The 72089-nt window shown below is 38.2% G+C and overlaps 2 long non-coding RNA genes across 4 annotated transcripts in view, besides 3 other annotated features; one reads left to right on the top strand and one right to left on the bottom strand.

Moving 5' to 3' along the window:
• The window catches only part of LOC105376371 (uncharacterized), a 1502-nt gene extending 633 nt beyond the window's left edge, over positions 1–869 (top strand). The window contains exon 2 of the long non-coding RNA XR_930590.2: positions 364–869. This is a non-coding gene — a long non-coding RNA (uncharacterized LOC105376371). The remainder of the gene's footprint in view (positions 1–363) is intronic.
• Positions 15832–17031: an enhancer, noted in NCBI's record as "BRD4-independent group 4 enhancer chr10:4395214-4396413 (GRCh37/hg19 assembly coordinates)". NCBI's record gives its function as "activates an origin of replication core promoter dependent on BRD2, P300/CBP, MED14 and CDK7 cofactors, and independent of BRD4, by STARR-seq in HCT116 cells {active_cell/tissue: HCT116}" and the evidence as "EXISTENCE:reporter gene assay evidence [ECO:0000049][PMID:35650434]".
• Positions 18102–18396: a silencer, noted in NCBI's record as "tiled region #6674; HepG2 Repressive non-DNase unmatched - State 22:ReprW". NCBI's record gives its function as "represses a minimal TATA promoter and a strong SV40 promoter by Sharpr-MPRA in HepG2 cells {active_cell/tissue: HepG2}" and the evidence as "EXISTENCE:reporter gene assay evidence [ECO:0000049][PMID:27701403]".
• Positions 24775–25974: an enhancer, noted in NCBI's record as "BRD4-independent group 4 enhancer chr10:4386271-4387470 (GRCh37/hg19 assembly coordinates)". NCBI's record gives its function as "activates an origin of replication core promoter dependent on BRD2, P300/CBP, MED14 and CDK7 cofactors, and independent of BRD4, by STARR-seq in HCT116 cells {active_cell/tissue: HCT116}" and the evidence as "EXISTENCE:reporter gene assay evidence [ECO:0000049][PMID:35650434]".
• On the bottom strand, positions 33238–35595 carry LOC105376370 (uncharacterized). 3 transcript variants are annotated; one of them, XR_930589.3, is made up of 3 exons: positions 35559–35595; positions 35322–35479; positions 33238–33689 (listed from the first exon to the last, which is right to left on the bottom strand). It is a non-coding gene; the product is annotated as an uncharacterized LOC105376370 (long non-coding RNA). The 3 variants fall into 3 exon arrangements; XR_001747272.3 differs by having other exon boundaries at positions 33238–33686; XR_007062035.1 differs by lacking the exon at positions 35322–35479.
• Positions 35596–72089: the final 36494 nt, after the last annotated feature.

The raw sequence follows: 72089 nt of genomic DNA, 5'->3' as shown, positions 1-72089 counted from the left end.
TGAGTAGAACCACAGCATAAGCTAGTAAACTGTAGTATTTATTGCTCAGTTACTCTCCGGCTTAGATTATCTAACTGAATCAGACAGTTCTGAAATTTGCAAAACTTAAAATAAATATTTTAAGGTGGGGAAAACATATTCTGTATGCTCCCACAAATGCAACCGCCAAGGAAACTGACACAGAAAAATAAACAGAATTATTTCAGTTTCTCTCAGGCACATGATGTTATCACGTAAAAAGATTTTTGAGTTCTTGGACACTTGGATAACGGTATATTTTCATAGGTGTTAAGATGAAATATTCATGATATATCAAACCCAAAATGCCTAGTACTGAATGAGTCACCTTCTGTTCCAAAACAGCTTTTCCTTGGATTATTTGCATTTCTGTCAACGGCCCTGTAATATCTTGGGGTAGCACTGCAGTTCTCCTGAGGAGTGAATGTCCATCAGCAGCAGAAAGTGCACTTGCTCCCTGAAAGGGCACCGGGATCCTTGGAACAGGCTCCATGTTAGCGCTGGCAAAAGGATGAATGCAGCATTCCGTGAGGAATATTTTTCTGGAGAGTGGACTAAATGATGAATGGTGGTCTGGGCAAGCTTCGGACTAATTGGAGCAAGGAGAATGGAACTTAGTGTCTGGGATGTCTTTCTCTGAGCTCTTACCATTAGTGCACATCAGCAATAATTTGTAGGACTCTTCTTTCTGAAAGGGAGAACTGACAAAATTGATACAGAGCCATAGTCCTATGGTTCCTGCAGTTTTAGCCAAGTTTCTGACATAAGGACTTTCATTCAGGGAACCAGACAGTGTCAAATGGAATACAAGATGGGGGATGGATGTCTAGAATAAAACAGAAGCCCATTGATTGGTCAGAGCGTGAATAGATGCTAAATAAGACAAAGCTGTATCTGAAACATACAGAAAAAATTACCTATTCTTAAAATAAAAGTTGGCTGTCAATGCTTGGGTAGGAGACTATAAGCCCAATTATGATGAATATTTCATATTAGAATGTATATCCTTGGAGGGAGTGAAGCATTCTAGAAAAATATATAGCCAAGTCTAATTAAGACAAAGGCAGTAGAAATGAAGGAGGATGGTGGAGTTAAGAAATATTTAGATTGAAAAACAAAGAAAAGTTTGAAAGTGATTGGGCACCTTGCTTTAGAGAATGGTAACGAATCTCTTTCTTGAATGGTCAAATTGATGTTAAATTATAACCTACATTTCACCATCAGTGCCATGAGTATTAAAATGTCAAGTAAAGAAGATGTCATTGTGTGAAGATGCTTGTCTTTGTAGACACATTTTGGGTGGGATAGTTTGAGAATCAAATAAACATTTTAAGAGTCACAATTAATTTTGTAATTTTAGCACATAGTTTATTAGAGTGGAGGACTAGGTTTTTTTTTTAACTTGTATCCATGACTTTCAGTAAAGTGGTAAAGAATTATTGCTTGTAGAAAGGAAACATGAATGTTTCAGCATCATTAGTGGTTAAGAAAGTAGTAACAGCTACCTCATCAAAATATACAGATGGCAGATAAAATCATGAAAATATACTACCATTATACGTAACTAGGAAACTACAAATCAAAACAACTATGAGATACCACTACACACCTATTAAAATGGCAAAGTCCGGAACACTGACAACACCAAATGCTGGTGAGGATGTGGAGCAACAGGAACTCATCCATTGCAGGTGGGAATGCAAAATGTTGCAGTCACTGTGGAAGACAGTTTGGCAGTTTCTTACAAAACTAAACATACTCTTAGTATATGATCCAGCAATTGCACTCCTTGGTATTTACCCAAATAAGTTAAAAACTTAAGTTCCCACAAAACCTTGAACATGAATGCTTATAGCAGTTTTTTTTTTCGTAATTGCTAGAACTTGGAAACACCCAGCTGTTCTTCAGTAGGCGAATAAACCTTGCTACATCCAGACAATAGAATAGTATTTAGCACTAAATATAAATTAGCTATCAAACCATGAAAATACATGGAGAAGACTTAAATGCATATGACTAAGTGACAGAAAAAGCTCAACTGGAAAGGCTACATAATTTATGATTCTGACTATATGACATTCTGGGGAAGGCAAAACTTGAAGACAGTAAAACGTAAGTGGTTCAAAGGGTTGGGGGAAGAAAAGCATGAATAGGAGAGCCACAGAGGAGTTTTAGGGCAGTGAAAAATACTCTGTATGGTACTGCAATGATGGTAAAAAGTCATTATACATTTGTTAAAACCCATAGAATGTATAACACCAACAGTGCACCCTCATGTAAGCCATAGTCCTTGGGCGGCAATGGCAGGTCAATGTAAAGTCACTGATTGCAACAAATGTACTACTCTGGTTCAGGATTTTGATAGTGGAAGAGGTTATATATGTATTCAGGGTCAAGGGGCATAGAAAAACTCTCTTTACCTTCTGCTCAATTTTGCCATGAACCTCAAACTTCTCTAAAAATAAAGTCTATTTTTTAAAAAAGCACAAGTTATATAAAAATATTCATGCTGTTATTAAATAGCAGTACATGAAATAGTGTTCTCTTTATTCACAGTTTGTGAATCTTTCTTGCATCTGAGTAACCTATCATGCACAAGTTTAAAAATTGAACTTGTAAAATATTTTCAGTAAGTTTCTAGAATAATCTTGTTCCCAAATTATTAAAGATTTTATCCACTTCGTATTGCATAGCTAAAACTGCATTCAGTTTGTTTTATTTTCAAAAGACCGCACTAGTTCTGAAAAGCCCAGGCAGTGTAACCTCAAACAATAGTTGGTGATTGCTTACCTGAACGTGGAGAGTATTAGACATCTATTTTAGACCTTTAACCTCGAAGGTCTGTTCTCCATATGACATCAAAATGTAACTCTCATTAGGGATAAGATTAAGGTGGTTTGAGGTACATGGAGGAGGTTGAAAACACACACACACACAGAAATTGTTAAATTTTATTTTAAAAGTGATTTATTTTTTACATCATAATTTATTATGGTTTCTAATTCATCTCTAATTCTGTGGATTAATATGATCCATAAAGCCTCAGTGCCTTCTGAAAGCTGCAGGGAGAGCTAGCCTTGCCCCAGTGGGTGACGAGTTTATAATCCGTATTTGATGTATTTCCGGCAAAGAGCTGAAGATGTTCACATGCAGCTCCCTTTAAGATGTCTGGATGACACAGAGCCCATGGTATAATAATACACATGCCCATCTTGTTAACGAGATATCTGAATGAGCAGAGGATTTAGCAGGAGACTGTAGGATGAGTTTCCGAGTTAGGGCACACAGACACACAATACACATTTTTTAGGTATGCAGCCCTCTGCCATTTATACATGTACAGGCTGTTTTCCTAATTGGTCTTTGTTGCTTAAAATTGGCCTAAGTTCTCATCCTCAAAATATATTAGAGGCTGGGCATGGTGGCTCATGCCTGTAATCCCAGCACTTTGGGAGACCAAGGTGGGAGGTTTGCTTAAGTCCAGGAGTTTGAGACCAGCTTGAGCAACATAGACCCCTTCTCCATAAAAAACTAAACAACAATAGCCACCAGTGAGGAAGACTTGGTATTGCTTGATTTTTTTTAAGTCCCAAGCTAGAGCTTGTAATATTATTGTATTTTGGGGGCATTATATTTGAATTTCATTGACTATTAATTATCCCAAGACTCTTAGTAAGAGGTCCATGGGTTTTTTAACCCATTTTTGTTTTTCTATAAAATTTCTCTTCTGGCTTTCTGCATCCTTTTCTACTAGCTTGTTCTGTTTTTGTTTTCCAAAAGTGTAAAAACGTGTTCTTCATAGTCATGTCTTTAGTATATCTAGAATTGATTTTTTTGGCAAGGTGTAAAATAGATGTCTAATACTCTCCACATTCAGGTAAGCAATCACCAGCTATGGTTGAGTAGCTCATGTTTGCCTGGTGATCTTCACGGCCAACAGGCCCAGGCCTCCCTTTATGCATTGGTCTATTTCTGGCCTCTCTGTTTTTTATAATGGTGTATTTTTCTATCCTTTCATCCTTTCATTTTTCTAATATTGACAGCTTTCTTACAATTCTCCATACCTGATTTGATGAAGTACCCCCTCCGATACCCCAACCTGATTCTTCTTCAAGGCTACTTTCACCTTTGTTTCCCGCACAAATTGATAAACAGATCATAAAATTCATTTTTAAACAGCTAGAATTTTAGTCGAAATTACATTGACTTTATGGGACAATTTGGAAATAACTGAAGTTTATACAGAATTAAATTTATATAAGTCCAGGACAAACTTATCCATAGACTGGGTATTTTCAAGGATTATTTTTTGTTTAAAATAATTTTATAGTATCCTCCATAAATACCTCACACTTTTTAAAAATAATTTACTTTTAAATATTTAATATATTTAGACTTTACTAAAAATATATTCTTAAAATTTTTATTTTGTATTTTTTGTTGCCAACACTGTTAATTTTTCATTTCTATGACTTAAAACACTGTCTGTGATTTACTAATTCTAATTCTATGTTTTCATTTTAGGATAAAACTATCATTTTATCCACAAGTAATGATCTATTTGTATTTTCCTTTTTAAACCTTATAATTTTGATTTCTTATAACAATCTTATACTAGTTAAGACATCCAGGAAAATGTTGCATAGAAAAGCAAACACCCTTGTCTTGCTCCTGATTTAAAGGAAACATTTACATTTTCACCATCAAGCATGAGGATTGCTATAAATTTTGTTTTGTAAACAGTATTCATTGGATTAAAGAAGCTCTCTTCCATTCTCAATTTGTAAATATTTTTAACATGTGTTCAATTCTATCCGATATTTTTCTGCATTAATAAGATGATCATTTCACTTATTTTTGTCAGTTTATGGACATTGTAAATTACATTGATCATTTTTACACCAAAAAACTTGCTGGAGTGATCCTGCATCGTTTTTGATACATTTGTGAGATTAGACATCCATTTCCCTTCCTTATATTTATTTCTTCTGTTTGTGATAGCAAAGCAAAATTTGTCTATAAAATATTTTTAAAATATTTTCTTTCTTTACATCTTCTCGAAAGAGTTCTGTAAGAGAAATTATATTTACTATATGTTGGGTAGACTTTGCAAAACTCCCTGAGATTTTTTTTTTTAGTGCAAATATTGTGAATGACTGAGATAATTTTTTAATGATCCTGGATTATCCATGCTTTTATTTTTTTCTTGAGATAGCATTTTGTAAGAACAATTTTTAATGTCCAATTGTTTGCTTATTTTATTCTTATTACTTCCTAACTACATTGTTTTTGTGTTCTGCAAGATGCAGTTTTTTCTAATTTATTTTAGATGTGTCTATTGTTAAAGAGCATATGGCTGGAAATTTTTAATCCAGCTTGATAATCTTTGTTTTTAACTGAATGAGTCCATTCTTTCCTCTTTATTGTGGTTACTGTATGTTTAGATGTATTTCTGCCATCTCCTGACAGCTTTTTCTACATTTTGCTTTTCTTTATCCAGCCATTATATGAATCGGTTGAGTTCCTTTCTCAACCTGGTTCCATTTTTTCCTCTAATATTTTAAAAGTTATAAATTCTATTTGTGTAAGGGCACCACAGAAATTTTAACGTGTCATTTTACTTAATGAAATCCAAACCTAAGCACAATTATTACCACACTCTCGAATAAGACGAGAACCTTAAGTTACTTTAACTGTGATCACTGTTTTCAAGCTATATATTTTCAACTAGTTTGGTTTTATCATTGTAACATCATAAATTAGACATCATTGTATTGCTGTTATACTAGCAATGCATTTTTAATGATTTACATACATTCTTAACTTCTCCCTGCATTCATATTTGGAATAATTTTGCTTTTTCCCAAAGTGTATTCTCTAAAATATTCTTTAGTGAGGGTGTGTTGGTAGGAAACTGAGTTTGTGTTTGAAGGACAATGCATTTATTTTGTTCAGTCTTGAATATAAAACTCTAAGTTAATGGTTTTCGTTTTTTAGCATTTTGAAGGGACGATTCCACTGCATACTGGCCTTGGCTGTCATTGATGAGGGGTCTTCTACGTGGCTCATTGCCAGTCCTCTGCGGGCAACTGGTCTTTAGAATATTCTGCAATGTTGCATGCCATCATAGGCTTTGGTGCTGGCTGGTCTCACTATGAGGTTTTATAGATAGTTCATCAGGCTCACTGAATTTGCATTTCAAAAATGTTTTGCAGTGGTGTCTTTGAATCTCGCAGCTTCCTCATGCTCTTGATTCCCTCCTTTTGATGTCCAATTTGACGTATGTTAAATATTCTCAGTCTATCATGCATGACTCTGCATCTTGTTTTTATAATTTCTGCCTCTTCGTTTTTATGGTCTACACTCTGGGAAGTTTTTTTTCAGATATAGTCACCAGTTCACTAACGTTGCTTAAATTTATACATACACCTGGTTTTAAAGTGAATTGATACAGTCTCTTTTTAAACTCAGTGATTTCCTATTTGTAAAATTTTTCTAACTTCTTTTTCAAGTCTGTCATTTTAGTAGCATCTTACTCTTTGCCCACATTTTTATTTTTTAGCATTTATGTATTTATGTATTTATTTATTTTTGTTTTTTGAGACAGAGTCTCTCTCTGTCACCCAGGCTAGAGTGCAATGGCCTGATCTCAGCTCACTGCAACCTCCGCCTCCCAGGTTCAAGCGTTTCTCCTACCTCAGCCCCCTGATTAACTGAGATTATAGGCATGTGCCATCACACCCGGCTAATTTTTTTCAAATTTTTAGTAGAGACGAGGTTTCACCATGTGGCCAGGCTGGTCTTGAACTCCTGACCTCAAGCGATCTGCCTGCCTCGACCTCCCAAAGTACTGGGATTACAGGCATGAGCCCCCTCGCCTGGCCTTGCCCACATTTTTAACATCCACACTTTCGTACCTTCTGATGTGCCTTTGGTATATTTATATCACAAATTTAAAATATTCTCAGTTTTTGGATGACTGATACTTTGCATCTCTTCATGTAGCTTGGAGGTCCTTCCATCAGGATTGAATTTGTGACTGCTGTTTCGAGGTGTCTATGCTATACACAGTTCTAAACCAGAACTATATTGCCTTGCATTTTCCATTTATCCACACACATGATGTGAATTCTAACTCCTCCCGCAACTGAATCCCAGCTTGAGGTCATGGGCTTTTCCTCTGTGCCACTCAGAGCCAAGACTAAGAGAAGCAAGCCTCCCAAAAGTCTCCATTTTCATTTCCCCTGTTGTTTATCCACTCAAGATGTCACTTTTCAGGTGTCTCATATGTAATTGCTACAGGGGATGGTGGCGGGGTGGCACTGAACTCACTGCCCTTGGACATAAACCCTAGGCCATGTCTCCTACCCTGGCCTCTCCCGTGCTGTTGGGTGACTGATGATACTTTCATCAGCAGATCTTGGCCTCAGTGCCTTCTACCTCTTGAAATTCACGGTCTCTCAACATTGTTGAGAAGACTGAAGACTGTTCTTACTACCTGCCAACAGCGTGATATCTTAGAAGAGATCTTTTTAAAATACAATTCATTATATTCACCTTTCTTTTTCAAATACATTTCTTTTTCCCTCCCTTCCTGCCTTTCTTTTTCTCATTTATACATATACATAATGCACAATTATATACTCAATATTTAAGTATGTACTTTCTTTGAATCTTTCAATGAACTTAAAATAAATTCAGCACATTTCAATAACATCCAGTGACATTTTTGTTAAATTCTCCTAAATATGATTTTTGCAGACCATAGTTATTGTGTGAAACAATATATTCATTACGCACATCTGGATTTCATATTTCCTTATCCACTTTTCAAAAAAATTTCTCCGGCACAAAATAGAAATGACAGTAGCTATTGCATGTGTTGAAATTACTACATGAACACTCAAAGATCTTTGCAATTATTATCACAGTAGATTATGATTTTACATTAAATTTACATCAAAATAATCTAGAAACTGTGTTCTCGATTATATTAGATAATAGCACCAGAGTATATATTAATAATAACATTAATATCAATAATCAGCACCAGAGTATATATTCTATTGCATGTGTTTCTCCACTGCATGCACGTACAAGCTTATGCTTTATCTAATGTACTTCTGTTATTCTAGACTATATGGATATAAAACTTTCATTTTTTTTACGATTGCTGAAGCATTCTAACCATGCCAAAAATGCAGAAAATAATATCATACATGCTTATGTGTCACCCACTAAGATTGAACACTTGCCAACAGTTTGTGTCATTTCTCTCATGTGTGTGAAAACAGCCTCTTTCTGTCCATCTGTGTTTCTCTGTCTTTACGTCTTTTAACAAATAAACCTGAAAATATACAATTAAAGCTTCACTTGATCTTTTCATTCCTCATAATACCCCAAATAACCATCATTTTGAATTATATTTTTACCCCTACTCTATTTGTTTCTATACTTCTAAAACACAAATAAGCATCCATAGCTAATACACAATGCAGCTTCAAAACATTTCTATACATTGTGTTATCCTGTTATACTATTTTGCAGCTTTGTTTTCCTCACTAAACTTCACATTTCTGAGACTTAGATATATAAATATCGACTCAGTTCACTCATTTTAGCTGCTGTATGATATACCGCTATAAGAATAAACCAGGTAATTATGTATTCACCAAGTGACAGTTAAATAAACCAGGTAATTATGTATTCACATTCTAAGTGACAGTTATGTTTTTCCACTTTTCCACTACTTCAAACACTGCTACAAAAAAAAAAATTTGTACACGTAAATCTGTGAACATGAATGAGCTTATCCTCAAGTTAATTAGCCTGAAGAATGACTGATTTAGAATATATGCATTTCAGCTTTAGCTAGGTATTGCTAAATTTCTGTCCAAAGTTATTATACCAATTTACACTCCCTCAAATAATATACAACCCTATTTTCTCTATTTATGCCAAAGTGTTGTTATCAGACTTATTCATCTGTGCCTGTATGTTGGGTACTAAATTGTTTTTCTTTATGGGAGCATTTGTACTTCTCTGATTGCTAATGAAGCTGACCGTCTTTTATGAGTTTACTAGAAATTTCATATTTTATTTTGTGAATTTCTTTTTCATCTATTTACCTGTTCATCGATAGTTTTGTCCCCTGTATATTTGTGGAAGTTCAATACATTCTGCATAATAACGTTTTCTTGCTTACATAAACTATAGGCATCTTTTCCTAGTATGTGATTTATTTTACTCAATTGTTCTGTTATACCTATAGTTTCATGGAGAAGTTTTGATTTATAAAGAAATCAAATTTATCGAATTTGTTTTCTCCATAGAATTTGCTTTTTAAGATTTGCCTGAAAAAAACAATTCTTCTTCCCTAAATGTCACAAAGATGTTTTCCTACTTTTACCTCAAAATCATTAGAATTATGTTTATATTGAAACCTTCAATCTACATAGATTTTATTTTTCTCTGCATTGTGGAGTAGAGAGCATATTTGCCATGAAGAGTCAGTTTTCTCTGACCACTGGTGAACAGTGGCTCTTTCAACCCCAACACACACTTCAGTATTCATCCCAGGCAGGTTCCCATCATGCCAGGCAGGTTCCCAGGTTCGCCAGGTTGGAGTGCCGTGGCGCCATCTTGGCTCACTGCAATCTCCGCCTTCCAGGTTCAAGCTATTCCCAAGTAGCTGGAACTACTGGGATTTTATTCCTTAAACTTTTCAAGGGTTTGTCCATTTTTATTTAGCCCTATAAAGAAAAATCTCTATTTTTTAATCTCTCTATTGATGTTTCCTATTTCATTACTTTTTTTTCATATGTTAAACTTTCTGGGTTTAGGGGCTAATAGTAATTTTAAAACTATTTTTGGGAGAATTTGGTTTAATAATTTTTATTCCTACTTTCTAATATATGCATTTATGCCAATCTTTTTTATCCAAAACCAAATTTTATTAGAATACACAAGAGTTTTTGAATGTAGTATTTACATAGCTTTGTAATATTATTTAATTATTGTTGCGCTATACCATTTGGTCAACAAATTATTTAGAATTATGTTGCTTCTAAAATATTACCACTTTTTTTATTTCTTCTGTTAAGAAATGTATTTTTAGACTAGTAATTGTCCTTCTCTGGGTAATATGTTATTTTCTTTATCATTTTACTTGCCATGAATAAATTCCCTTTGGACTTGATGTTTGTTCCTATGATGACTTATTAAGAGTCATGGAGATGAAGATGCTCAAATCTCTTCGGTTCTGGAAATTCAGTAATTAGCGCTTCAAATTTTTTTTTATTGCATTCTCTCCATTTAGTTTTCCAGAACTCCCACTGATTTATAAGTTGAATATTTTCACTGTATCCCAACTGCACATCAACTCTTCTACTTGTGAGCTCCTAGGTTTTTTTTTTTTTTTGGAGTGTGTGTGTGTGTGTGTGTGTGTGTGTGTGTGTATGTGTACGTGTGGTGCAATTCTGTGCTGTTTTCCCTGGATATCTTCTTCTAATCTGTTTTTTAAATTTCATTGTGTTTATACTTGCTGTTAAATCCATCCACTAATTTTATAGTAAAGATTATATTTTTTATTTCTTTAAGTTCCACTGGGTTTCATTTATTCACTTTTTCAACATGCCTTATTGTTTTCTTAGGGGTTTGATTATATTTATCCCTGGAAACATCTTAATTTTTTTTTAAAAAAATACTTTTTCAGATTGCCATTTTATTATCTCAAATTGTTGGTCTGAGGATTAATTTTCATGGTACATGCCAGCTCTTGTGAATGTTGGGTTGTGTAATTCGTGAGTGTGAGGCTCTTGTTTGGAAGATCCCTTGTGGCCTGGCTTGTGATCGCACCCCATGGAGGGTTTTTGTTTACTTTTGCCAAGAGCCTCTGACAAGTAATTGGCCTGGGAATAATTCCTTAGTTCATGGCTTAGCTTGCTGGTTCCTGGATCACGTAAGTAGCGCAAATACAAGTTCTCAAAATATATTCCAGGTGCACACTTACGGTTTCAAATTCTATCAACTTTCATTTCTATTTTTGCTCAGAGTTCAGGCTGAGATGGGCTTCAGTGTTACCTTCTATGGATACATTCCATATGATTTTAAATAAGTTAAATGTGTTCTCCTACATTTGTCCCTAATTTCATATTTCTCGCAAGCTGGTTTTCCCCTTATCAATATGTCCACACTGCTGGACTTGGAGGCTGCATATGCATTTATAACTAAATTAGAAGCTATAGTTATTAAAACTACTAAAATAGCTGAAATGTTAATGATTTGCTTATCTCTACTATGTCCCTAATGACTAATGAAATTCTAAAAAGTTTTATGTTATTACACTCTTATTTCATTCACATTAGCATAATTGGTTAGCAAAATCTGTTGATTACCCTAACAATAATGGAATATTTGGGTGTGCGTCATTTTATGCAATTATATATGCATGTCAGAGGCAGTAAGAACTAGTGAGTTAACTACTCTACAGATACAAAGGATTATTTTATATTTAATTATTCATGCAATACTAGGATGCCCAAAACCTTTATTAAGATAAGCTAGAACAGAATTAATATATCATTACATATTTTAATTATTATATATGCAGCATATGAAAGTCAGGGTGTACAACCACCAAATCCTAAAAAGACTGAATTTAGAAAATTACCTGTTTTCCTCATTCAACAAGCTATATTTTCACAACTGTATTACAGTATAGTGATATATAAAATAATACACTAGTTCCCATGCCTGAAAATACAAAAAAAAGTGGAGTGTATTTTTTTAAAATCCTGAGACCCATGCATTTTGGAAAGTGATGAAATCTTACTTATTAAGAAATGGATAGCTTTCTAAGTAAATATCTCCTTTCATCACCTTGAGATGTTATTTCTTGCCTTTGGCCAAGTTGGCCCTTACAATTTCTCCTTCAAATTTTTTGAGCATGAAACCACACTAAGAAACATGTCTCAGAACTGGTGAAAGCTTAGCTTATATATCAGATTAAGTCTTAAGTGAGAATATGGTGCTGGGAAGAAGAAAGTGGTGTGTGGGAAACATGCACAGCCCTGAAGCAGGCAGGGCAGGTGCCTGCTCTTCATGGGAGGATGTGCTGCCTGGAGAGGGCCACAGGCTCGGTGTGGCTTTGCCTCCACTTGTCTTTGCTAGTTTATCTCTTCCTTCTTTTTATTTTATTTTTCTAGTTACCACAAAACTGTCTATATTTACGGGGTACATAGTGAGGTTTCCGTACATACAATGTATAGTGATCAGAGTAATCAGCCTATCATCTCAAACATTTATCATTTCTCTGTGTTGGGAATATTTAGCATCCTCCTTCTAGTGATCTGAAGCTATATAATATATTATTGTTAACTATAGTTATCCCACAATGCTATAGGATACTGTAGAATACTAGATACCTTGCTCATATCTTGCACTTTTAGGATAAAGAAGGCTAATAAGTCAGCTAAGTTTGGGGGGTCACTAAATTGTTGTCCATATTAGTATCTAGAAATAAATGGGTGGAAAAACAGCCCCAGGGCAGGCGGTGAGATCCAGGAAATTTTCTGTTATACCCTACTGAGCCTCTTTAGTCCTTGCTAGCTATGTTTTCCTACTTCTTTTTTTTTTTTTTTTTTTTTGAGATGAAGTCTCACTCTGTCACCCAGGCTGGAGTGAAGTGGCACAGTCTCTGCTCTCTGCAACCTCTGCTTCCCAAGTTCAAGTGATTCTCCTGCTTCAGCTTCCTGAGTAGCTGGGACTACAGGCGCCTGCCACCATGCCCAGCTAATTTTTGTATCTTTAGTAGAGACGGGCTTTCACCATGTTGGCCAAGCTGGTCTCAAACTCCTGACCTCAAGTGATCCATCCACCTCAGCCTCCCAAAGTTCTTGGATTACAGGCATGAGCCACCATGCCCAGCCTGTTTTCCTCTTCTTTAAAAGTCTACTTTTCTACTTGAGCTTGATGTCTACTTTCTATCCAAAATCCAACGTTGTAAAGTTCCCGTGACGCCAAGAGCTTCCACCTTTATGTGCATCAACTTCTAAAATCATGTTTCTTCTTTCATCATAAAAATGTGAATTGCTGGTTTTCAGTAAATGCTTTGATGTACCTAAAAGATTGTTCAACTTTTTCCCAACTTTTGTTAACTCCAGTGACCAACCACTTATCATTAAAAAATGTCCAAATCCTTGCTTCTCAATCACTAATTATGGTGGCCCATGAAAGAGATGGTCGAGGATCCACTGACCCAAGAACAAGGGTGGATACCAAGCCCAAGTACTCCACAAAATAACAAATTCTGTGAAAGCAATGCCAACATCTAATGAATTAGAGAATGAATAGAGTCCATGTAAATATGTATTTTGAGCCAACAAGATAAAGGCAATGAGAAGTGAGAGTAGAGTCCATGAGGGTTATTGCTGGATGGAAGAGTGTTGAGTCACTGAAGAAAGAGAATAATGTACTGCATATTTCCCTCCAATAATTTTGAGCCCAAAAGATGATATGCAGAGGGGAATCGGCCAATTTTTGAGACAAATATAGTTGAACCAATTTGTGTTTTCAGACACAGCCCAAAATAAAATGCATTGTCACATTTAGCCAATACTGAAAATAAATTAAAATAATGAAATTTCCACAAATGGTTGGTTTGAACACATGGTACAAGGCTGACCTTTTTTCCTTCTGGTTAAACACAGATGTATATGATTTACTCATAATCCCTTCATGCATACATTTTCAGCTATGGTTTATTTTTTCATTGTAGTAGCAGTGTTTCTTCTGTTTCCAAGTTAAAGGGTTTCCTCAGTTCCATCTAATTTCCTTTACATGGAATTTAACCTCTCCTCTTATCCCCAAAGCAAAGTTTACTGGAATTGACAGTCTAATTCAATGAAAAAGAAAATTGCATGTCCTCAAATATGTAGCCAACCCATACTCAAAGAGCTACATCAAAATAAAGACTAGAAACTTGTTTTTACTAAGTGGTTAGCTTGGTAAAATTTGTGAACTAGAGTAAGAGAGGCAAATTATTTTGGCCTTCCTGTTAGTGTTTAAGGCAGTTCTAGTGTTTGGTGAACTTGGCATCTCACACACAGATACACAGAAAGTCACCAAAATAACTGTGGCCACTTTTTCGATTGTGAAATATAAGTCAAGTTAATAAAATGGACTTAATTCTTCATGATCCACGTTCATAGAGTTGATACTTCAAACGTTTGTAGGGTATAGGAATTGAAAACCTAGATTTGAGGTCTCTCTCAGTTACGGGGAGTATAGTGCTGACCTCACTTCATTTCAATGGCCTGGTCACTAAAATGAGGATAGTAATGAAATCTTCCTCAATGGTTGTTGGGAAACTTTCCCCAGATGAATGTACTGAGAGCTGAACTGAGATAGTCAGAAGCCACAACACACATACAGAATCTGACTTCTTTGTAGCCCTTATCAGAGAAGGAATCATTTAAGGTTCTTAAGAATTGTGAATGACGTTGAGTAAACTCCCAATAAATATTAGTTATAATTGCTGACTCACTTAAATAGAATGCCACCTGGTATTCCTTGAATTTTTGCTTCTTGTTCCTTGAATAAATGTGTAATATGAATCATTAACAAAAAAGAGAAAAAAGTTGCTGTTTTAATTTGGGTTCCCTGAAAAACATCTTGAGAAAAGGGTTGGATTGTAACCCAAGAGATGGGCTCTTCCTGACGTTCAGTTCTTGCTTGGAAAGTGGAGGTAATAAACGATTTCATTTTATTTTGTTTTCCATCCTGTATCATGAAAGAGTTGGAATAAGAATGTAATAGGACACAAAGACAGCGCTATTATCTTACAAATTACTTCATTAGACAGAGAAAGTATGCATGTTGGTGAGAATTTAAAAATGCATTTTGCTTGGATAGTGTACAATTCATAACAGGGACTTAAATGTAAAGCGTACAAAACAGGAACAAATATTGTAAAAATCACCTTTACTAAGGCATATGAATTCTATCAGCTGCCTGGCATACTGTGGGCACAATTTACAAGTATTAATACATTTACTTCTCATTCAGTGCTTTCAGGGAGCTACTAGAAATTCTCCCATTTTACAATTAGGGAAATTCAGGCTCAGAAACTTCTGCATCCTGCTCAAGATCATCTCCTGTCGTCTTGAATCAGTATTTGAAGGGGAATAGCCTGAGCTCATACTCCACAAGCGTGGCCACAACTCCATGCCACTTGTTCATTTATCTTTTGGGATGCCTTGTAATGATTGGCTTCATGTCCTCTCTACCTTCTCAGCTAACAGCTCAGTGACAGCAGGGTTCTTTGTACCTTATTCACCCTTACGCTGCCTGTGCCTCACACAGCGCCAGACACCAAGGAGGTGGAGAATAGATACTCGTCGACTGATTTGTCATAACATAGAGCTGCTCATTTCCACCTGTATTTCTGGTGAAAGAAAGAAAAGCTGAGGTCAGTTTTATGGGCCATTAAATGTTTTATGCTCCCGGCAAAGCTGACTCAGTCCCCAGGCAGGTTGTGTTCTGTGCTGCTATGTTTCGTCCACAAGAGCTGGGCTTATACTTCAAATAATACATCCATTCTAATCACAGAAAATGCATTTTCAGTTCTAAATCAGTCACTCGTGTTATATTTGAAATATACTTTCCAGGTTCAAGCACCTTTCCCTGTGATGGACAGCTTTGTATTTAAAAGAATCCAGATTCCCTTTGTTTGCACTGTACTTTCTCCTAAAGAATTTGAGAACTCCTGTTAAACACAATGCTTTTGTTGGAGGTTACAGGTTGTTTTGATTAGAAAATGTAAACAAAGTAGATTCACATTGTCCACAGAATCTGGAAATTACACCTTTACCAGTTATGGTGTTTATGCTGTTTTCTATCCTTTTAGATAAAATTTACCAGAGGAAATGACTCAGCAATGAAAATATTATGTTGTCCAGGTGCCAGTGTTTTACAGGCTGGTGGTAGTGAAGACGTTAGGTTGAGAGTAAATGTCCTTTAAATAAATTGTGTGTAACCTTGCCTATTCAGGAACAAAAATGAAAATCAAGAAGAAGAAGGAGGAACAAGAGGTGAGAGAAAGGGATAGTTGGTAGCGTATGTTGGAGTTTTATTTATAGTAACTAGCTAGTAAACCATTAATATATCAGCATATTGATGGGTTTTTCCCCGTGTTTTCTTTGAAATCTCTGACTAGATTTTGTGATTAAGTGTCACTCTGTAAATGATAAAGTAAATGAGACTTCATAGTGAATACTAATATTGAAAAAACTGAAAACAGGATTATAAAAGGTTTGCTTTTTGTATAGCAGCAAAGCAACTAGGATCTGTTTATAGAAGTAGACATTAAAAGCAGAGTCTCCTACTAGCACCTTCTGAGAGAACCACAACCCTTATTTAACAGTTTATCTATTTTTGTTTCTAACACTGGCTCCTAATTTGTCCATGTATTAAATATTTTCCTGGAAGAGTATGACATAAACCTGCAAACATCCCAGTGGTTGGAGAGATGCTTAACAAACACAGATGGATGCTGGTGATATCATAAGTACCAGACCCGAGAAGCATCCTTTTACATTTTTCAATCAGCCACTTATCTAAAGAGAATTCATATCTTTCCCCGATCCTCCCTACCTCCTCCTAGAAATCTCAGCCCTAGCCAGGGACATGAGTCGAAGGGCTTTTCTTTCTCTCTGGCATTATTATAGGAGGACAGTGTGAGCGCTGCAGCAGGTCTGAAGTGAGAGGAGAAATGAGAGACCTTTGCTCCATGGCTGGGCAGAGGCAACGCAGTCCACGCGGATGTCCCTGCTGGGCTATTGTGTTCTGAGATATGGAACTCGGCAGTGGTCGTGATGCCCCCAATCACAGTGGAATTTAATCATTTCTTATCAAAGCATTGTCTCTTCCAGATATTTTTCTCACTCTAAACAGCCGGCGGGAAAAAAAGAAAAGATAAGAGGAAGAAGGGAGCTGAGAATCTTTTGTGAAAGGTGAGGAGGTGAGAAGGTGAGGAGGCACCAGCCACACTGAGGAAGGAAGGGCTGTTGCCAAGAAAAATGCTTCTCCATCATAACTTGTCCTTTCCTCTGCTTTTCCTCCAGCTCTTTTCCTCCTGAACACCACTTAGTGATTGGCACGAAGCACATTTTACCCCTCCCCAGAGGCAGCCGACCTGCAAGACCTGCAATAGTCACACTGTGTTAAAGAGCATCTACGCGGGAGGTAGTGCTAACCTCAACAGACTTTCAGAGGATCCAAGTCTGTGTGCATTCGGCAGGAACGCAGGTCTGTAAAGTGACAACACAGCCATTTCATAATCACCCATCTGTAAGACATTTATCAAGAGCCTGAAAGCCTGATAACTTATCTCCCCTCTTGAAAGGGGTATCCTAGTCCAGAGGATCCCAAGACTTCTCGGCTTGCCAACCTTTTAATTCAATCCCCAGGATGATTTCTTGATGTTTAGCAAAGCTACTCACCAGGCTCTGTGAGTGGAAAACTCTGGGAAGTGTTCCCTGAAAGTGCTCAGACCCTGGCAGAGAACAGGGTCTTTGTGCTGTGAACTCTGATCCTGTCCTGTGGGCCTGAACCTAACACATCCTATAGTGTCCACCAAGATTTGCATCAACCATGTCCAGGTCCTCTGCAGATCATCCCTGGGAATGCTCAGGCCTTTGGATGTGCTTTCATAGCTGGTCTTTGCTTTCCTCTTGTCTCTGGGTCTCCAGAGGGACTCCACTGTCTTGCTCAGCTCTCTAAGCCCAGAGTCTGCACAGTGCCTGAAAGAGAGCATGTGCTTAGTGAATATTTATTGTGTGGATAAATTGATGACTACATGAATTAGAAACAACCACTCAGCCTTATAGGGTAGCTGTATGTGGTAGGCAGAATAATGTGCCTCCTCCCGAAGACATTGTAGCAGAGGAAAAAATGTATTTTTCTTACGCCAATCTTAAGTTCACTGATTGAGACCCTGCAAACTAGACTGATAAAACATAGATTAACAAGACAAAAACAATCAGGAGTTTACTAACACTCACATCCTACATACACATAAGAAAACCCAGTGATGAGTCACTCTACTGGGTGGTTTGAACTTGGGCTTCTATAGCATCTTAACAAAAGAACAATTAATTATTACAGTGATGGCAAGAGAAAGAAAACGGACATTTAGTTTCCAGAGCAGCAAACTGGGAGATAGTAAACATATGAGGCTACAAGGCAAGGGCTAGTGAGTGAGGTTTGTTAGGTCAACTTCTGTGGACCCTACAGGATGATAAGGGGCTAGAGTTTTTTCGGTGATTAACTCCTGTCCTTCTGGGTAGAGAGAAAGGGAGACACCTTTACAAATGATGCCCTGCCTTAGGCATATGGGAAGGGTTTGAAAGATTTTCTTGTATTAGCATATTCTCAATTGTCTTTAGCCCAAAAGAATCCTTATGCCAAAGTGGCATATTTTGGGGTAGCATGTTCTGTACCTCCAAAGCTTGAATTGATTTTATTTCTTCTCTGACTGTGCAAAGGCACTAAAATGCAAGGATGCAAATCAAATCTCAGGCTGTCTCTAAGACACAGGCCAAGGGACAGCTTTCTGAATAGTGAACTAAGGGGATATGTTAATAAAACAAACTGATACAAAAACGTATGTTCAGAGATAATTTATGTGGTAGTTACATGACAGCCTCAAAACACAAGATTAAGATAGAGAAACCAAACCAGGAACTAATAAGAAAATCAACCATTTTCAGGTTCAACCATTAACTCCAACAAGGATAAAATTGCCAAACAAGTTATTTAGCATTGTGTGAGTGAAATATGTAGATTTCCATATATCTTGTTATCTGGCTGACTGACTTGAAGTCATTTTAATTGAGTCAAGCCTAATCCATGCAGTTTTTTGGAAGTAGAATCCAATAGCCAGGGTAATGTCAGTTGCTATGACAAGCATCCATTCAACTATACAATGGCTCGGAAAAAAAATGAGGTCTGTTTCTCATTCCAAGGTGATGGAGGTCTATTTATCGTTCAAAGAATGTGCAGAAATTGGTGTTCCTAGTCAATGGATGGCTCTTTTTAAGGAAGTGACTCAGAGACCTGGGTCCTTACATCCTATGGTTCCACCAGCTTCAACACTTCCAAGGCTGCCATGCTCCTGTGCATGAAGGTGGTGAAGAAGAAGATAGCATTGGGAATTGTACATGACAGAGTTTTATGCCTGAAAATGGCGAGTGCCACTTCAGTTCTCATTTTATAGGGTAGATATATGTCACATTACCATTTAACTGCAAGAAACCCTAAGAAATATGGTTCTGCCATTTTTCCGGAGTGAATGGAAAATGAGTGAGTAGTTACCTGGTGTCTGGCACTAGAAATCAGGGAAGTATCTGTGATATACCCTAGCTAAAGCCCTGGGAGTTACCACCTCTCACAGTTGATTGCAGTCTTGAGCAATCACATATCATGAATATTTACAACTAAATGAATAATTGAAGTTCACCTGTTTCAAACCTTCCTTTGCAGATAAAAACAAAGTCTAGAAAAGCGAAATTCGTCTTCGAAGACCATGCAACTTAGCTAATGACAAAACTAAAACAATTTTCAAGTCCTAAATTTGTACCTAAATATTCTTTCAACCACAATTTGTAATCCAGTATTTGATTTTTTAATCACAAGCTCTCTCTTTGGGAATTATTAAAGTGAGTAATCATAAATCACTAGAAGTTTGGGAAAAGTGATAAAAACTTAGGGATTATGTCTGTTAAAATATATTACAGGATAATGCCCATCAATCAACAAGGGAAAAAAGAAAAGGTGGTATATATTTATACCATGGAATACTACTCAGCCGTAAAAAGAAACAAAGTAATAGCATTCACAGCAACCTGGGTAGGATTGGAGACCATTATTCTAAGTGAAGTAACTCAGGAATAGGAAACCAAACATCGTATATTCTCACTCTTAAGTGGGCATTAAGCTATGAGGAAACAAAGGCATAAGAATGATATATTGGACTTTGGGGACTGACGGGAAAGGGTGGGAGGGGGGTGAGGAATAAAAGACTACACATTGGGTACACAGTACACTGCTCAGGTGACGGGAGTGCTAAAATCTCAGAAATCACCACTAAAGAACGTATTCATGTAACCAAACACCCCCTGCTCCCTAAAAACCTATTGAAATTTAAAAAAATTAAAAAACAAGAAAATTCCATATACATAACATAAATTCGAACATTTTTAAGTGCACAGTGTTAAGTACATTCACATTCTTGTGCAAGAAAACAGAAGTAATTAGATAATAACAAGTGTTGGTGAAGATGTGGAGCAATTGGTATCCTCATATACTGCTGTTGGGAATGTGAAATGGTGCAGTAACTTCGGAAAACAGTCCAGCAGTTTCTCAAAAAATTAAATAAAGCGGTACCATATGACCCAGCAATTTCACTCCCAGGTATGTAGCCAAGATAAATGAAAACACTTGTCTACACAAAAACTCATGCAAAAATGTTCTTAGCAGCATTGTTAATAATAGCCAAAAGATATGAACAAGCCAAATGTGTATCCACTAATGAATGGATACATAAAATGTGATACGTTGATATAATGAAATATTATTCAACCATATAAAGGAACAAAAAACGAATACATGCTACAACATGGACGACTCTCTAAAATATTATACTAAGTAAAGGAAGTCAAACACAAAAGACCACGTTATATGATTCCATTTATATGAAATGTCCAGAGCAGGCAAAACTATTGGAGTCAGCAAGTAGATTAGCGGTTGCCTAGGGCTGCTGGGATTAGAGAAAAATGGGAGCGTAACTGCTAAAAGGTACTGGGTTTTTTTTTAAGTGATAATAATATTATTAAATTGATTGTGGTGATGATTGCACAACCTTGTGAATATAATAAAACCACTGAATTGTATATTTTTTAAAAGGGTGAATTTGACATTTTAATTATATCTCAATAAAGCTGTTACCAAAAAGAATGTATTGCAGAAAATAAGTGAGCTGGTGAATAATTGTTATTTAAACACCTTTGATTCTTTGGAAGGAGATTACTGTGGAGTACAGACAATCGTAATCTCAGCTTCCTCACATTTTCAACACTTTGCAAAACTCATAGCAATGCCATTTATAAACATAAGAAATGAGAAGATAAGGACTTTTTTATGCAGTTAATATGGCCTTTTGATTCTGTATAAAGCATGCCTACAAGAAGTAAATGAAGTTAATGACCACTTATTGTCTGCAGGAAGTGTTCAATACTGATTATGTTAAAATAACAATGTCTTTTTTTGGCAGACAGTTTTAGTATGGCAACAAAGAATATGAACCTCTATTTACCAGATTGAATCATTCAGTTAGCTTAGTTAAACTTTATAGCTAACATCCTATTAGATTCACTGGAATTTGGTACTATTTATTGATTCAAAAATATTTATTTTTAATATTTTATTTTATTTCAACAGTTTTTAGGAAACAGGTGGTTTCTGGGTACACGGATAAGTTCTTCGGTGGTGATTTCTGAGATTTTGTTGCACCCATCACCCTGAGACCCAATAATGTGTCAAAGAAACTACTAAACACAAAGTTTAGGTTCAAAAGACTCGTGCTCTTCTGGAAATGTATTTTCCTATTTATTTGCTTCCTTGTTACATGTTAGAGGAGGAAGATTGATAATTCTTCCCATCTAATGAACTCAGAGCCAATAAAGCATTGTTGCTTTCATGGAATTACGTTGGGACATTTAACTGAAGACAAGCCACTTTCTTGGAAACATAGAACGTTTGTCTGGCTGCTGGAGGACCTGTAGTCTACTTGATAAAAAGTAAAGGTGACTGTCCCTGGAGGCAAATATATGGACCAGGAGGTGTCTATGTTTACAACAAAATGCAAATACTACCAAGACTCTCTTCCTTTTTGTGAAATGTAGCTTGATCTCATTATGAAAGATAAAATGTGACTTTATGAAACTGTATAATATATTCCCACTTTGGTAAATGAAAAGTAAATTTGACAAGAAGAATATCTTCCACAATATTAAAAGTTGTGATATAGGAGTAGCAGAATTACAGGTGATTTTAAAACTCGTACAGCAGATTTCAGTTACTTTTCACATCCTCCCTTCTCTAGAACAATACCTGGGGAAGAGGAGGGAAGACATTTTCAAAGCTCAAGAGTTTCTCATTCATTCATTTATACACTGGTGCTTTTTGAGCAGGTTCTGCACCACGCACAATGACAGGCCCCAGACAGGCCCCGGGGGGCACACTGGACGTCAGTCTTCCTGTCACTTAATTTGGAGTTTCTTTAATACATAGACTTCACCATTTTTACTTTATACAAAGTTCCAGCCACACAAGTGTGTTCTTGTCCTTGATTGCTCTGTGATAGGTGTGTGTGGGGCGGGGAAGGCAGAGCTGTCCAGGGGTTGAGAGTCATTGAGTTCAAAAACACTTGAAACAGTAAGTTTCATGTTATTCTTGACTTAAGGTATCATCGACTTACACAAGTGTATTGAAAGATTTTCCTTCGCATGCTTTCATTTATATACAAAACCAAATTATCACATTGAATGCTATATTTTATGTATAAGATAAATATACATATTATATATGTAATATGTATACATAAAGTATATGTATTACATATATACATTTACTCACATATGTAAATATATATGTTTTCTGTAATCATGAGCTGAAGAGCAGTAACTGGGAGAAAAATGTAAATATCACACACTGACCATTCTGAGAGTACGGCAAAATACCTTTTGTATGTGTGTGTGTATATACATATATGTGTGTATATATACATATATACATATATATGTGTGTGTATATACATATATGTGTGTATTATATATACATATGTATAATACACACATATATATACACACACAGACACACACACAGAAGGGTGTATATATATATTTACACACACACACACACACAGTCTGCAGAAATATATATTTAATGGGAATTTTGAGTCAAAGAGATAGTGACTAAATTAAGCATATTGGCAGTTTGAAAATAACACCTATGGCTGGGTGCGTTGACTCATGCCTGTAATCCCAGCACTTTGGGAGGCCAAGGCGGGTGGATCACCTGAGGTCAGGAGTTCAAGACCAGCCTGGCCAACATGGTGAAACCCCATCTCTATTAAAAATACAAAAACCAACTAGCCATAGTGGCAGGCGCCTGTAATCCCAGCTACTTGGGAGGTTGAAGCAGGAGAATCGCTTGAACCCAGGAGGTGGAGGTTACAGTGAGCCGATATCTGGCCACTGCACTCCAGCCTGGGTGACAAGAGCAAAACTCCATCTCAAAAAATAATAATAATAACACCTATGAAAATTAAGAGTAAATATTCTTAAAGTTTATTTTATTCTTATACTGTTTGCATTTACATGTGAGCATCTGACTGTAACTTGAACATCAAAATTATGTTTGGAGAATTCACTTTACTAATGAACAGTTCTTAACAAATGACCATGTGAGACTCAACTCTGGCTCTAGCCTCCAGCTGCTTCTTAGCCAAATATTTTTGAGTCTGGAAAGATGACTGGAAATTACATCAAAACAACATTTTGCATGGATTATCTGATACGTCCTTATTTTTGGCCAGACCAAAAATACTGTCAAAAGAGACTGCTATTTCTTCTTTTCACCCTGACAGAAACATGAAAACTATGATCAAAGTTTTCACTGAAGGGTCCCATGTAATGTTCTGTGCTTTGTTTTTCAGCAAAAGACTGCTTTATAGTAGTTTGAATTTAGGTTAACATTTGAGATCTGGTTTTCTTTCTTGGCTGAGGTAGTTCAGCTCTCCTTTGTTTGTTTAAAAGGAAACATCAACTTTCCAATTTACTCTCTAAAATTGGTTTTTGTAGTTCCCTGCTGGACTGGAAAGGCACCATCTGTTTTAATAATACTGAAGTGAAAGGGGGAAAGTTTGTGAAATGGAAGTCAACTGGGAGTGCTCTTAGTCATCACAGCTCCACTTGGAGAAGAATCCACTGTTAAGTTCATGAATTTACGTTAAACCCTGGTCAACCCAGGTAGTGTAACAATCAACACAGACTTCCATGTTCTGGCAAGGGACAGTCAGTGAGAAAATTTTACATACTGGCAAACCAGCAGCAAAAATAATCAAAATATCAGGCAGGGAAGAAAAAAAAAAACGTAAACATGTACGAAGAAAACTTCAGCTGTGAAAGAAATACGATATTTAAGTTGACTAAAATCTTTCCTTTTTCCTTTAATTCATAAACTTCACCATTTTTGCCCCTCCCTCCCTCACTGCCTTCCTTCCTTCCTTCCTTTCTTTCTTCCTTCCTCCCTTCCTTCTTCCTTTCTTTCTTTTTTTGGACATTTACATATTATTAGATTTGTTCAGGTTTTGATCATTACTGGAAGATGAGAAATTCTTGCCTCCAAGCCCAAATAATGCTAACCCTTATTCTCTGGACATTTGACAGCAGAATTTCCTTATCCTGACACTGAAACAAAGATTCTATTTCTCAGCATTGAAAGGTCTGCCTACAACTCATCTGTTCATTGGTTGATGGATGGACTGATTTGTTCTTACCTGGAACTGATTATTTAGTAACTAAACTACACACATACAAACACACACACACAACAAATGCACATACATACAAACAAAAATTAAAAAACCACACACACTTAAACACATACAACACACATGCATACATAACACACACAAATATACACACACGTATCTGGGAGGTCCCAACCTTCCAGGGGGAAACTGTCTCATGCTGCTTAAAGCTTCCACAGGCCGCACCTGCTGTTCCAATTTGCCCCTCTCTCCAGTGGTTTGAAAGGTAAGCTGCAAATAAATGAGCACTATGTATAGCTGACCTTGCTTAGAGTGGCATTTTAATGCATTTGACTACACCTGCCTCTAATTTCAGTGTTGATATTTTAATGCAATCCAACAAATTTCTAGGAGTGAATTTGCAAAATTTAAGCAAGTATTGCAAGATGAGCTGGGAACAAGCAGGTGCTCTTCTGTAAAAATATACATGGGGCCGCTGCCGGCACTGATTTCCTTAGCATGTTATCAAATGCCCTGCTGTAGCAACAGTCTTTTTCTGTTTTCTTCTGATGCTTAACTGGAGGATGATTCAATCGTAGACCAAGAAACCGTGGTTGAATTACAACATTCAAAACAGCCCGTGTGTAATGGCTCAGAGCTCCTCTGGATGGATCTTGCATCTCTAAGCTAAATGCAAGTTCACAGATTCCTAAAAATACCCCCTGATGTGAGTCATCCTGTTCCAAAGAGCTCTGAAGAATGTTTTCCACAGAAGTGGCGAGGCACAGCCCCAGGGTGTGGAGCTCTCGTCTGAGTTATGTAGGCAACTTGCGTCAGCCACATACTATGTTATAGTCTCCATATTCCCTGGCGCTGAGCGTGGATAGCTGGAATGATCTGTTGAAATACAAACCTCTGCAGCAGCTTCAACTCTGCCTCCCATGCAACTTCCCCAAACAAAATGGATCTGTGTCAAAGGAGAGGTGCGCAGGTCACTCAAGGTGTGCTTTCTATCAAAGGGTTTTTTTCAAGAAAGAAACCCAAAGCCAGAAATAAACATGGTAGCCTTGGGCTTTAAGGAAAAAACAAAACAGACAAACAAACAGACAAAAAAAAAACCTGTCTTTCTTAAAGCTTCCCCATTTTCAGACTCTCACACTGAAAGTTGAGAGATAGTTTTGCCTCCTCCGTGAGGTGGGTGGAGGGTGCTGTGAGAGAGGGAATCTCAAGCTGGCCCAGATCAGCTGTGGAATAGATGCACTGAGAAGATGCTGAGGTTTCCACATAGATGCCCCCTTCTGTCACAAGTGCAGACTCTGAAGACGCAGTTGGCCTGGGCCCCATTGCTCTGCTGTCTCCAGGAGTCATTAGTGGCACTTTATCAGAGGATCCTGGATGAAAGGAGAAATCAAATCATTTTCTAAGAGTGGGACTTCAGGCATGTGAGCCTGTGTTTTAAGAGAGAATAACTCTTTTAATGCTCCGGAAACTGCACAGCTGGAAGACTGCGGCTCAATGTACACATGTGGATAGCACAGTTGCCTTGGGTCTTTCTTCAAAATAATAGGATATAAATTATACACGAGGAAAACAAGAGAGGGTTGGTGCTGATTATCAGCTTGGACAATCAATCATACACTTTAAATTTGAAAATAAAATATTTAGGGGCACATGGCTTCATTGACTCTAATAAAAGTGTTTTATCCTCTGATTCTCACAGAAAATCTCTAGAATCTTGCTCTTTTAAGAATTCATTATTCCCTTGTTTCCAAATAGGAGCTTACCAACTATACAATAATTTTTTAAAAACAATTTAAAAGTCATATGTAATTTAGAAATTTGTCAGATTACTACCTCGTAGTCTAAGCAGCAGTTACAAGGTTATCTAGAGACTGTTTCAGAATCTTTAGTTTTTGAGCCCTATTAAAAGAAACATATTCCTTACTTTATAAAGACATAAATGGTCAAGCAATTTTAAAAAGCAACCAACTAATACTTTATTAAAATTCATACAAAAATTTACCATCTTAACCATTTAATTTGAACAACTCAGAGCCATGTAGTACAAGCACAGTGCCGCACCAATGTCATCACTCTCTGGTTCCTGAATGTTTTCATCCCTCCGGAAGGAAACCCCACACACATTAAGCTGTCACTCCCCATTCTCTCCTCTCTGCAGACTCTAGCAACTCTCAATTTGCTTTCTGTCTGTGTGGATTTGCCTATTCCCGCGATTTTATCTAAATGGAGTCAGATGGTGTGTGGCTTTGTTTACTTAGCATGACGTTTTCCAAGTTCATCCATGTGGGAGCGCATGTTAGTGTTTTTCTCCTTTTTATGCCTAAATCATATTCCATTGTATGGGTGGACCATGTTGGGTTTATCCATTCAATCGTGGATGGGTATTTGGTTTATTTCTACCTTTTGGCTATTATGAATAATGTCGCTATGATTATTCATACACAAGCTTTTGTTTGAACACCTGTTTTCAGTTTTGGGGGGTATATACCTTGGGGTGGAATTGCTTCGTCATAGGGTAATTCTACCTTTAGCTTTCTGAGAAACCAACAACCGTTTTTTCACAGTGGATACAGTGGTTTCACCATAGTCCTTTCCCACCAGCAATGTGTGAGGGTTCCAGTTTTTCCTCATTTCCAGCAATACTTGTTATGTTCATTAAAAAAAAAATAGTTACTATAGCCACCCTAGTGGGTACGGGGTGGAATCGCATTGCGGTAACTCATTATTAAAATGCAATCTGAAGCAGCACCGGAATTACTGTGCACAGAGTGAGGTAAACTAGCAGGCTCATTCTATTTTCTATTTTTCTTTTTGTCCCATAAGAATATTTAGGCCTATTCTAACAAAATGGCCCAACTCTCCACTTTTTGCAGAGGCAGATGACATTTAATCTATAGCCATGTGTGTCTGATTGAATACACCATCTCCCACTACTCTTGTAATGGCAGATTTCTTGGAAGGAGTGGTTATTTACATTCTGGTCCTCCCCATTCCCACCCCTGGCTATTTCTTGACTAACGCTGATGTTCTACTTTATCTACACCAGAGAGACATTTCCTGCAAAGGTCCTCATGCTACCTTGGTCCCTCCATCTAGTCTCCTATGTTGAGTCCTTCTGCTCCTTGGCCTGCACCAGGCTGACCCTGCTGGCCTGCAGTTCTCAGAACATGCACTTCTCTTAGCATTCATGGCCTGCTACTCTTCTGATTCTTGGGGGTTTTCTTCTTCTGATCCTTATGTGCCCATCCTGACCACTTATCAGCTGTCCCTGCTACCCAGTGACATCTTTCCTTCTCCTTCCCTAAGTGCAGGGATGATTGTTCTCCTTAATGCACACTCTCCTTAAAGAATCTTGTATGCTTTTTTTGCTTTGTTGTTTTGGAGGTGTGTGTGTGTATATGTGTTTGTATGAGTGTGCACCCGTGTGTGTGCATGTGTGTACATGAGCATGAGTATGTGCATGTGTGTGCATGTTTATGTGTGTACATGCATGTGGGTGTGGTGCATGTATGTATGTGTGTTTATGTGGTGCATGTATGTGTGTATATGAGCATGATGAGTGCGTACATATATGTATGTGTGTGCACGAGCATGTTTATGTGTACATGCATGTGTGTGGGTGTGGCGTATGTATGTATGAGTGTGTATATGTGTGTGAGTATGTGTGTATGGGGTGTGTGTGATTAGTAATTCATCTACTTATCAATATTGAGAAATTAGTGTCATCTTTTAGGCCTTCGTTTCCATCCCCAAATCTAATCAGTTTTCAAATTTTCTGATTCTGTTGCCTTTCAGATTCCAATTCTGCCTTTTCTGATTCTAAATGCTTCTCAGATCCTAGGAAGTAGGAGAGAATCAAGTGATGGGGTGAAAAGAGTCAAGACATATTGAAAAAGATGTTAGGAAACAACAGGTAACTTTTGTTACTCCCAGCATGGCCAGTGATCAGCACTTCTGTTCAGTGTGGTTGCACGTTTGTAAAAATCACTGAAAATGTCTTTCTAGAATAAGAAAGTCAAGATTCCGTACAATATTCACAGTAAACATGATCTGTTTTACAAAACTATGGCTCACTCATTCCAGACATTATTCATTCTTAGAGATTTATTTGCCTCCTAGATTTGTCTAAATGACAGAGAAATGTTGACTTGAAATCGTGAGATCATCAGGTCCAGGATAAGTTCTGAAAAGTGGGGCAGTTTCCACTACCTCATGCAGCAGCCTATTTCTCCTTCTACAAAATGAGAGAGATTAGAATAAAAGATCTCTAAGATATCAAAAAAGTGTAGTTCTTGGACGCAACCAAAAGAATCAAAATCCCATTGCCCTAAGCAGAAAAGGAATTTGTTGAATGAATATTAACAGTTTACAGAAATGATAAGAAGTGTTGGAAATGAGGCTGGGGAAGAATGAGGACCCAGAGGAGGCTGGGCTTTGGGGAACGTGGCAGAGGCCACCAGAGGCCTGCCTGCCAGGCCAGAGGTTTTCTGCCTCAGCAACCGATCCCACCCCTCTGCCCCCACCACCAGTGCTGCTGGACTGTAACCTGCATCACCTTCCCAAGCAACCGTCTACTGTCTCTGGGGCACGTGACACTTCTTCAAAATTAAATTAAAAAATAATTCTTACTTCTAGCATCCAATGGCCTAACACAGATCACATCCTCCTATTACATTGACTTGGGGGAAGAAGGAGGAAATACCTGCCCCTTTGGTTTCTAAGCAGTGGGGTGGGGTCCCGAGTCCTACAAAGTCTCACTTTTAGGGGAGATCCCCTACAACGGTAAGCGTTTTCATAAAGCTGGAAGAAAGAAGATAAATTTTCACCATATTATGACTGTGATGTTTGCAAAAGAGATTTTTCAACTTAGATTGCTCCAGGCTGTACTGAAAACCTGGATTACTGGGCTCCTTAAGATGCTGAAAGGCAGGAAAAAGGAGGGAGGAGGAGGAAGGAAGTCAGAAAAGCAAGCAGTGGGAGAGCTGGAAGAGATACAGTATACAGAGCAAGGACAAATGTTCTGGAGGAAAATATTAAATTTTCTCATTTGGAACTCCATCAGGTTTTGTGGAACCTAAATTTTATACAATTCCTAGAACCTTAAAAACAAAAAAAAGATCAGAATTATGAATACAAAAAAATGGTACAAAAGTAAATATTTGTTTAGGGAAGCAGAGGCATCCTAACGCATCACTGCAGCTCTGAAGACTCAGGCCTTGCCTAAAAGGATTTTGTGGCCGAGGTTAGATGTGGGCAGAGATTAGTCTTTCTGGGCGACTTACAAGACAAGCTCACATGGAAAGGCTTCCTTACTCTCAACCTGGCCTCCCTCCATCAACAGCACTGTACAGCTCCCATCAACACCTTCTCTCACGGTGTGGGAAGCTTCGAGGGATGCTCAGTGAATCTCCCTGGGCTCCTCTCTCTCCTCCCATCTGAGGGGTGGGAGCTGGCTTGTGGTATATCCCTCCACACATTAACTCACAACACAGTTGCTGAGGATGTGCCTTGGGTCAGGTCTGGTGCTAAGATGGGGATCCATTTACAACTGAGCAAGACATGGGCATTGCTCTTGTGGTAATTAACACACAAGTAAAGAGAAAGAAATTTAAGAAAATTAAAAAGCTTCTGAAGTCACAAGTAATCCTCCACCCAAGCAGAAAACAAACATGTCTTCTTATTGCAGGCTTTGCTAGAATCAGGTGCACAGTTGTATATGAACCTTAAATACTTCAGACTTATAAACACCATTTTTGTATAATATTGATTCTTTTTATTAAATAAAGTGAAATTACAAATTAGAAGCTAACATGTAAGTTAGTCTCTCTGTGTGGACACGGAGGAGGGAAAGTGGGAGGGACATGAGGGCAGGGCGAGGGCCAGGCAATGGTGTCAAGGGTCAGAGTGCAGTTTCAGAGAGAGTGATGATGCCCAAGGGAGACTTTGAGAATCCCTGGAATACCAGCATGCCACATAAGCTGGAACCTGCCAGAGCACCCCAAGGTCTATAAAATCAGCGACTCTTTGCAATACAACAGCACAACCAAAAAAGCTCTCTTTAATTAACACCCAGGATAGGACACACAGCTTGAGATGTGTCACATGGCAGAGGAATGCAAGTCAATACAGAAATCAAATTCATGACCCTACAGTAAATGCCATTGGCAGGCAGGTGCCATTGACTGGAACAGCTTTTTCCCCAAACCACATAGGCCATCTTCCTTGCTGCTGGAGATAAAGCATCCTTCACGAAAACTCAGAAATATGAATGTTCTGTGGAGCATGTGGTGGGTGGAGCCTCCATATGATGTATAGAGGCATAGAAATACATATACATAGAGATGTTTGTATCTCTCTATGTGTAGGTGAAAATGTGTAAGCATACTTTCTCATTATTGGATTATGAATGAATAGCTGACCATGAGTACAAGGTTTGCCCACTCTCATTTCTGACGTCATCTTAAAATCTCAACTTGTGCATCACATGTGGTTTTGAGCTACATGTCAGTCAAAGAAGCTCTTGAAAATTGCCACTTTTCTGAAATGTGGGCACAGTTGTAAGTGAATTGAGCACAATGGGTAACTGGCTCCAGAGTGGACCAAGAGCTGAGAAACCTACTTGGTTGAGAAACGCAGAAGACAGACGGTACTATGTAGTGCTATCCTACTAGTCCCTTCTTTTAACCTTGAGCATAGCAGCATTAACATTAATTTAAAATTAATCTGTTATGCAACCTTAAATCAGCTAATTAGAAAGGGCAGAACACTAATTACTTGACCAAATTGGCTTCAACTCATGCTTAACAACCAAATCTGCACAATTGCTGCCAGATATGAATCTGCAAAAAGTGATATACATAGAAATCTACACACAAGCACGCGCGTGTGTGCACACACACACACACGCTACACTTTCCTAGTGAGTTTAGTGCATAGATTATGAAGCTAGTGTCTTCACAGTAGCTTTGTTTTTCCTGTGCTGCAAAAGGACTGGCAGCCCTTCTCAAATGACCCTACTGCCAAAATGTGATTTTAGAAACACGTAATTATCATTTGTTTCTGCAGCAGCCTGCCTATAGGTGCTTCATCCGAAAAATTTATGACGATAGGGATGGAGTCCAGAGAGCTTTTAGGGAAATAATTTGTATTCATCCATGGCACCATTTTAAGTGTTTAAAGGCTTTCCATCCTTTGAAACTTTATTTCTACTTAGACCCATCCCATCCGGACCCAGCTTCAGCTGTGCTCCATTGACCTGAACCTGCTCTCTGTCTGTGTCTGGCAGGTACTGACCTAAGTGTGCCTTCACATGTTTAGCTGCTTCATTATTTGATCCACATGCATGGGGATATTGCATTGTATTCATGCTCCACCCTGAGGAACAGAAGCTGCAACAAGGTGCCACTGTCTCAAACACCACCTGCTTGCTGGGGGTCACCTTTAAGATGTGACAGTTTTAGTTTCACCATAAACGGAATAGAAATCAGTAGAAATATCTGTGGAAGCCAGTGTGAACTTTATGGTGCCTTTGAACCTCACAGGGTAAAGTTCTTATGGCACACTGCTCAGTAATATGATCTTCCTGTTGGCCTCAGGGATCTCAGAAAGGGAAATCCTCTATTTTCAGTGGCCCAGCTACACAAACAGTGCAAGGAGGCAAGTTCCATATGCAGAATCCAGACACCCACCAGGCCTGGCTGCCCTGGTTCCTGTTTCTTCCCCGTCACCACCACATTTCTATGCTGTCAGCAGGACTCAAAAGGCAAATTGATTTAGCTCATTACAATTAGGATGAATTAAAAGCAATATTTTTACTTCACTCAAAAAGTCAGCAGGTCACAAAATATATTGCTCTGCATATATAGTAGGTAATGCCTCACATATGATTTATTGGAGAATGAGCTAGTTCATTTCCAGGAATCTTCTAGATAAATGAAGTTCACCACTAATATGTTAGAACTTTTTTTAAAAGTTAACTTTTATTTTCCTAGTAGCCATTTAAAAATATATTAACCCCCCCTCCCTGCCTTCTCCCTTAATCATGGCATTTATTGCTCAGGTTATTCCAAAATTACTGCCGTAACATTAGCAATGAGAAGTTAATAGATTAAGAAATCATAAAAATTCACAATCAAGCTAATTGAAGTTTATTGTTTTGCTAAGGCCTTTGAGATTTTATACCAAACGATAAAAGCTAGATGACATTTATGTCTGCAAAATCCATTATTGAGAAATTGCTGTGTGTGTACATATACCATTCCTTCATCCTCTTATTCATCCCACACTCATTCGAGGCTCTTACAGGAAAATATGCACCTGGCTGAATTCCATCTCCTACATCCACCACACACCTAGGTCATCAATGCATTGTATATTGACCTGCATAATTGCTTCTTTTGTTCTTACTGAGAACTTCCTAACCCCTTCCCATGTCTAACCCAGGCCACAAAAACTTTTCAGGATGGTTAGAATTGTAAGGTAAAATTTTATTTTCTTGTCTTTTCTTTTTTAAGCAAAAGGTATAGAGATTACCTGAATTTGAAAAAAAATTAGAGAAGGGGTGGTGGTGGTGAGTACCAGGAACTCTATATTTATTGATTTCATGATTTATCCATAATCAAGTTTATTGTTATCTACAAAAATTTTGTGTGGTTTTAATTAAAGTGCCCTTGGAGTGACTGGCGTGTGCAGGAGAGTTTCCACTCTACCGTAGGTGATGCATAAGCTACTACTGGACTGGCAGCTCTGAACCAATGGTAGTCCATGGCTGGAGTCCTGTGTTGAGGGTTCTATCAGTGCATCTAGGCTTTTTAAATACAGCAGGGTCTTCTTAGCAATGCCTGCTTTGTGCACAGGATTGGGATTTGCAGTATACATGGCATGGATTTAACATGCTTATCTTACATGCAGCAGCTTCAACCACTAAGACTGTTCAGCTCATCTTCATCTTTGTACCTGTCCATTAACATCAAGTTTCAAGGTTGTCAACGCACCAAGATCTGTTAGGCATCTTACTTAGACTCTTTCCTCCTCCAAATTAATTGCTTCCAAATTTCTGCTGATGGAAAGTAAGATAAATCAACTGATTAAAATTGTATTTATAATAGATTGATTTCTAGACAGAGGAATGAAAATAAGATAAATATGAAACAAAACAGATAATAAATGTTAATTATAAAATCCTGGTGGAGTGTACACAAGTGTTCACTCTGCAATTTTTTCAGCTTTTATGTTAGAAATATTTTATGATAAGATTTTTGGAAGAATTGTGCTTATGGAAATCATTAATAATCAGTGATTGCGTACATAAGAGGATTGCCTAAAAATAAAAGCATGGACTTTCATGGAAATAATTTAAAACACTGTCATTGTTCCTCAGGTTCCATTTTTGTTCATTTCTACATTTCTACATTTTGTTTTCTGTTTAAAATAGTCAAGTAAATGGCATAGAGTGGGTCATTGTTTCACATTTTTAAGATCCTTTGAATAATAGTATGGGGTGTTTTGCTACCTTGTTTGTTTTGTCTTGGCTTTATTCATTTTTAAATTTTGATTATATTGAGAAGGGAGAGACAAAGAATAGCAAGTATTTTTTTCCCTTAAAATACAAATCCAACATAAACCACTCTCCTCTTTGTCATCAAATCTGCTTGGCAGCAGTGTTGTGCCACCCACAATATATTACTCTAAAAAGCAAAGCTAGGCTAATTAATGTTGTATAAACCTAGGAGAAAATGCAAAATCGATGGGAGGAAGCTGGTAGGTATTTGAAGTTCCAACCTATTTCTAATGGTTGAATCATATTTTTTAAAAGGAATGCACTGCCCTCAAAACCCAGGGTTACAACAGCTCCTTAAAAGCCCATCAAAGACATAGCATGAATAGAATTACGAGAAATCGATGGGTCGGTTTTCTTCTCCTTACTTGAAAGACGGTATGAGTTTCTCCAGCTTTCTTCATTTATTTACTTTGGAACAGAAGGAAATATTCTCACTAAATTTAAGTGGTTCACAGAAAATCAAACTTTATGAAAATATTCATAAATTAACTAAACTGAAATAAGCAGTGTAAGTCATTTGCTCTCTTATTTTGGGGCTCTGGAAACTTCCTGCTTGTGTCAGAAAGGAAAACAAAGAGAACATCTATATCAGCATAAGAGAGTGGATTAAAAATTGGCCACTGAAGGAAACGGCAAGTATAGTTTGGCATAAGCTATCACAGCAGCTTACACTCAACAACGCCGAGATACCTGGAAACATTAACTGTGTGAAAACATGCCAGGAGAATTATGGGCCTTCAACTCCTTAAAATAACAGAATTCTGCTTAATAGATTGTTCTGCACTGCTCAGCAGACAATGACCACAGGCTGTCTTCAGTGGTTCCTATTCTGACCACAAAATAAATGGAAGTTGCGACTACCATGAGCAGGAGCTCAGATGAGAGATTCACTGAAAAGAAAGCAAATGCCTGTGGACAGTCAAGGTTTTGAAAGAACATCAGGCCCTAACTCCCGAGCTTGCCTGGCTTACAGCAATGTGATGGAAAGCATAGCCTTGGTTTCTGTGATTTTTAATAGTTGAAGAAATCTAAGTCTAGTTTCTTAAGATCTAAAAATAAATCACCGCAGAGTGTCCCATAATCTGTACACTACAAGTTATTATGAAAAGATGAAAGTAAAAGCACACTAACAAAATATAGCAGGTAAAGGAGCTGGTCAGCCATGGGATGTTGAAGAGCAGATGCTGGCATTCTCACTGGGAATCTGTCAACCCAAACTTCATCTCTGCTAGTGTAGAACCAGCAGACTTGGTGTGACTTTCAACCTGTCCCCCAGAGGCACCTGATTGCTGGAGAGAAGTTGCAGAGTTGAGAACAAGACTGATGGTTTTATCTCTGTCTGAAGATAACCATGAGAATAGCACTTACTATTGATGAAGCCACAAGCACACTTGATGAGGCCTGCAAAGAAAGCTTGGTCTCCAGGCAAGGTGGGGACCATTGCGGAAGTGAGATACAGAAAACGGAAGTGAGGTATAGAAAACGGAAGTAAGTCACAGGAAACGGAAGTGAGTTATGGAAAACAGAAGTGAGGTACAGAGGATAAAAATGATGTAAGGGAAATGGAAGTGAAGTTCAGAAAATGGAAGTGAGGTACAGAAAACGGAAGTAAGTTAAGAAAAACAGAAGTGAGGTAGTGAAAACATGAGGTACAGAAAACGGAAATGAGGTACAGAAAACGGAAATGAGGTACAGAAAACAAAAGTGAGGTACAGAAAACAGAAGTGAGGTAGAGAAAATCAAAGTAAATCACAGGAAAAGTAAGTGATTTATGAAAAAACAGAAGTGAGGTAGTGAAAATGTAAGTAGGGTACAGAAGACTGAAGTAAGGTATAAAAAACAGAGGTGAGGTAGTAAAAACTGAAGGAAAATATAGAAAACAGAGGTGAGCTAGAGAAAACGGAAATGAGGTAGAGAAAATAGAAGAGATGTACAGGAAACGGAAGTGAGTCATGAAAAACAGAAGTGAGGTAGTGAAAACGTAAGGTACAGAAAACGGAAATGAGGTACAGAAAACGAAAGTGAGGTACAGAAAACGGAAGTAAGTTACAGGACATGGAAGTGAGTTATGAAAAACGGAAGTGAAGTAGAGAAAAAGTAATATACAGAAGACGGAAATAAGGTATAAAAACGGAAGTAAAGTAGTGAAAACGGAAGTAAGGTACATAAAACAGAAGTGAGGTAGAAAAACGGAAGTGAGGTAGAAAAAACGGAAGTAAGTCACAGAAAACGGAAGTGAGTTATGAAAAACAGAAGTGAGGTACAGAAGATGCAAATGATGTTAGGAAAACAGAAGAGAGGTACGGAAAACGGAAGTGAAGTAAACAAACGGAAGTGAGTCATGAAAACCGGAAGTGAGGTAGTGAAAAAATAAGATACAGAAGACAAAAATAAGGTATAAAAAACGGAATTGAGGTAGTGAAAACGGAAGTTACAGAAAACAGAAGTGAGGTACAGCAAACGGAAGTGAGGTAGAGAAAACGGAAGTAAGTCACAGAAAACGGAAGTCAGTTATGAAAAATAGAAGTGAGGTACAGAAGATGCTAATGATGTTAGGGAAACAGAAGTGAGGTACAGAAAACAGAAGTCACAGGAAACCGAAGAGAGTCATGAAAAACAAGTGATGTACAGAAGATGAAAATGAGGTAAAAAAACAGAAGTGAGGTCTAATAACAGGAAGTGAGGTAGAGAAAACAGAAATAAGTCACAGGAAATGGAAGTGAGATAGGAAAAACAGAAGTGAGGTAGTGAAAAGTAAGATACAGAAGATGGAAATAAGGTATAAAAAACAGAAGTGAGTCACTGAAAATGGAAGTAAGGTATAGAAAACAGAAGTCAGGTTGAAAAAACGGAAGTGAGGTAGACAAAACGGAAGTGAGGTAGAGAAAATGGAAGTGAGTCACAGAAAATGGAAGTGAGTTATGAAAAACAAGTGAGGTACAGAAGATGGAAATGAGGTAATGAAAACGGAAGTGAGGTGTAGTAAATAGAAGTGAGGTAGAGAAAACCAAAGTACATCATAAGAAATGAAAGTGAGTTACTCAAAACAGAAGTGAGGTAGTGAAAAAGTAAGATACAGAAGATGCAAATAAGGTATAACAAACGGAAGTGAGGTTGTGAAAATCGATGTTACAGAAAATGGAAGTGAGGTGGAGGAAACGGAAGTAAGTCTCAGGAAACGGAAGTGAGTTATGAAAAACAGTGAGGTACAGAAGATGGAAATCAGTTAAGGAAAACAGAAGTGAGGTACAGAAAACGAATGTGATGTGGAGAAAACGGAAGTAACAGGTAACGGAAGTCATTTATGAAAAACAGAAGTGAGGTACAAAGATGAAAATAAGGTAAGGAAAATGGAAATGAGGCACAGAAGACTGAAGAAGGCCTAGAAGATGACGAGGTACAGAAGACAGAGGTGAAGTACAGAAGGTGGAAATGAGTTAGAGAAGATAGAAGTGATAGAAAACGGAAGTGTGATAGAGAAGAGGGAACAAGGTTCAGAAGATGGTCATGAGGTACAGAAGACAGAAGTGAAGTACTGAAAATAGAAATGAGTTAAAGAAGATGGAAGTAAGGTACAGAAGACGGAAGTGACATGTAAAAACACCCAATCGGTTACAGTTCTGCGTTTTCTTTATTTGAGCCTGGTCTGGACAGTTGGCCACCTCTGACTGGCAGAAACTGATTGCTACAAGAGGAGGTGACAGTTGGTTCACATATCCAGTTAGGTTACAGCCCACTATGTATGGAGAAACCTTTCAGGCAAACTTAAAATATGTAAGCAGAACACTTTATTCCATGCTTAATTTAACAAAATCATAAAGAGTATTTATGCTAATAAAGAAGACAACCAAAGCTCTGAGAAGTGGCTTTGCCAGAAGTTTCCATGCTGGTAAAATGCAGAGCCTTTATTTGACGCCAGTGAGGCTGGCAGCCGAAGCGACCAGCTATCCTGGAGTTCCTCCTGTACGTCCACGGTTAGGGAAATTCTTCCATCCTGGACAAATGGGAGCAGTCTAGTTGGTCACCCTAGTTCTGCTCTCAATGTTGTTGCTTCCCACTACACCACGACGGACATTATTCTCTCCAATGTTTTAATCGTTTTCTTCTATTTTGTGCCATGTAAAATAATTCATGATACAAAAGGTACAAAAATGGTTTGGGACAAAGCAGTATTAAAACATATACATTCAAGCTCCTGGTAGACTTCCTTTAACACACAGTTGTAACAAAGAGAGCCTCAGAACTACGCCATTCAGGACTACACACCCCTGTTTTTTTAATTAAAAAATTCTTTATTTTTATTCACATATTAGGGAGGGGGATAAAAACTTACTGCCATGTATTTTTATGGCAAAAAAAAAAAAAATCCTAGGTAATAAGAATATATGTTATTAAAAGTTATATCACTAAGAGTTGAGCTTGTCAGCTATTCAAAAGCTGCAGTTGGGGGTATGAATCATTAGGAAATGGCACAAAGGTTAGAGATACAACCTGTGACTATTTAAAGACATCACAGCCTGGTTCCCACCCTCAGGGCACAGGGAGCAGAAACAATGTGTTCATTTTGTCTTAAAAGTCCCATCAGGAGGTCGACAGGGCCAGTCAACACAGACATGTTCTAAATATTTGCCTTACGGGTGGACATAATTACTTAAAATACAAATTTAGGCTGCTAAAAATTTCAGTATACTATTATCCTGAGTTCTAGCTTCAACCTGTACCTGTATATATGGCTGCAGAATAAGGTTTTGATAGCTCACTTCTACAAAAAAGGAGAACAACATCTGTGAAAACACACAAAAGCCTAACGAGGTTATACTTTCATTCCATGGAAAAAGTGTGGCATTGATTCATTCTCAAGCTGGATTATTTCCACAATAAAATAAAATTTGCCTTCAATTTTAAAGGGAGTTTTTATTATGAGAAAAACAGAATCAAAAGGAAAAAAAAATTTTTTCACTAGGCATGTGAAAAGCCATCAAGCGGCCTAACAGATATTGGGCAAAATGCCACAATCTCTGGCGGAAAGTGCTGTCTTGGAAATAGTGTCCACTTTGACCAACACCAATGAAACCTAATGATGACCCCTATCTGACAATGATTTAGTGTGTTAACAAACTTAAATAGAATTTGACTAGCGCTAGGAAAATATAATGTGTTTCCTGTATATTATTATGAGAAAAATAAACACATATATGATAAACTATCAAAGTGAAGAATGGAAAGTTACGAAATGGTATTATTTCTGTCATCTTCTCTTGATAACAAATCAACTTTTTAAAAGCAAAGGAAAAATTGTAGCATGTATTAAATGCTTCCTGGCTTTCATTCTCTGGGTTTATCATGTCACGTCAAATCTTGTTGATTCTCCAAATAGTACCTGAGTTGTGAGCAGCACCACTCTCGTTTGCAAGTGAGGAATCCAGGCTTAGAGAGTCATTGTGCTCCCTGAACAACCAGCCTTGATATTACAACCAGCCTTGATATTGCCCAGGCACTCATTAAAATGCTCAATGTCAGACTCTATTTTCTCCTGCTAATTATCTGCCTGAAACAAGATCCCAGACAATTAAAGTTGGAGATTCTCTGCCCTGTGCCATATGACTACAATAGGCCTTCTTTCACCTCTTGAGGCTTTAAGGCGGAAAGGTGTGATACCATCCCCTACCTATTAGGAGGATGACAGTGAACACTCCTGTAACAAAAGACAGGTAAACAGGAGAAAAGTATAACAAAATTATTAATCAAACTTTACATGACACAGAGTAATGCAGAAATGAAGAGCCAAAATCTCAAGGAAAATTATTTTTATGCCTACATTCTATAAAGAACGGACAGTTGTGTAGAAATGTGATTAGACAAAAGGCTGTGATCTAATAGTGATAGAGTGAGGGGAAATCCCAGCAAGGCCTGCCTGTTCAGGTTCTTCTTGGATTCTCTGCATGCATTCATTCCTTCCTTCCAGGTATAGGGCAGGACTCCTGTGGAACAAGGATCTTCAAGGGAGAAGAGAGAGAATGACCTTTCCAGGTTTCATGGCTTGCTTTGGAAGAGAGGGGTTCTAGTGTCTATGAGCTGTGTTGGGGAAGAGGAATTCTCTTTCCTATGAATTGGTTAGGGAGTTGGAAGATGAGGGTTGAGGAAAGACACCAGGATGGGAGAAAGTCAGAGAGACCTTGCTTCTGAGCCTTTCCATCCCCTTAGCATGGCAGAGCACCATATGTGGGGGTGTAGTGTTCGGAGCCCCAACTAGGTGTTTTATCAAGTACCCAAGATTGTATTCAGTCTTCTGGAATGTGCTTGGAGGCTGGGAACCAGTGTCAGAAAGGTGCAGGTCATAAGGCCTTTTATTTTAAAAACCGAGCAATCACTGGGCTGCTCCTGTATCTACGTACTATGAATATTCACTCAAATGTAGAGACCCAGCCAAAATCTCAGCTGTTCTAAAGTTCACTGAAAGTTAATAAAAGTACAGCCTTGCCTCAGACATGATTCTAATAGCTGGATAGTAGCAAATATTCTTTGCTTGATCAAACTGTACTCCAGCTCCCTGAACCTTTTCCAAGGCCTCTCTGCATGCTTTCTTGTAAAATCCCTGCAAAGTCAGTTTAGCAAGAACCCCCCACCTCCAATATTTGATCACCTTTAATATCTGTTCAGGTTCCTCTTCCTCCACCATCCACCAAGGTGGTATCTGATCACCTTGGCCTCTCTTCAGCAGGAAACCATTAGGTCGGTGTAGCCAGCATTCCCTTGGCCCTGACACTCACCCCCACCCTGCTCCTTGGCTGTGAATTCCCCGCTTGCCCACACTGCATTCAAAGTGGAGCCCAATCTCTACCCCACTGCCACACCCCAGAGCGGTGTCTCTATGCCTATTTAAATGGTCCTGAATAAAGTCTTCCTGACCATACGTTAGCAAATCTCCTCGCATATGTTCTTTTTTAATACTAGGCATGGAAGTATTTGTTGTTTCTATTCAGCACAAGAGGATTCAGCATTTGGTGGGTAACATCAGCCCTTTTAACTTCCTATGATAGAAAGAAAACTAAAATAAAAGTTACAACATCTTTCCTAGATTAGTCCTTTATAGGAGGCATGAATAATATAAGTAGCTTCCTATTTAGTTAACCTATATCAGAATCACTGCTTTCATATTTCTTTACTTTGCAGGGTTGGGCTTTTCCTTCTTGACTTGGAAAGTTGGCCTCCAATGTTGTATATTATTTTATTTTTTTGAGATGGAGTCTCGCTCTGTCACCCAGGCTAGGGTGTGGTAGTGTCTACACAGTTCACTGTATCCTCAAACTCCTGGGCTCAAGCAATCCTCTGGCCTCAACCTCCCGAGTAGCTGGGAATACAGGTGTGCCACCAAACCTGGCTAATTTTTAATTTTTTTTTTTTGGGACAGAGTATCTGTATGTTGCCTAGGCTATAGTGTACTTTTTAATAAACAGTTTTAGGGCACAGATGAAGGTTTATATAATCAGAATCAACTAATTAAGTCAGTTAGTATTTAAAACGTTGCTTTAATCTTTAAAAATTTAGACTGACTTTAATACAATATAATTTAAAATGCATATTGACTGAATAAATTTTAATTATTAAAATGGGTTTGGGTAGAATTTGTTCTTTTTCTAGTCTTTACTTTCTAAACTGTGCTATAACTTTACTTCTCTATTTTTTCTTTTTTTCTTTTATCTTTTTTTTTTTTTTTTTTTTTTTTGAGACAGAGTCTTGCTCTGTCACCCAGGCTGGAGTGCAGTGGTTCTATTTCAGCTCGCTGTAACCTCTGCCTCCCAGGTTCACGCCATTCTCCTGCCTCCGCCTCCTGAGTAGCTGGGACTACAGGCACCTGCCACCATGCCCAGCTATTTTTTTATATTTTTAATAGAGACAGGGTTTCACCATGTTAGCCAGGATGGTCTCGATCTACTGACCTCGTGATCTGCCCGCCTCAGCCTCCCAAAGTGCTGGGATTACAGGCGTGAGCCATCGTGCCTGGCCTATAACTCTATTTCTAATACAAAATGACCTAATAAAATATTCCCAAACTGTGATAAACTATTTCTAGTTTCTGGTATGTTATTATGAAAACATTAATTGTTGCTGAGAAATTTTCTTGTGATCAAAATCCACAATACATAAAAATACAAGCATTAGCTCAACCACCAAATTTGTATGAGGGTTTTTCTTTCTGTTACTGGAGAGTAAATAAAGCATATATCTTTTCCTAGGAATGCAATAAAATCAGTCCCTCTCTCATCTAGCAGTTCTGACATCTTAATGCTTAAAATCCGTCAGATTATGGCATGAAAATACATTAAAATCAAACTATGTGATCGCTTGTTCTTAGAAAGGTTCAAAAAACGTACAAAAAGGAAAAGAGCACCTGTGGTCAATTATCACACTTAATCCTGGAGCTGCAGAATCACTATGTGCCTTTTCTCTCTGTTGGACATACGTAGCTAGGTTGTGATACTATAGGAGATTAGAAAGTAGAATCTGCATTTTTTTTCTGCTGTTAATGGATATTTGATTTAAACTATGTTCCAAAGAGATCAGATGTCTAGGGGAGGCCAGGTATCTATGGAAGAATTGTAATGGACAACGAGCTATCCTTTCCCTATTTTCTGTTATCAAATACTTAAAAATTTTCACATTATCTCAGAAAAACTTATAATAAAATATTAATAAATGGCTAAAAATCAACAGTCATTCTTAACTTTTATGGAGGCACTAAGTATTAATTTATCATAAAGAATAGAATTTAACAGAGCCAAGAGCAATGTTCAAGTTGGGGGTATGGTCTTCCCATTGCGTACTCCCAGTGAAAAGAGGTAGAAAGCAGTTCTTTTTGGCAAATCATGGCCTTGATTCTCCTAATGGACCACTACTTCCCAGCCACAGGAATTCACAGTGGACTTCAAAGCCTTTTGGGTCCCAGAGCTGTAAAGCCCTCTAGCAGTGGAGCACCAGGGTCTCAGGGTGATTTTGATCCTGCAGTGTAGTCACAAATGCTTTGAAGTAAGAACAGGAAGCAAGTTAGAAAGTGGGTCCCTTTGTTTTCCCAGCTAGGGGATCTTCTGCAGATCACAGCCCTGGGCACTCATCAGCAGCTCTCACGTCAGCAGCTGGCCATAATCTCCTGGGCAGAGTCCAAAGCCTACCGGCCCCCGCTAATGTAATTTTCTAGGGTTCCGCAATTTTTAAAAAAGCCCTCAAATGATGCTGATGAGCAGCTAGGGTTCAGAATCCTTGTGCTGGAGCTTCTTGTTTGGAATAATACGCATCTCCAAGGGCCTTATAGATAGTAAACATCTCCTAGGGCCTTATTTATTTATCCATTTGGGGAAAATGGATATTAATCCATTTGGAGAAATAGATATCCATTTTGGGGAAAAATAAGGAGAGGAATTCACTACATCTCATGATGATGTGTTAAAATCCAAACAATAAAAAAAAACATCAAAATCCCTCTGTCATCAAAGAGAGAGAGAGAGAGACAGATGCGGGAGGCGGGGAGGTGAAGGGAGAGAGAGGAGAGAGAAACGGAGGCCTTTTATGGTTTAATTTTGAGATGGAAAACTCTGACATGTTAGTGGTATTATTAAGTAGACCAGACAAATGCAGTGAGTTAATCCTGCTAGAGCACTCACACCAGAGCCATTTCCACTAAAGACATGGCTGTCCACCAAAAATCAACAACAGGGACTTTGAGGAATGACTTCTTCAAACCTATCCCAAAATGAACAAGCGGAACGGATATAACATGGTCTAGAGAAACACCAACAATCCCTAAAGGAATAGCTGGAAGAAAACAATGAAAAGCAGATACTCTATCCATGTAATTACTGGTGTACACATCACAATTTGATTCTTAGAAATCTGTGTAACATCATGTTGTTGCAAGTTGATATAGTTGCTTGAAATAATGACTGTATGTTGAAAATTCCAATAGAAAAGCCCTACCCAATATTATTTTTAAAATATATTATCTCAGACAAATCCTAATGACCTTCAAGTCATTCTTGAGGTATTTCTGAGAGGTGGCTACTTGGCTGGCATTCCTAAAAGAATGGCTTTACACCATTCTTGGGTGTAGTGGAAATTACACCCAAACAGACACCATTGCAAAATCAGAAAATGAAGCTCATCAATTTACTATACAAACCTATACAATTGGTAAATTTCCTTAAGACAAACAAAAATACCCACATTAGTGTGCCATAAGTGCATTCCATCACTATTTCCAGACAAAGGTAACCAGAGAGCTTCCACTGTAATTGTTAATACTAATTGTCGTTTAGCTCTCAAATTCTATCTTGCATAAGGACATTCGTTATTACCCTATTGACTGGGACAGGGGGATGACTTCAGTTGATTTCTGTAATTCAAATTTATAGACAACTAGACAAGCAGAACTATTTTTGGACATCTGGTATCAATGGGTACAACAAAAGAGATACCAGAAACCAGAACTAAAACATGTATGCAACTCTTCCTTGTTTACTATCTACCTTAATTTTTTTTGTTTTGCATTTGTAAGCTGCATCCCTTCAGCCAATCTGGAAAAGAGACGACTCCAGAGAAGCCCACCATAGACCCCCGGGAGCCAGATTGACCGTAGACACAGTGGCACGTGGCTCCATTGCAAGTGGGAACTCGCACACTTGCAGGAGGTGAAGTAGAAACGGGGCAGGGCAGTGCCCTCAGTCTCACAAAGAATGCACAAGCTGTCCTAGAAATCACATGGTCAGAGCTTGCCAAGGCTGCTTATATTTGCTTAGGACAGAAACAGTCCTTTCTCTCTACATTCCCCTTGTTCTTTAAATAACCCACAGAGTTGATGCTGATGAGGGGCAGAGGACACTTAGTGTTTCTCAAATCATAGTGGTAAAACAGATCAGAGCAAGTTATCTAGGTGTGTGGAGAGGCCTTTTTGATTTCAAGGAAGAGGAACTTTCTCAAGACATCATTGAAGAAATGGTGGTAAATTATAATAAAAGGGAATTCAAAATCTCTGGATTCAGAAGCAGCCGGAATGGCAGACCACCCTCCACCTCACTCCCTCTCAAGAGCATCTCCGCTTGTCCCTGCCTTCTTCCTCTTCATGCTCCCTGGCTCCCTCAGTCATTCCCATCTTGGGCCCCTGCCGATATCACGCCCTCTTATGATAAATAAGCTCCCACTTTCAGGGACATAAGCCACAATGTTTGGAGAAAATGAATCAGTGCTGCGGGGTGGTATATTGACTTCATATTCTCTACCCCCAGTGTGTCTGGCTTCAGGAATATCACACTCTGGAGAACATGGCTTACAGGATATGCTCCCAGTGATGGAGTCTACTCCTTAGTTTCACAACTTCTCTGATTTCATACTTTTCCTTCTCCTTCTCTACATTAAAACTTTTTGATTTCTTAAGATATCTTGGAGTGCTTATCAAAGTTAGGGTCACAGATAAAAGCTTCCCAATCTAATGTTATAATCTTACTCAGTTCTGTAAAATAACATGAGAAGAAAAAATGTTTTGGGTCAAATTCAAAATAAACATCATCTGGTCTTGAATTCCCATTCAGTGCTAAATATAGAACAAAGGTGAAGAATATAAGAAATGTGCATAGGCACCAATCTACCACTAACTCTATGTGTTTTGCCCCTTTATTTCTTTCAGAAGGATCTCCACATTGTTTTTGGTTGTCTCTTGACTTATTTGCTTATTTCCAGACCTTGCTTTTGGCTACAGTCCCTGACTCAATCACCATCTCATGTCTCTACCAATCTAGGAAAATAATCCCATTTCCCATAGGATGACCACAAGTCCAGACCCTTTTAGAAAGCCATTATTAACTGTTCTGCACAAACCAAAAACTGCCTTCTCCGCTGCTCTTTGTTACTTATTTTCTCACAGAATCGTACACTATTTGCATTACTAGTTAAACAAATCTCAGGAGCATATTTTGTAAATTACTGGATGATGTTTTACCATATAACTAACAGTATAGGGCATAAACAAATCACTTAATAAAAGTATGTCAAATAAATTTATATTTGCTATTAAAATGTGTGTGTGTGTGTCATTGCCAGGTTAAAACAAAACTAAACTTAAGTGAGGAGAGAATTATTTGGAAGGGCTACTGCAAGAGGAGAACCCTTCTCCCTCAGTATCTTCAAGCATCTCAAAATCAAACAAGAAAAGGCTTCATTATCTCAAGGAGGAGTAGGCATGGCTACCAGGATTTTGTGGGGCAGTCTAATAAGACTCCATGGAAACAAACACTCTGTTTTAAAATAAGATAGCAAAGCAACCTGATAAACATCATGTGGTTCCATATACCAACCCATCATTCAGCCAAAGCCTGTCACAATGTTATTTCAAAATCCTTAACAACATGTGGACAATTTTTAATATGTTATGATATATTTATAAATTATTATAAATATTTAAGATAATCTAATTTATATATCTGTATAATACAATCTATTTTAGTGTTATAATTATGCTTAATATTTTTGAAGCATTAGCAAATTTTTCAGTGTTAAATTATGGGCAAGTGACTGCTAAAGAAGTAATCTACGTCTATATAGAATATTAAGTCATTTTAATAACTCTTACTACAATAGATTCAGTCAGCATGAAAATACATATTGTAGAAAAGACCATTGTTTGTGTTACTCATCAACCTCCTCCATCCTCCTATCAAAAGTAACTGACTTTTGATTGGGCGCGGTGGCTCACGCCCTGTAATCCCAGCACTTTGGGAGGTCGAGGCTGGTGGATCACCTGAGGTCGGGAGTTCTAGACCAGCCTGGCCAACGTGGTGAAACCCTGTCTCTACTAAAAAAAAATAAAAATTAGCCAGGTGTGGTGGCGTGCACCTGTAGTCCCAGCTACTTGGGAGGCTGAGACAGGAGAATCTCTTGAACCCAGGAGGCAGAAGTTGCAGTGAGCCAAGATCATGCCACTGCCCTCTAGCCTGGGAGACAGAGCAAGAATCCATCTCAAAAAAAAAACAAATGTAACTGACTTTTTTTTTGTATTTTTTGTAGAGATAGGACCTTTGCTATGTTGCACAGGCTGGTCTCAAACTCCTCACTTCAAGTCATTCTCCTGCTTCAGCCTCCCAAAGTGTTGGGACTATAAGTATGAGCCACCATGCCTGGCTTGCAGCTGATCTTTTGAATAAAATATTTTTCCTTTAAAATTTCCCAATGTTTTGAACTATAGATTTAGCCAGAAAGAAATAGAAGATACAGTATGTAAAACTATGCATTTAGACGAATATTTGTATATTTACTTCAAGAAAAGGACATCATCAGGCCTTGGATGACAATTATTCTTAAAAAGTATGCCAATCTGTTCTGCTTTTCTGCATACATTAGCTTCTCTGTTGTTTCAAATAAGTTTCTTTTCTATGTAGATAGAATTCAGCTCGTGGCAGTGTTTCTTAAGCTATGCTTTATGTTAGCAAAATGTTGAAAATGGTTTTAATCAGATATCTAAAATAGTTTTTTATGTTAAAAATCGCTTCCAAGATAAAAAGGCCCATGGTCAAATATGTTTTAGTTTCTAAACTCCAGTTTAGAAAAAGTTCACTGCCCCTGCTGTTCTACAACACATGGAGAAGCTGTGGTATGGAGATGAATTATATAATTATTTCAGGAAATTATTTAATTTTGCCAAATGTAGTAAGTGTGAGAACTTAATAATCTTTTATAATGAGCCTGAATTAGTACACTTACAATTGAGGAAACCCCAAAATATAATTAAAAGTAACTTTAGGACATTATTTCAAATCATCTTATGTGTAGATGAGGATAAATGTAAGCTGAGTTTCAATAATATGCAGCAAATATTTCTTATCAATAATGTCCAAATCAAAGTTAGGCAGTTATTCAAAATTAAAAAGGGAGCCGGGTGTGGTGGCTCACGCCTGTAATCCCAGCACTCTGGGAAGCTGAGACGGGCAGATCACGAGGTCAGGAGATCGAGACCATCCTGGCTAACACGGTGAAACCCCGTCTCTACTAAAAACACAAAAAAATTAGCCGGGCGTGGTGGCGGGCACCTGTAGTCCCAGCTACTCGGGAGGCCGAGGCAGGAGAACGACGTGAACCTGGGAGGCGGAGCTTGCAGTGAGCCGAGATCACGCCACTGCACTCCAGCCTGGGCGACAGAGCGAGACACTGTCTCAAAAAAAAAAAAAAAGTGAACAAGGAATTTTCAAAGAACAGAAAAATTCCTCAAGTATAGAAACCTAGATGCCTCCAGGATCTTAAAAGAGCAGCTTTCTGGACACATATTCCCCCTGTGCCTGAGTGTCACCTTGTCCAGGAAGCATTCTGGTTCTCACTCCCAGCACTACGGCCACCTTGCTCCCCAAAGCACAGGTTAACCTGAAAGAGACTTCGGATGCCACGATCTGTTTTTTTTTTCCAATTCTCTCTACCATAAAACTTTTATTATAAGAAGAGAAGCCTGCTTTTTGCTGGGAGCACAGAAGCCTGCAGTGTTTTAGGAGCTCTGGTGAGAATGTGTGAAGCCCTCTAGAGTAGTTCCGCAACTGCGTGATGCAGTCCTGAGCGGAACTTCCAGAAAAGGGACTCTGCCTTTCCTCCTGCAACCCCTCCCAAGTCCCCATGCGAGAGTGCTGGAACACAGAAAAAGGAACTGGGGATGAGGCAGTCATCTCAGCCCCCTGCTATGGGCTGAATTGTGTCCTCCAAAATTTATGTTGGGATTCTAATCCCCAGGACCTCAGCATCTGACTGCATTTGGAGACAGGGTCGTTACAGAGAAAATCAAGCTAAAATAAGGCCATCAAGGAGCCCTAATCCAATAGAAGTAGTTTTCTTATAAGAAGAGGAGATCAGGACACAGGCACGCACAGAGGGACCACCCCGTGAGGACAGAGAGAAGACGCCTTCTACATGCCAAAGAAAGAAGCCTCAAGAGGAACCAACCCAGCCGACACTTTGACCTTGACTTTGAACAGTGAGAGAAAAAATCTTTGCCGTTTAGGCAGCCCGGTCTGGTTTGTGGTCCTTACTACAGTATCCCTGAGGATTCATGCACCTGCCCCATCCCTGGACTCCCCAGTGCTAGGGCGAGCAGAGGAGGGAAATGGGAGCAGCTACTCCTCTCCTGAAACTCTTGGTCATGTCTTCCCTGTGTTGGAGGAAGATGAGAGGGTGGTAAGGGGAGTGAGGTGAAAATCACATCTGACATAGGATTTTGCAAATTAAACCTTTTAACATTACCAGAAAACTGCTTAGAAGTGCTAAAAAAAATGATTTAGCAAAATATAGTAGAAAACCATCACTGGAAAAATTATTGCTAACTATGGTCCAAGACTGCAAAATAAACCATACTAATAGGTTCTTTTAATACATCAAAGAAAAGATTAAAAATGAAAATGCGTGAAGATTTGTCTGCTTCTTAGGGCCTGAACTATCAGAGGTGCAGGGTCTGCACACCAGACTCTAATCCTAAATCCTAATCCTGGGGGACTTGTGTCCTTCGAGAGAATCCCATTGGATTTCTTATTGTAAAGTCCTCAGTCTTTTCATGAATACTGAGGTTTGATTTGTAAGGTTTTTGTTTTGTTTTTAAGGTTTTTGGTGTTTTCGTTTTCAGCATGTACAGGGTGTGGGCCACCTTACTCCTGCAGGTTCTTCTCTGGCTCCTCTTGTGGCTGTTATGGCTCAGATGTTCTGGAAGTGAAAATACAGTGGCCTGAGTCAGGTGGGTAGCGCTGACGTCTGTGTCCAGGGCCCTGGAAGACCGGCCTTGGCTGCATCCTTCCTCTTGCACTCCCTGTTCCTTGGGGTCCTTGCTCTCCTTCCCTGTGGTAGGGCACCCGCCCTTTGTTCTGTTTTCACAGTGCTCTTTCTTAATTAGACTTAACATGATATTAAAACATCGTTCAGAACTATGCTGCCTGCACTCACTCACATGATGAGTTGACCCTTCCTTCAGTAATCTGTTCGTGTTCTGTGTTTCTTTTGTCCTCTCTACGTAGTTAGTCAACAGCTTGTTTACCCCATTACCAATTTTTAAAATTCAATTGATTTATTGTCGAATTCATCAGTGGTTCAGGGTAGAGGAAAGTGTATACTCTCCACCGTAGATGTGTTGCTATGCTGCTCTGTATGTGCAGTGAGGGTTGCTTTGGACATTCTAAGATATTGCTAATCATTTGGCCAGCAGGCACTGTTTCTCCACCACCTATTTTTCCAAGGAGGCTTCATGGGTATTTTCCTGAAAAAGAAAATGCATGAGGGGTGTTCGTAGGGCCACTGGTGGCTTGTGGAGCAATTTGTTTCTTTTCAGGGGAAACTCCGTATATCCCCTTCTGCTTGTATGCCTGAGCAGGGCTCTCTGACCCAACCTTTCTATATAAGTTTTGCCAAATTCAACTTGTTGTAGAGTCATTTACTATTCTAAGCATACATATTAGCAAATTGTGGGGTAAAGCTACACTTTCATGACATTTGCCAAGAATATGTTTATAACATGAAGTTTCTGTCTTCATCTCCAACAAGAAAGGCCTTCAGAGAAAATCTACCTTTTGTATCTGGAACCAATTTAATACTAAATATGGAACTGAAACTCACATCTCTTAGTTTACCCAATTAGCTTTTCTTTCTAACAACATAAATCTATTATTATCCTAATTTAAGACCAAAATGAATTCTCAAGTGGTATCTGATGACTACTAATCTCTCAAAGACATAAGTATGTTTTTGCCAAATTTTAGGTCAAACAAATACACTTAGCCATGTAAACCATTTAAAAAAGCAATGCTGGGGAAGTCTGTAATTGGAGCGGATTCAAGGATTTTTTAAACTAACTCATATTCATGGGGAAAAGTTAAAATATACTGAGGAAATACAGGGTCCGAGCAATTGCTGAATTTTATTGATAATAGGGAAGAAAAAATATCTTTTGAGAATAAATGCATTTTGAAAATAATCTGCTATTCTATGCCTTTTACTTGGTGTTTCTTCTAATAAAGAGACTTAGGATACGAGAAGCAAGAAACACAAATTTTACATCATTTTCTTCCTTTCTTTGGAAGAATTTTTTAAGACATAAAAACAGATAAACACTCATTCTTCTCTATTCCCCATTTATATTTTTATCTGACTCTTTATTGCTCCATTGCACAAGTAAATTCTGCGTCACAGAATAAAATACTCTAACTAACCATGGTTTTCCTGCTGATAATTTGGAATTTAGCCTCTGCCTTTTTTTAAGCACAAATGTGGAGTCTTGAGTGCACTCACTGATTTGGAGGGAGAAATTTATTGATAGTAAATAAAAGGGAAACTTAATATCATTATTCAGCTCACAAAATAAAGTATCAGCTTCGTACATAGATATCTAACAAGTGGCTTCTTGGGATTGATTCTTTTATTGTTGAATTACGTATCTTATATGACTTGAATCCAAAATCAGAATTAGGCAATCACCATCAGGTCCAACCCCTTTTAATGGTTCCTAGGTTGCATCATAATGGATACATCAAGAATTAGAGCTTGATGGAGGAGGCCTAAGCTTTATGTTTGGGGCTCGTCTGAAAAAACAAAAATTTCTCTGATGTTTAAATCATAGTGAATGACTTTATGGAGTGGGATGAGATAAAATTTAGTGAACTACTTGTTGACATATATTTATTGCTTTAAAATTGTTAAATAATTTGTGTTTGCCTCTTCCTGTTTGCTTTGTTTGTGGCATTTCTTGAGTTAATTTTATTAAATCACTTGCAACACAAAATTTCTAGGAGAGATCTAATCTTGGGCTCATTATTTTACCATTAGAGATCAATTTATTTTAGGAAATATATTAGAAGGCAAATAACTATTGACTCACTAACAAGAATGGCAAATATAGAAAAAGTAGACAATACCAAGTGTGGGCAAAATTGTGGAGCTCCTGGCACTCTCATATATGGGTGACAGGACTGTAGAAAGTTATTTAGCCATATGTACTGAGGTGAATTAAGTGTAACATTTCACTTTTAGGTGTAGATTTGTGTGCAACAGAAATGTGTGCATTTGTTCACCATAAAACAACCATGAGAATGTGCATAGCTACACTATTTATAATATTCAAAGACAGTAAACAGCCCAAATGTATCATATTCATATAATACTCTGTAACCATGAGAATGAATAAATGCACACCACAACACAAGAGAATTTTGTAAAAGTTCTATTGAGAAAAGAAAGCCAGGCGCAACAGAGTACATGTGCTAGATAGGATTCCACTCATGTGAAGTTCAAAAGCAAGCAGAATCAATCCATGGTAGTGAAGTCAGGATACAGGCTGGAGTTAATGACTGGGAGGGGAACAAAAGGGCTTCGAAGGTGCTGTTAGTATTTTGTATCTTAACATGGGTGCTAATTAATGCTGTGTGTTTAGTTTGCAAAAATTTATTCAACCATGACCTATATTGTATTTCCTTTCAGGGTATATCTCATAACCTCAATGAAAATTTTCATTTTAAAAAAGTGTTTTTTGGGGAAAATATGTATTAAGCAAATTCTGTATTGTGTAGAAGTATGACTGTGAAGGCTATGAAGATTTGATGTATAAATGAGGAAAGCTTTGAAATGGGCATAAAAGGGAAAGGAGAGGCACTGGAAAAAGTATATTCAACGAAACATGCCAGAGCTTTAGATGCAGCCATAGTTATCTCTCTGAGAACCACCTGGTTGTCTGAATGAGGAGAGCTGGCTCATAGGCAGAGGAAAAGCTTTAAAGAGAAATGTGACTTTTATTTCTAGGCTCCTCTCTTTGGGCATCAACAGCTTTCCCCAACAAATACCTGTCCACAATTCTATATTCACAGCAAGATGGAGTCCCCCTCCAGTTTTGTGTACTTCCTATGCTAATATTGGCAGCCAAGAAAAACAAAAGGACAGCACTCTTAAAGTTATTCACAAAAAAGGCATCAGGGTCTCTAAAATTGTCATCCTACCACCTACTTATTATTTCAATGCTATTATTTTTTAAGCCCTGAAATAAATGCCCAATTTTGGGGCTCCTGTTGGAAATCAAACAAATCTTTTTGCGGGCTACTCTCTGGCCCATTCCTTCCCTTCAGGCCTGCTGAGGGTGATGTCATCTGGACACATGGAAACTTACTGTTCCAATAAGACTCTCTGAAGTGCCCTTGGTTCTGCCAGGCCCACTGACTCAGAAGCGCAGGGTGATCAGATGACGATGGCATTCCGCGGCTGGACCACTTCCCCCAGTGCCTGCTTTGATAAAAACACATCCACAGAACACTGTTGGTCAGGAGCCTCCTGCATGACACCGAGTCACTAGTTTCTGTTTGGTTCTATTCCCATCAATATTACATGCACCAATATTATAACAAATATCTTTTTTTTTTCTTCCTTCGCCCACCCACCCTTTCCAAGTAGCCACATACTGGCTGCACTATCTAATCCTCCGAGAACAAAGAGAGTCTGTTTGGGTGCAGACATAGCTTAGGTCCTTTCCACGACACACTTTCATCAGCTGCCCGATAGATGCCGCCTTCTCTCGGATCAACCGCAGCTGTTTAAAGATTTTTGAAAAGACATAATGTGTTTCTTACAAAATTCTCCTTAGATTCAGAAAGATAGTGTTCTGATAATTCTCTTTTAGCAGGGGTCACAGAAAAGAGAAACCTATAGATCTTAAGTATAATAACTGCAGACAAAATATTTTATATTTTCAAGGAACATAAGAAATAATGACACACATTGAGAGATAGGTGTTAATATCCTTCAATGAGGTACAAAAAGGTTAAGTGGCTTACAGAGATTAAAACATCTCCTGCTAGCCCATCACTCAAAACACTCACATGATAAAATGACGGCACACAAAACCTTCAGATGTAAAAGGGATTTTCATTGTTTCTCATTATGATTGTTTTTGCTTTTATTCTTTCAACTGGAAAATTATTCCCATGAAAATTTTCAATCATTGCACATAAAAAGATGTTTAGCAGGGACTGTTCGGTACTTGGAAGCTGTGAAAATCTGCTTACGCTCTCAAAACATCTGTAGCCTCCAGTGGAGTTTTGGCTCTCTCCACCGTACTTGCCTTCCAGTAAAAACACAGGAGAGTGGCAATTTCCCTTCGATGCTGCAGTGCAAAGCTATAATCTTGGGAAGCAATGAGTAAACACATTACTGAACAGTGGTGTGGAAGAAGAGACACAACTGCCTGATTGTTTCAGTAAAAGACACAGGGAATTAGTTGACTGTGTTCTTGTAGATGTCAGTTTATGCACCCCCTATGCACACTCTTTCTCTCTTTCTCTTAGTCTCTTTTTCCCCCTCTTTCTCTCTCAGCTGTCTCCCCCATATCTCTCTCTGTTTTTCTCACACACATACTACACACATTATTAAGGCCCAACTATAGAGTGACTCTAACCATCTGATCAATAGATAGAAACAAACCAAACAAAAGCACACTTTAAACTTTATGATAATCATTAGTGCATACATCCTAAACTTCCCATTAATTTATTAGAAATAATGGAGCTAAAGAGAAAATAATATTTATCAAGCTTGTAATGTACCAGACACAAAGTTTATCTCTTTTAACACTTTAGTCTCTACAGACATGCACAGATAGTAATTGTATTGGTATCTCTGGGTTTGTTTTTGTTTTTGTTTTGAGGCATGGTTTTACTCTGTTACCTGGGCTAGAGTGCAGTGGCATGATCCTAGCTCACTGCAGCTGTGAACTCTTGGGCTCAAGTGATCCTCCTACCTCAGCCTCCTAAGTAGCTGGAACTGCAGGCATAAGCCATCATGCCTAGCTATTTAATTTTTTTTTTTTGAGACAGGGTCTCACTGTGGTGTCCACGCTGGTGTGTAACTTCCGGACTCAAGTGATTCTCCTGCCTCAGCCTCCCAAAGGGCTGGGATTACAAGTGTGAGCCACAGCCCTAGCCAGTACCTCTGTTTTTATGGAGGAAAAATTGTTAGGCTGAAAGAAGTGAAGAAGGGAGTAACTTGTCCAAGGTTTTATACATTTATATATGTATGCATATATATATATGTGTGTGTGTGCATGCATGTGTGTGTATATATTATATATGTGTTGTGTGTGTATACGTATGTTACATATATATACAAAATATTGTTATATTGGTATATCTAAATTTAGTACATGTTTATGGGATGGACAGAGATTCAAATTCAGTCATGTCTTATTGCTAAATTTACATATTTTATGCCTCAAAGCTCTAATAACATTTGGCTCTAATACGATGACTGTCCAACCTTCCATTCTTTTTTTTTGCTTCCATTCCTTATAATTTACCAATCAGTACATTCAATGAAAAATACTATTTTAATAAAGCCTGTCATATTTAAAATACTATGTTCTCTAGATGTTTTACTATAGCCATGTATTTATATTATAATTTTAAAATATTTTAAAAACATCACTTGTTAGATAATGGCTATTCATTTTATATCTACTAATTTGACATCTTTTCATTAATAAGGCACTTCTGCAGTTAGCTCATTTTATGACCTTTTACGCTTGGAAAAATCTTAATTTTACCGCATAAGTAGGGTGAAGCTCATATACTATCCTTGTTCAGGAACGAGTAACACAAGTATTAAAAAGGGCTAAATGCAGGTTGAGATCACATACGTTTGATTTCCCTTTTAATAATCTACATAAACAAAGACTTAATATTGGTTCAGTCTCATGGTTTTGTATGCTATGACTAAAGCCAATCATTGCTTCAAGGTTTCAACAAACAACGAGATTTGGGCTGAACTGTACTGAAAGAGACAACTGTGAATCGCTCAGATTCTATGTACTCTGACAGATTAAATTATTAAAAAGGAGATTCCTTCAAGAGCATCTGAAATCTATACTGTGGAAACATTCAGAACTCATCATAAGGGAAATATTTCATGTGAGGAAACATTGGGAACGCATAGCAAAGGAAAGGTTTCATGTGATGATGTAAGGAGCCGTGGAAGACTGGAGGGAGGATAAAGAGAAAGGAAGGTGAGCTGACATACAACGCATGAAAGGAAACTGTCCCCTCATCCTAGGAGTTGGAAACTGTGATGATGAGGAACAGTCATCCTACCCATCCCATGGCTTTTTTGTCAATTCCCTTTCTCATCTTCTATCTGGGGCCATCACCCTGCAACCAGGTCCTACTTCTCAGTAAAATGGTCCAGGGGTCTAATTGACCTTGTGATGAAACAGGAGAGAATACACACGTACGCATTGGCGGCCCCTTTGGTAGCAGACGTTTTCATGTATATCATCACATTTAGCAACAAAATACACCTGTGATATTCCATCTCCCTACTTTACAAAGGAGCCAGCTAAGACAGATGCCTTTTGAAAACTTCCTTTAAATTACCATCAAGTAGGCACTAGGAAAAAGCTTTCGGAACAGACTCTATCTTTCCTCTAATGTTTCAGCTCCTTCCACCATAGCACCCAATTCAAGACAAATAATTTAATTCAGAATGGTTTAGCAAGAGTCACCCGGAGAGAACAATTCTGAACCAGATGAAAAGCATTTTTCAGAATGAAATTTCAGTCTTTATGACAACCATCTGGTTTGGAAGAACTTCTTGGACATCAAAGATTTCAAAGCACTTCTCATATATACCATATGGCTATCGTCTCCTTGGCATATGCCAACAGTTCTCAAAATATGTGAACTTGAAATTCCTTTACATGCTTTAAACTTATGGAGGACCCCCCAAAATGTTTTGTTAATATGAGTTACACTTATCTTTGTGTAATCTGTTAGAAATTAAAACTGAGGATTCAAAAATATTTGATATTTTAAAATAACCATTATAAAAATATTACAGGTTAATGTAAATGATATTTTCAATAAAAGTAGTTATTTTCCAACACATGCATGCATTATTAAGCATAACACTTGTATGCTTGCAAAACTCTTGATTAATGAAAGACTGCTGGAGTTTCATGAATGCATCAGCATTCAACCTGTTCAATGCTTTGTTTCTGTTGAAGTATCTGAAGAAAATCCTGACCCCCAAGACATGTAGTTGGAAATACAAGAAGTATTTTAATAGCTAATGCATACAGTTGTGGATATTCTTCTCTGATACTATACCAAAACTCAACAACTGGTCATTTCTTTAAGATTAGTTGTGATGCAAAACTGAAATCATATTAATGAATCAATGAATTTTTTTATAATCTTGGTTGTATGACATCATGCTTTTGTAATCTACAAAATATGTTCTTTGACTTATAAAGATCTTTTAAATATTGAAATGCTTAATTTTATAATTTCAAAAAGATTATATTTGTTAATATAAACACTGACCTTGTCGAAAAAAGCCTTTAAGTATCAGAAATCTCTCAAGTTCATGATAGCAGATACAAGTTTTCTAAAATTTAATTTTCACTTGAAAGCTCCGATTACGTCACTGCCAGTTTTGTTGTGTTTTGTTTTGTAGTGAAAGGCTCACTTTCAAAAAAAATGTCTACCAAAAACCCAAGTCTGGATATCTGCACTTTTGACTGTTAGTCGTTTTTCAAGTAAAAACAAGGTCCCATGGAAAGAGAACTGGTTGACTTTGGAACTCTGCCCAATAGGTGATTTTCCTCAGGATATTGTGTCTTAGTAAAGCTGAAATACTTGACTGCACTTCCTATTTTGTCACTCAAAATAATTAAAAGAAATGTACTCAAGGGTCAAGATTTAATAAAATCATTTTTACTGCTTCATCAGGGCCATCCTTAGCAGGCATTTCCCCCTTTCTCTGAGTGCAGAGCACAGGGGAATCCAGTGGCTGCTGGCTGCTGGGTAGGGCCACTGCCTTGGTTTGTACTAAGAAGCCAGCAGGTTTACTGACTATTGCTTTTGAATTTTGGTGACAACTTATAAAACACACTGTGGCAAGTGTGGTCAAAAATCACAATTTGTTTAAGTGAATAAAAGAATGAATGAATAGAAACCACTTCTGCAGGTATGTCTTCCAGTGGTCTCACAGAGCTGCTCTGGAACATTGAGTAAAACATGTATTTATACATGGCAAAACCATACACAAGCGTGAAATCAAAAGCATCTAGTCCATTTCAGTCTTCTTTCAGTGATATTTGAAAAACACTTGGAGTCGAAAGTATTCCATCAGATGCCCTCTATTGTCTATCTGCTTGCTCCCTTACGCCTTCTGCAGTTCCATCCTGGCCCGTCAAGTTGAAGTAGCTACTGATGCCATAACTTGTTTTGGGCACTGAGTGAATTTACAACTAGGAAGGGTCTCTTGCAATGCCACACTATACAAGTCCTTCTGGATTCATTCATGGAATGCAAAATATTGTGTGATCTTAATGGTGATGAAGAATGAAGTTCAAGTTTAAAAAGTTGGATGAAAAGACTCATGAAAGACAAGGTGTTTGAACTGAGAGTTCAAGAATGATACTAACAAAGGCACAGAGGTGTGCTCCTATAATATAGTGAGTAGCACTGTAGGATGTAGGTTTTTATGGGCGAGTACACCTAGGTAGTGTGAATCAAGGGAAAACTTACATTGAGAAGTACAGGCAGATTTTACATGGCATTTGGTGTGGAGCAGTTACGAAGAGGTGGTAATACGATCCAACCTCTCTGTCATCATGCTTATTCCAGTGGCAGTGGAGATGAGAAATTAGAGACATTTGACTGGAGGGGATTACAGAAAATATTTCTCTTAAGGCCTAAGCAACTCTTAAAAAAATTAAAGTATTTTAGGCAGAAAAATGATTATTGTAGACCATTTAAAAAAAGAAATACTGGCCGGACACAGTGGCTCATTCCTGTAATCCCAGCACTTTGGGAGGCCGAGGCGGGTGGATCACCTGTGGTCAGGAGTTTGAGACCAGCCCGGCCAACATGTCGAAACCCTGTCTCTACTAAAAATAACAAAAATTAGCTGGGCATGGTGGCAGGTGCCCGTAATCCCAGCGACTAGGGAGGCTGAGGCAGGAGAATCGCTTGAACCCAGGAGGCAGAGGTTGCACTGAGCTGAGATCGCACCATTGCACTCCAGCCTGGGCAACAAAAGTGAAACTCCATCTGAAAAAAAAAGAAAAAAAAAGAAAGAAAAGAAAAAAATTACTACCATAATATCATTTTTAGTGATATAATAACTAGTACCTTTAGGGTATTGGACTTTTGGGGCCACTCTACACATTTGAACACAGCTCGGATAGTCTTTTTCAGGAGGGAAGCCGAGGAAACGGAAGTGAACAGTTTCTGGTCACAGAGGACAGATTTTCCTACCAGGCCAATGATCTGGAAACCCTGTTTCTTTTTCAGCAGGCACTTCAATTTTATTCACCAGCAACTGAGACATGCATCCCACCCCTGTTCTAAACTACCACAAATAGCAGCAACAATAATTTCAAGATGTGAGGCTACATACTGTGGGCTCTTAATTCATGCTTGTTGTTAGCCTAAAGTGATATCTCATTGGACTGAGAGCTCTCCTGATTAGCATAACCCTGCACTGCAAGTCTTCAGAGCACCGTCAGGTTCAGAGTAATTGCAGCAGCTATTTTTAGAGTGCTATAATTAAAAATAGTCTTGCGATAGAGCTACCGATTGTCCTAATGCTTTTCCTTTTTAGGGAGCCATCAATATTGCTGTTAAGATCACATATATAGTGCACTCATGATTATAATATTTGAAATATCTAATTTTTATTATTTGGTAGGCATCAAGCACTGGGGTAAAGAGTTTAAAACCATTATCTTAAAACATTTTGATTTTCATACGAACCTTAGGAGGCCACAGATGAGAAAAGTATTTTATATATAGGGAGATTTGATAACGTACCTGACGTGACAACTACACTCAGATTTCTGTGATTACAGAAATCATGTGTGCCCTTCTTAAAGGACATTTCTACCATGTATAACCATGGACATTGCAGATTAAACGATGTTGAAATTTCAAGAGTGTGGCATAGATATTTTCACATAATTTTATCATAAACTTAATAATTGCACTTACTTTTATTTACCGTTCTAGGTCAGTACCATTGATAATAAAAAGAGATTAGACAGTTATGAGGACATGCCCTGTGCTAGACACAGTGAGAAGTGACTACTTTGTCCTCTTCCATTTCACTCAATACATTTACAGTAGAAACCATTGTCAATAGTTTGTAAAGAAGATGATCTGTGTGACCCTAGTTAGTGCACGAGGCACTGTTAATAACACCTGTTATTCTGTCCATGACCAGCATGACAAGAAGAGTAAGAATTATTAGAGTCCCCATCAGTGATGCAGCAATGATGACTGACATGCTCCTTCCTGGATCCTGAGAAATAAAAATACAATCCGAAGCCCCCAGCTAACTGAACAGACCCCCTCTTGGCCAAGGGGACTCCAGGAAACCTTAAAAATGGGGATTCCAGCTCTGATGGGATAGGAGGTTGGAAATGCCTTGTTATACCCCCTGCCTCGTTGATCGTCATTAGGCTTTTTTCAATCAGCCCGTTGCAAAGAGTTGACCAGAAACCAGCCCTTTGCAAAGACTCCACCACTGATTTCAACAACTCAGGAGTGCCTTTTGTGGCTTCCACACAGCTGACCAGCACACCTTCCTGATAAGACAGCACTGATGACAGGGAGTTCTTGTGTCCTCTGCTTCATCCTTTAGAAGTCAGAGGGCTGAAAAATCCACCCTCAGCTCATGTTAATGCTGCCATGTTTTGAACATATGACCCATGAAGAGGCATGAAGCTCAATTGTTCATGCACGTTTGTCCTTTCATAAATATTCATGCTCCTCCTTTGGCTTACTGAAGATGGATATTGGGCCACCCTGTTCAACATAAATTCTTGTCTTATTCTTCCTACCCTGAATGTGCCTGTTTCTGGCTTCTGACCCAAGGCTACTCTTCTCAGCCTTATAGGCTGCCCTGTAAGATGAAAGCCTTCATGGGAAATAAAGCTCTCCTCTCCAAATTTATGAACCTCATCATTTTTCCCTTGACAATCACTGTAACTTCCAGAGCCTGGTTGTTGTCTCTTTTCACCCAATCTTAGGTCTTCCTTATGTCCCTCTAACAAAATGTCTGCTTGTAGATGTGAACTGGTGTGCTGTGTGCCAGGGAGAATTCTTGATTTTCTCTCTCTTCAGAGACAGAGTCTCACTCCATCTCCCAGGCTGCAGTGCAGCAGCAAGATCCTAACTTACTGTAGCCTCAAACTCCTGGGCTCAGTGATCCTCCTGCCTCAGCCTCCCAAGTAGCTAGTACTACAGGCATCCACTACCATGCCAGGCTGATTTTTTATTTTTTGTAGATGTAGGGTCTTGCTTTTTGCTCAAGCTGTTGTGGAACTCCTGGGCTCAAGTGATCCTCCTGTCTCAATCTCCTAAAGTACTGGGATTACAGGCATGAACCACTGCACCCAGCCAAATGCAGTATTCTAAAGATGCCCCAACCCCAGATAAAGATTCTCTCTACTGGTTATTCAATCAAACACCAGTCTGCATCCTGCTAGGCTTGGGGGTTGGTTTAAAGATCCTAGAAAGTCCTACATCAAGTACCTTGAGATAAGGAGAGCCAGTAGGTGGGGATGGCCTAATTACAGAAGAAGTAGAGAGGTTTCCCTGGCTGGCAGCAGGCATACAGGAAGCAATTGACAGCATAAGGGGACTCCCTTGATGAAGGGGGCCATGTGCCAAGGAACGTGGAGTGGGAGGGGGGGCACCAGGAGCTGAGCACAGCCTCCTTCTGGCAACCAGCAAAAAAAAAAAAAAAAAAAGAATACAAGAGCTCAGTCCAACAATCACAAGGACCTGAATTCTGCCAACAACAGAATGCATTTGGAAATGGATCTTCTCCTGGGCTGTAAGGAAAGAGCCCAGTCTGGCCAACACATTGAGCTCAGCTTTGTAAAATCCTATGTAGATAAGTCAGCAGACTCTACCCAGATTTCTAATCTATACAACTGAGAATTAATAAATCGTTATCTTGTTTAGCTGCCGTGTTTGTGGTATTTTGTTATGAGGCAATAGGAAGCCAATAGGAATAGTTTTCAATCCTACCATAATGAATGTTGAATTCAACAGTTAAAGCATTGCTTTCACAGCTAACTTTTAAAAAGTTACTATATTACAATTCAATATACTGATGTTCTAATTTATTTAGGGATAAATAGCCAGTGGCCTGAACATAACACTTACCTATAGGGTCTCTTTAATACCCCAAATTTCCAGTCCAATAAGGTTTGTGTTGTGACCATTTAGACTATCTATTATGCTAATTTCTCAAGAACTCAAATCCAAAGCATGAAAGACTGCGCACAAGGTCAGTGTTTGTGGCGTGGGATCTGTTTATGGTGTTTGATTTTAACAGACAGATCTCCATAAAAAATGAAAACTTGAGCAGCTGGGGGCTCATATCAGTATCCTGAAATCCTTCCACTGCAAATTCATTCAATGCTAATGTTGTTCATTTTGCATTCTAATCCTTAATAATGTGGTTCCTCTTTACAATAAAATAATTATTTTCCCAAGTGTTTGAGTAAAGTTAATGTTCTCGAATAAAGCACCTTTTTATTCTGTGATTTATCATATTCCTGCCTCACCAATTCCTTTCTTACCTGTTTGTACCTGCAAGGAGAATGTTGGCCCAAGTTGGGAAAACACAGAAAAGTGATTTGCCAGGCATGGTCCGGACTGTTCTCAGGCTGGGTTATGAGCACAGGTAAGCACAGAGGCCCCGCCTTTCTGGAACTTACTGTGCAGCAGCTGTTTTTAGTTCTATTTCATGGAATAAGGCACTGCCCTAGTACATGTTACCGTGCTACCAGATTTGCTGAAGGTCATACTTGTTAAAAAATCAACAGAAAAATCTTGTGGGGATGAGGCTCTTAGACTAATTTTTTTTCCTTCTCTCTAGGGCTTTTAAGAATGTTCTCAGAGCATTATCAGAGGAAATTCATATTTTTTTTCCAAAAGAGAAAATGTTTATGCAGAAAGTCAGGAATCTACAAAGACATATGTTCTCATTCTCAAAGCTAAGCAAAGGAAAAGATTCATATTTTCAAAGATGTTTGTTATTATCAAACACTTCGTGCAATACCCTAACATCCTATTTTTTTTTTCTGACACCTTCAGGGTAAAGCAGGAACTTTACAACTCCAAAAAGAGCTGAATGAATCCACTTTGTTTTCTATGTAAATCTTTCAATGGGCAGATTATGCTGGCTCTCTATAGGAAGTATAATCAGTCCTTATTTCTGGAACCATCTTAATCTGCCTCAAAAATTGTAACCATATAGACTTGGCTGTGTACACTGTCAGAACTGAAGAACTTCCTTTCTAAATATAAAAAAGTTTATTGATGAGAAAGTCAATTGTGTAAAAGAGAAGAGTCCTTTTAAGACCAGGGCAGGAGACACAGTAGGATTCTCCCGTGGGTTAGTACAGCTGGACTTTGCCAGTGTAGTTCAAATGATCCATGTCTTTGGTAGGGGGAAATAGTAGCTAACTTTAATGATCACTATATGCATGGAATAAGCATTCCTAACTATAATCTTCTGTAGTAAATAAATAATTTCATCCAATTTTCAGTTGAGAAAAAGCTAACAAATTAAGACTAAGTAACTCACTGGGCACCCAGTGATAGGAGACCCCTGAAATGACAAAAAGATACTGAAAATGGACCCCATGATTTTCTTTGCAGAGGCTTTCCATTTGATTCACCAGAATGTAAAAAGTTAACATTAAATATTACAAATAAGTGAAGTGCACTGAGCTTTTCAGGAAGAAGGCCAAGAATGAGAGATCTCTTCCCATTGGTTAAATTACAAGTTGTGACACTAGTTATAGGAGTTGGTCTCTATCTCTTTTCCTATCGGACACCTCCCTCTTCTCTAAAAGAGGGAAGTGGATTGGATAAAATGGTCTTGTCCAAAAGCTTCGGCCACAGCTCCAAGTGTCCAAGAAAGTAATCAGCATGAGGTGGGACAGTGGCACTGCAAGGGACACACTGTGGCTACGCATGGGGCATTCATTCCTTTGAAGCTGTTTTTTTATACCATACATCCATTTTATTGTTAATAGTGCCCTGAATTCCCATTGGATTGGAGAAGTATGTTATGTCAAATTTTGTTTCATATATTCAATACATTATTTATACTTCTATTTTCAGAAAATAAATTACTTGCATTTTGCTGCACTCTTTTACCTACAATAAAAATATTCTCAGACTCAGGTGTCCTCTCAATAGAGAGGCTTTGTTCAGGGGATACACAGCCATTGAGAATTATTCTACTCCATCCTGGATGTCAGCATGAAGACCTTCTCCTACCCTGCCTTGATTACAAAACAAGTACTGTCTCCCTCAATATTTGGATCTTTGTGATAATACATTTCTTTAAATAAATAAACATTTCTTACACTGTCTACGACTCACATGAAAGCCTACACCGAGGAGCAAAATTTTATGAGAATTACAGGAGAATAGAAATTGTAATTATTTAAGTTTCAGTCTCAAGTACTTAATTCACTCAACAGATGCTGGTAAATACTAGAATCTGGGGACAGTATGATGAGGAAGCAAACCAGATCGTGGTCCTCCTGGAACTTACATTCTATCGGTGAAGACAAGTATCAAACAGTAAATTCCACATTTACTTACTTATAATTGCTGTAAGTTTTCTAGGAAGATAAAGTGTCCTTTATGAGCATGTAAAAGAGAGGATGACGACAGGGAAGCCATTGACAATGTGTCAATAAAGCGATAATTGGTCTGAGATATGAAATAGGAATAGATATTTACTAAGAAGAAGGAAAAATGAGAGATAATGGGGAGGGGTGTGTTCCTGATTGAATAAGTAGCTCATACAAGACTACAAAGGCTAGAAGTGCACTGTGCTTTCCAAGAAAAGAACCAAAGTATTCTTGGAGGTTGGCTACAGATGATGGTTTGTGTCTCCCCAAGTTCATATGCTGAAACCGAATCCCCAGCGTGATAGTACTAGGAGATGGGGCTTTGCAGAGGAAAGGAGGTCATGAAAAAGGAGCCCTCATGAATGGATCAGAGCCCTTCTAAGAAGGCAGGAGGGTGCCTGCTTCCTCTCTCTGCTCTCTGCCATGTGAGGGCACGAAGAAGAAAGGAGCCAACCCCAGATACTGGATCTGCAGGTACCTTGATCTTCGCTTTCCCAGCCTCCAGAAGTGTGAGAAATAAATGTTGTTGTTTAAGCTGCCAATCTGTGGTATATTTGCTATAACAGCCTGATCTGACTACAACAAGACCAGATACATAGCGGGTAGACAAGGCAGTAAGTCTAGTAAGGCAAGCCTAGAAATCGGCCATGAGATTTTCATCTTTATCTAGAGACAGTTAAATTCTCATTCAGTTTTCTCAGCTAAAGAGAGACATGGCTTAATTAAAAAAGAAAACTTGCTGTGGTTATAAGTGGAGATTAAGTTAGTGGGAAGTGAGAGTGGATGTAGGAGTGTGGGAGAGCAATTGAGGTTGTGCACATGAGAGATGGCTTAAGTGATTTGAACAGATTTGGAAATTATGAAGTAAAATTGGCAGGATTTGGTGAGCAAATGGACACAGGAGAGAGCCAGGGACTTGTCAAGGATGAGGCTCAGACACTTGACTTGTAAAATTGAGTGGATACCAGTGCCATTCATTAGAAAAGAACTGAGAGGTTTATGTAAAGAAAAGTGTAAGGAAGAGCTAATGATCTTTAGACAAGAGAAGCCTAATGTGCTTATGAAAATGTATCAGAAAAAATAAGTCCAGAACAGTGCCATTAGAATATTCAATACTGTGCTTTCAAGAACAAAGTAGAATTAAGTTGAATGTCAACCAATATGAGACTATTTCATAGATATAAAAAGCCATATCAATGAAATATGTGATGCCTATGTTGTCAATGAAAGATAAAACAAAGCCTGGGGATAATACAAATAAGCCTAATATCTACTTTTTCAATATTTATTTTTCATTAAATGGATCTGGATGGTCACATTCATTAGTGATGGATAATACTCCTGATACAAAATTATGCTTTTTAAATGAATGAGAATAATGTGTCACTTTCTTAAACAGTCATTTGATAGAATGGGACCCTGTTATGGTTTGAGTTGTGTCCTCTCAAAAGACATGTAGAAGTCCTAGCCTTTGTAAACGTGAATGTGATCTTTTTTTTTTCTTTTCTGCCCAGCAACCATCTGTCCAACCTTGGACTTGTAATTCACTTATTTATTTATTTTTTGAGACAAAGTCTCACTCTGTTGCCCAGGCTGGAGTGCAGTGGTGCAATCATAGCTCATCGCAGCTTCGAATGCTGGGGCCCAAAGGATCCTCCCACCTCAGCCTCCCGAGTAGCTGAAATCAAAGGTTGGCACCACCACCCTTAGCTAAATATCTATTTCTTTTATTTTAGGTTCAGGGGTACATGTGCAGGTTTGTTATACAGGTAAACTTGTGTCATAGAGGTTTGTTGTACAGATTATTTTGTCACCCAGGTATTAAGCCTGGTACCCACTGGTTATGGAAATAGGATCTTCACAGCATGTGATCAAGTTAAGATGAGGTCATCGGGGTGGACCCTAATCCAGGATGGCTCATGTCCTAGTAAATAAGGGAAATGCCGAGTCAGAGACACAGGGAGATAGCATGTGATGACGGAGGCAGAGATTACAGTAATGTAGCTGCAAACCAAGGACTGATGGCCAGTAGCAAGGAGGAGGCAAGGACAGATTCAACACAGCACCAGAAAGTGCGTGACACTGCTGACACGCTGATTCCAGGCTTCTGGCTTCCAGAACTGTGAGGGAATACACCGCTGCTGTTCTCAGCCACCCAGTTGGTGGTAATTTGCTATGGCAGTCATTGGAGACTAATACATCCCCTCTCACTGTGACAAGGGAGTTTAACTTCTTACTCTACTTTGGAGTACTCAAAAGGAATCATAAAAGCAAAGGAAAAAGAAAAGACACAGCTCAGGGAAGTCTTAAACAAGAAATCATAAAAAATACAAAACTACACAGCTCAATTCCTGACATTTTGTAACCAAGCCATGTTGAACATTATTGAAGTGACCTGCCATCTGTCACTTTCTAACATCCCATCAGAGGGGACTTGAAAATATTGAATTTTATCCTCCTCTCCTTACCAAGTCAGGAAAATCCTTAGAAAAAGGAGATATTTTAAACAATCTGAAAGCTTTAATTGGCAACCTTTAGAAGTAGCATCCGAAAGCTTCAGAGTACAGAATGATTGAAGAGTGAGCTTCTATTTAATTCAAACGATTATCCTTCTACAGGAAAATATCACTGGTAAGGGATTTGTATCCATTCAGTAAAATATCCAAATATATTTGTGAGAATCTACTGGATATTAAAATAAAACTGTACCATTTTAATAGGTTTTTTTTTTATGTAACAGGTAGAAAACACACGTAAGTATTCTAAAGAATGTCTAGACTATGATGCACTTTTCTCTTCAAAATGTTCACATTTACAAACTTTTTTTTTTTTTTTTGACGGAGTCTCGCTCTGTCGGTCAGGCTGGAGTGCAGTGGAGCTCTCTCGGCTCACTGCAAGCTCCGCCTCCCGGGTTCATGCCATTCTCCTGCCTCAGCCTCCCGAGTAGCTGGGACTACAGGCGCCCGCCACCACGCCCTGCTAATTTTTTGTATTTTTAGTAGAGATGGGGTTTCACCATGTTACCCAAGATGGTCTCGACCTCCTGACCTCGTGATCCGCCCGCCTCGGCCTCCCAAAGTGCTGGAATTATAGGCGTGAGCCAACGCGCCCGGCCACAACTCTTAATTAAACACTATGAGCTGTTTAAATAGCTGTTTCCCTTGAACTAAAGGCTAGTATACTAATGAAAAAAATTTATAAGAATTCTGTATTCTGTCTCCTAAGGCATCCAACCATGTGTTTTACATTCAGTGTTAAATCATTCCATTTAAAATGAACTAAATATAGCTATTACTAAAGAAAGAAAACGGGACTGGGGATATTTATTACATAAATCATTTTCTAAAACAAATCACAGTCGTTGTTATTGTTGTATGTCAGATTCCTAGCTACCCGCCAGAAACTGAGGCCAGCTCTCTCAGCAAAAATCTCTTTCTAGGAGTAAAGTGCTGTCTCTTTAACACTTCTTCATTCTTGTATCTTCATTTATTATTTATTAAGTGTAAAATTTATCAGGGCAACCTGAGCCAGAACGTGCAATTTATTTGCATGAAAGTAGGCTCTTTTATAACTTGACTCCTTCTGAGAAAATTATAGGAAAAAAATCCCTCAGAAATGAAGTAGCTGACACATCACATTTATTAAAGCTGTGAAGCCTTCAAAGTGGATGACTTATGATTTTTCATCCTCAACAACGGTTTTGCCAGAATGCTGCTAGACTTGGGAAGGATGATTAACAGGGCAGATACTCACATTTAATGACAGCACACTACTAATTCATTCCAAAATAAGTTCACCTTCACAAGCAGGAGGAAAGAATACAACAATGAGACGGTTTTCAAGTTATCTTTTTCTAAGTCATCCATTTTCAATATAAGTCCGAAAGCTTATATGATTACTAAGTAATTCCCAAAGGATATCGTGTAAGTACTGACAGAATAAAAAAATACATTTTCTCATGAGTCTGCAACACTTTCAAATATAGAATTCTTCATTCTCACCCAAATTGATAATCAATAAGTAAGTCAAAGCAAGTAAAAAATAAGGGTTTGGTAGTATAATTACACCTCATTTTAATAGGTCATTTTAAACTCCTAGTTTAAAAAGACAAACAAGAAAATAATTAAAACTGCACCAATCGTGTTAACATGAAACGATTGAAAGACTATGTGTGCTGGAGAGCTGATACCCCTTTCTAAAACACAGACCATGATGAATGGGACAAACTTTGCTAATGATAATGCTGAAATTGGCTCTATTGACCTCAGGAAAAAAAGAAAACTATTCAATGACAATGTTGTGCAGGTGAGGCTGCTCTAAGGACAATTCTGGAGGAAACAAGTCAGCAACAAAGTTGCCGGAAGAACATCCTATATGCAAATACGGTCTGTTTCTCAGCCACCTGTGCCTAAGCTGGGAAGAACAAAATTAAGGGTTTAAAAACTCATAGATGCAGGCAATATCATCAGTATGATAGGCTTTAGTTAGAGGTAAAAAATTGAGTCCTAGAATAAATTTAATATTAAATCAGCTGAACGATTCCACTTTTGGCAAAGATGGAGTAACAAGGACCAGACTTGCCTCAGTTTCCAGAAACAACTTAAAAACCTAACAGCATACATGAATGCTGGACATTAGTAAAATAAATGAAAATGTTCCCTGAAAGAGAGAAGCAGATCCGGTGAGCACTGAGGTTGGCCTGGTTTCTTCACGGGGTTCGTCTCTTGGCCACAGAGCAGTGCAGGGGAATCCAAGCGGAGCTCAGCCATGTCCCTGCATTGGGGATATAGGGCTGAGGTTGCAGGAGGCCTGAAGTCTGTAGGGCAGAGTCAGGAAGAGGAGAGAGCAGTTCACAAGAGGCTGCAAGATCAGCAGAGGCTCCCTTGTGTCTTTACATGAGTGTTGATGAGCTTGTAAATGTGAGAAAACTATGCAAAAGAAGGCAGAGACCCAACTAAAGGGAGCAAAAAAAAAAAAAAAAAGCAAGCTCTGGGGCTGACACAGTCTCAGGAATAGATTGTGTTCCCACCAGCCAGAGCAGAAAGCTTCCTACTCCATGGACTTCAGAAAAAGCTTTCAGAAACGTATGGCCTCAGCAGCAGAGTGAAATTTTACTAGACTAACAGTTGCCTCATCCCATATCATAGAGCCTGGAATAAGACCACAAAAGGATCCAACTGTTTCCATGTAACTGATGTGCATTCTAGAACAACAGTCAAGGATACTATAAGAATAAATATATAGCACCCAATAAAGTAAAGTTCACAATGCCTGATATCCAGTGAAAAATACTGGCCATGCAAAGAAGGAGGACAATCTGGCCCATATGGAGGAGAAAAATCTATCAGTAGATAGAGATGTAAAAATGACACTGATGATAGGCTATTAAAACACTATATGACCATAATTGTATTCCATATGCTCAAGAAGCTGGAGAAAAGAGTGAGGATGCTAACTAGAGACATGCAAAATATAAAAAAGCATCACACTGATTATCTGGAGATTGAAACCAAGAGTCTGAAGCCAAACAAAAAACACTCTAAGGAAATAAAACTATTGATCAATGTCTTTCATCAATTACAAATACAAAAATTCTTAACCAAATCTAGTAAATTAAATGTAAATATAATACAAAAGGGATAATGCATGATATTCAAGTGGCATTTATCCTAAGAATTCAAATTGGCTGAACATTTGAATAATCAATCTATATGTCACTATATGAACAGACTAATAAAGAAAAAACATAGGATCATCTCACTAGATTCGAAACCAGTATTGATAAAAATTCTCAGCAAACTAGCAATAGGAAGAAACTTCAAAAATGGGCAAAAAGTTTGAATAGCTATTTCACCAAAGAAGACATGGTCAATAAGCACATGAAAAGCTATTCAACATCACTAATCACTAGAGAAATGCAAATCAAAACCACCATGGGATACCAGTTCACATCCAAGAGGATGACTATTATATAAAAAATATATAAATAAACAAAAAATAAAAAGTATTGGTATGGATCTGGATCTGGGTCTGGAGAAATTGGAACCCTTGTGTAATATTGGTGGGAATGATCATGGTCCAGCCACTATGGGTAACAGTATGGTGGTGTATTAGCCCATTCTTGCATTGCTATAAACAACTACCTGAGGCTGCGTAATTTATAAAGAAAAGAGATTTAATCGGCTCATGGTTCCACAGGCTGTACAAGAAGCATGGGTTGGGAGGCCTCAGGAAACTTACAATCATGGTGGAAGGCAAAGAGAACACAGGCACATCCTACATGGCTGGAGCAGGAGGAACAGGGTGAAGGGGGAGGTGCTACACACTTTTAAACAACCAAAGCTCATGAGAACTTTCTCATTATCATGAGAACAGCAACTGGAAAATCTGCCCCCATGATCCAATCGCCTCCCACTAGGCCCCTCCTCCTCCAACACTGGGGATTACAATTCGACATGAGATTTGAGTGAAGACAAAAATCCAAACCATATCAGATGCTTTCTTAAAATATTAAAAATAGATTTACCATATGATTCAGAAATTATACTTTTGGGTATAGACCCAAAAGAATAGAAAGTTGGATCTCAAAGATATATTTGTACACCCATGCTCAGAGCATCATTATTCACAGTAGCTAAAACTTGGAAGAAACCCAAGGATAGATGAATAATTAAGCAAAATGTGACACACACACAATAGGCTGTAATTCAGCATTAAATAGGAAGGATATATCGACACATGCTATAACATGGATGAATCTTAAGGACATTATGCTAAGTGAAATAAGCTAGACATAAAAAGATAAATGTATTATCCACTTATAAGAGGTACTTAGTGTAGTTAAAATCATAGAAACAAAGTAGAATAGTGGTTGTCAGGGGCTGAAAAGAAAGAGAATGCAAAGTTATGGTTTAATGAGTGCAGCGTTTCAGCTTTGGAAAATGAAAAAAGTCCTGGAGATAAATGGCGGTGATAGTTGCACAACAATATGAATGTACTTGATTCCACAGAACTATACACAAAAATGAATAAGACGGTAAATTTTATGTTATGTGTATTTTACCACAATAAAAATATTGAAAAAATCTATTGTATTTCCAAATTCCAAATACTAGGAGTAAACTTTCAGAAATGGAAATTCTAAAAACAATTTCATGACAGTAGAATCAAAACTATGGATCACTTAGATATAAATCTAA

Source organism: Homo sapiens, chromosome 10 (assembly GCF_000001405.40).
Source record: "Homo sapiens chromosome 10, GRCh38.p14 Primary Assembly".
In the NCBI taxonomy this organism is placed as follows: Eukaryota; Metazoa; Chordata; class Mammalia; order Primates; family Hominidae; genus Homo; species Homo sapiens.
Note: the sequence above shows the minus strand (reverse complement) of the source record. Positions and strands in the feature narration are given on the sequence as shown.